Source organism: Equus caballus, chromosome 15, assembly GCF_041296265.1.
Source record: "Equus caballus isolate H_3958 breed thoroughbred chromosome 15, TB-T2T, whole genome shotgun sequence".
In the NCBI taxonomy this organism is placed as follows: domain Eukaryota; kingdom Metazoa; phylum Chordata; class Mammalia; order Perissodactyla; family Equidae; genus Equus; species Equus caballus.
The window spans coordinates 58,980,674-59,047,427 of NC_091698.1; the positions used below are offsets into that span (position 1 = coordinate 58,980,674).

General features: G+C 35.5%; 1 long non-coding RNA gene across 1 annotated transcript; it reads right to left on the minus strand.

The window, feature by feature from the left end:
• Positions 1-28,130: 28,130 nt before the first annotated feature.
• On the minus strand, positions 28,131-59,660 carry LOC138917747 (uncharacterized). The gene is made up of 4 exons (XR_011426192.1): positions 54,885-59,660; positions 54,533-54,620; positions 53,497-53,738; positions 28,131-28,969 (listed from the first exon to the last, which is right to left on the minus strand). It is a non-coding gene; the product is annotated as an uncharacterized lncRNA (long non-coding RNA).
• Between the last annotated feature and the right edge of the window lie 7,094 nt (positions 59,661-66,754).

Consider the following 66,754-nt stretch of genomic DNA (forward strand, 5'->3'; position numbering starts at 1 on the left):
TTTGGTGTTGTCATTGTTCTGGATTTTAGCTATTCTGAGAGGTGAGTAGTGATATCTCACTGTTGTTTTAATTTGCATTTCCTTAATAACATAAGATGTGAAGCATCTTTTCATATGTTTATTTGCCATCCGTAACTTTTTGGCCACAAATATGTGCACATTTTAAAACAATATGTGCCAGCAGATGTGGGGGGTTAACCCCCAGAAGTAGACGTAAGTGTCTGGCTGACATCAGGGGGCTAAGAGGTTGTGTGCAGAGCAGGCTGAAGATGGATGCCAGAGACTTGAATCTCAGCTAAAGGACAGTGTTCTAGCTGCTGAGCTTTCAGCAAGTAGGCCTTTTGAAAGTCATGATCTTCCTCTAGAAAGATTTTTCTTACGTGAAAAATTAACTTTTGCCCAGTCATCCTCTTGAATTATTAGGAAAAATTTTTCAGCTTGTTATGCTGAATTGTAACTCTCAAATTCGTATATGGAAGCCCTAACTCCCAAGTGATGATATTTGGAGATAAGGCTTTTAAGGAGGTAATTAAGGTTAAGTGAGGCCATAAGGGTGGGGCCCGAATCCAATGACTGATGTCCTTATAACAAGAGGAAGAAACACCAGAGATTTGCATGTGCAAAGGCCATGTGAGGACACAGGGAGGAGGCAGCTGTCTGTGAGCCAAGGACAGAGATCTTAGAAGAAACCAACCCTGCCAGCGTTAAGATTTCAGACTTCTAGCCTTCATACTGTGGGAAAATAAATTTGTGTTGTTTAAGCCACTCAGTCAGTTGGTTATGGCAGCTCTAGCTGGTTAATATACAGCTCAACCAAAGTAAAATGAATTTATACACATTAAGAAACAACCAAGGTCTATTTGCTCTACTAAAATTACAAATGGAATTCAAGACAGCACCGCATGTTCAGTATCTTCCATTTTTTCCTAGCTCAAATCTTTCACTGGCTATTTTGAGGGTAATGCTGAGACTAATGATTTTTAAGACATTTTTAATGATTCATCACAAAATAAAATAATGGAAGAACCCCACTTGATTGACAAATAAAAATGGCAAGTAATAGCATATATTGGAGTATACGAGGAAGCCATTTTGTGTAAACCTATTAGGCCTGACCTTGTCTTTCCAAAAGGGCCTGACCGTGGCCGTTGAGCATGCATTGTATATCTGCTTTAGAGATTCCCCATGGCAAGAACAAAGGCCCTTGAGATAAAGGTGCAACTTCTCTTCCCCTCCCAACATTGGCATTTCTTTAAGGATTAAACATCTTTCTTTGGGCTAGGAACTGATTGCTTGCTGCGCCCGCCTGTGACCACCCAGCTCAAGACAATAGACTTGGCTCGTGGTATGCCCACTGCCTGTAACCACCCAGCTCAAGACAATAGATTTGCCTCCTGCTACGCCCTCCGAGATAGCAGACCACTACCTGCTGTGCCCATCAAGTGCAGTGCCCACAGGGCAATCTTGTGACTATCGTGGGAGGGACATTTCAATCATATGTGAAACACCCTCTTTCAAGGTATATAACCACTCTATGTACCCCCACTTCTTTGGAGTACTCTGTTCCTTTGTGGAAAGACTCTCCCGGGTTATACTCCTCAGATTTCAGCTCAGAATAAACTCACCCAAATTTTCATTTATAGATTGGTTATGGATTATTTTCATCGACAGATAGTGGATTATAAACTTCGTTTTCTATCTATCTATATATACACTATATATATATAGGTTATATATATATAACAGTTGTGCCGTTAATGAAAATAGAGGAACCGCATCTTGTTTATGGTTGTCCTTTTATTATAATTTGATGTATATAAGATTAAAAGTACTGACACATGGGAATTTTTGCCAAAAATATATAAATTCTACAGCTGGAAAACAACATCTCTACCAACAAAATACACACTAAAAGCATCAATCTCAAGTACGACATTTCGTTGGATTTAAAATGATTCAAAACACTTAGCAAATGGCCTCACAACTAAAGGAACATGATTGGGTTTTCTAATCTCAAGAACTTTACTTATATATTTTATATCACACTGCTTTGCTTTTATTTTTAATTATTTATTGTAGAAAAAATTTAACCATGTGTAGAAATAGAAAGAAGAGCATATTAACTTCTTCATTATTCCCTATCATCAACAATTATCAACACCTGGCCATCTTGTGTTTCTGTTACTCCTTCCTACCTTCCCTTCTCATATCATTTCTGAGAAAATCTAAGAGGTTGTGTTATTTCATCTGTAAATATTTCAGTATGTTTCTCTGGAAAATAATAGCCTCTTTTTAAAGACACCCATGATATCAGTATTCTTCCAAAAATTTAATGATGAATGCTTAATTTTGGAAAAAATCCAGTCACTGTTCAGATTTTTCCAATTTTCTCATAAATGCCACAATTATTTTTACCATGTTTTTTTTTAAATAAGGAACCAACTAAGTTCTAAACATTGCAGTTAATGGATATGAGTCTTAATTCCCTTTTAGCATACAAGATTTCTCTCCATCTCTCTCTTATTTTTAAATTACTTGCAACTTATTTGTTGAATCAGAAACAAGATCCTTTGTCCAGCAGTTTCCTAAAGTTTATCTTTTGCCACTTGCATTTCTCATGTGTCCTTTAATATGTTCTTTTCTCTTTGTTGGAGGTCATTGAGAGGATGTGACCACTGGTTGACCTGTGAGCTGAACTCAGGCAATCAGAGGCTCCTCACCCCTTCCCCCGTCCTTAGAATGTTCCCACAGTGAGAGCTATTTTCAAGGACTCCGCCTTGAGAGAGCAATGTGTTGTTGAGACCACCTGGACAGTATACATGACTGAGCCCAGTTAAGGTGTCTCTATAAATAAACTTTTAAGATTCTGGTGGGCAGTTGTGGAGATCTACTTGACTTGTGGCCACCAAGAGTAGCCTCGTTTCCCTTGCTTATTAAAACTGCCACCTGCCAATCCAGAAAGGTCTGCTTCTTTCTTTGGTCTCTTCTTGCCCTCCAGTTTCCAGTCTCCAGGAGCCAGTTTCAGATTTCATCCAGGAAATTCCCAAGTTCGAAATCCAACAATCTTGTTTATGTTCCTGTGGATTAGAACTAGTGGCTTAATATGACTCAGATTTATTAATTTTTCTTATTTTAGCAATATATTTCATAGTTTCATTTATCTAAAATGAGACCCATAATGTCTGTCTTGTTTTCTGATGTTAGTGGTAATTGTTGATCAATATTTAGATTAATTCATTAGAGTATATAAAATGATAAGATTATAATTCTATCTATTGCATTATTTTATTATCTGCAATTTTCCCTTAAAAATAAACTTCTTCTGATCTGCTATGTGAATATGCAAAAGAACAATTATTGTAGAAAACAGTAGGATACATATTTAATTTTTTACATTTATTTCACAACATAATGAGTCCATTTACCAGCATGTTCAAATATTGAGGAATTAGTACTTTTTTACCATCAGGATGAACTCATGTATTTAAATGTACTTTAGGTATTTAAATTATCTTATTTTTGATGCTCAAATTTTCCTGTCTTCACTCAGTATGAGACTCTTCACTTACCACTGAGTCCTTTGCCATGAACCAAGCAGCATGTTTGAGATCTTTTGTTACTAAGATAAAAAGTTGTTTCCAAGCAGATATTATACAGGTCCTGCCATTTTTTCAAGGAACTCTGGTTCATTTTATAGGAAAATGATATATTAAGATCAAAATCTGAGCAGTGGGATTGTTCTTTGCTCCCAGATTGTCATTGTGTTAAGAACGTTCCAATGGACGTGGACAGTAAAATAACTTTTTAAATTTTATATTTAGTGATTGTGAAGCCCAGTACTTGAGGGGTACTGCAGATATCAAACCAATTTGCTGTCTTTCCTGTTTAACATGAGAGGTGACTCAGGGATCTCAAGGATTTGTGAGCTCGTTTTGCAGAAGAAAGAGAATGCCGTCAGCAGCCAATGAAGCCCAGAAGTCAGATTGCGCAGGGGCTATCAGGAGTGATCCCTTTGTTTCCCTGAAGCTCCTCCTGCCAAGCAGGTTAGCTGTATAAAACCCCCTGCTTTCTCTTCTTGGGGAGGCAAATTTGAGCAAACCCAGGCTCCCATCTACTCGCTTTGGCTGCTTCAAATGAATCTTCATCTCCAAGCACCAATGTCTCAGTGTTCGGTTTACTGGGCATCAGGCACACAAATTTGAGATTAAGAGGTTCGGTATCAATTGCATTTCAATGTACTTGTTTTATAGTTACTGAAATATTATATAATTGCAAAATTATATTTAGAAAACTATATGTAGATTTTTTTTTTAATTTACATTTTATGCCTATCAGCTTCAACCTAATTCCTCACTCCCTTGGATAAGCAAGTAGAAATAGTCTCTCCCTATTTGTTCCATTTGATATTCTCTTTTTCTTTACCCCCTCTCTCCTACTTCATCTTGCAGAGGGAGGGAAGTCAGAAAACTTATTACGACAGAGAGAAACAATGGACCAAGGTGGTAGCAGGTGTTGAAAACCAGTCAGATTTGGAATGTATTTGGAAGGTAGAACAAGCAGCATTTGATGATGAATAGATTGTATGTGTGGAGTGTGGGAATGAGAAAACAAGAATAACTCTAACGTTTTTGGCATAAGCAAGAGGGTGAATGGAGATGCTACTTACTGAGATGGGAAAGACTGGAGAAGAAATACATTTGAAAAGGAGAGGGAGTAAGAATTATTTGGACCTCTCAAGTTTGATATGCCTGTTAGACATCCAACACAGGATATCAAGTTCAGTTGGATATAGCGCCCAACCATAACGTACAACCACAAGAGTACAGCTACTTTTGTCTGCTTTGTTCACTGCTCTATCTTCAGAACTTAAGTGGGGCGCATAATAGATGTTCCATAAATATCACTGGAGTGAATATGCAAATAAATAAGTAAATATGAAAAAAATATATCTTAGAACTTAGCAAATATGTCTTTTCTCATTCCAAACCCACACCTCTCCCATCCGTATAATTTTAATTTTCTACTTAATCTGCATATAGTTTCAGTCTACAGCAATCATGATACAGTGGCCATTTAATTCCAAATAGGAGAAATAAATAAGCAACAGGCAGATGGACCCTATGGGTCAAATCAACTACTTAGATTTGAGTCCTTTATTATCTTTATACCTGGTGGTTTATCACCAAATATTTTTTCCTTTTCAAGGTCAAATTTGAAAGACAAAGGAAAACAAATTAAGGCGGCGTAATGAGTTCTCAGTTTGGTCTTGACTGTATTTGAATCTCAGTCCCTGAGTGTTTCACAGTATGTGTCCAGGGCATAGCAGCAAAAAGGAGCTTTTCCACCTACTCAGATATCTTTGGCTCTGTTGACAGAAGATGGTTTTCTGTGTGTTATGTCCTATTTTAAGGATTTCATGAAGCTTTTATATTTGTTCTGCCAACATTTTCTGAGGTGACTACAGAGATGATACATTTATTGTCGGTTACCTTTGGCCATTTTTTTGGCCTCAGAATTTCAGCAGGATGCCTTATTTTCTCTACTATCTTGTCAAAGCAAATGTTGGAAAAAGATGAGGCTGGCATTTAAACTAGATCACTTTTTGCATCATCACTTAAAACTGGGTTAGCCTTTGCAGACCTGGCAGTGAGGACCAAGTCGTTATTTTGAAATTGCAGCATGGGTGGTCATAGATGGTGGCACTCAAGAACACCTGACAAGGGTTCTCATTTAGGAGGAAAATGTGAATTACATGTTTCTATTCAACACGTGGTTTCAGGGTTTTTTCTATACTACACTATGAGTTTAAGATCCTAGGTTTCATTTGATATTGCTTTGGATTGTTATCAACCAAAGCTGCTGTGATATTGACTGATTTGTAATAGTTTCGTCAAGGCTTGTCTGGGATCCTGCAGAATTTTGTTCGGGTACATCTGAATGTAAGGTCTACAGTCATGAATGCATTAAGTGCTAAAATAATATTGTACCCACCTTAATTGTATCCATTGTTTAAGGGCATGTTATAACCAATAAATTTTGAGCTGAATTATGAAGAAAATTTTTTTAAATTGTCTATTCTATAAATTCTATTCTCAAACATGCAAGTTAATCCAGTAGTAATGAACTCTCTACAAGGAAGTTTATATAGCTTGTAAATAAAAATTTCAGGAATCCTTTCTACATTTATGCTACTGTTCTACTTTTCAGAGTGTACTAACTTAATATTCAAGGTTTTAGTTGCATTTTTCAGCCCTTGTAAAGGTCTTAGTAACATAATTTTTTGTTCGTTTTCCTCATTTTGCAAAGGTATCATGTAAAATTATTTGTTAACTATAAACCAAACAGTCTATTGAGGTAATTATTCAGGCTTTTTGTAGACCTGAGGGCAAAAGCCGCTCATAAGGCTTGAATTCCTAAGATCATTATACTGCATTCCAAAATTAATTTAGTATGTTCATTAATTTTACAGCCTTTTATTTTAGAGACTTTTCATGGGAGCTGAGACCCTTTTTCAATGAAGAAAAGTGGTATGGCAATGTGGTATAACTTTAGCTAAACGCGTTAGCATATGATGAGAATGAACATGGTGTGGGAGGAAAAATAAATATGTGAATGTCGAGACCTTGAGAAATTTGCCAAATCAAGCGTGGATTAGAAGAAGAGAAATAGTAAAAGAGAGGAAGAATCAAGAATAAACTTATTGAGAAGACAAATCCGATTAGGTTAATCTTTGAAGGTGGAGGCAAGATTCATCTTTTGTGGTTCTTAGTAGAACAATAGATTCTAGATTTATAGTGCAGAAAAGTCTTGTTTTTCTCTAGTAATGAAGATCAGCCTATGTATAATAGTGGAAATTAGGATAATACAAACATAAATTTACTTGTGTATCCTATTTTCTTCTCCAACATGTTGTTAAAGAGAGCTAAACAGGGTATGTATAACATTCCATTTCCACTTCATTTCTCTTCTCTATCCTCAGAGTAATTTCTAATGAAGACTGAAATGGTAAAAATACCTAAGTTTAGCTTGAATAATGCAAATGGAATTATAGAGAAATGTTTATATTTGTAGTTTGCAAATGCATATTATTTGCTAAATTCTTACATTCCTGCAATGTGCTATGTGCTTGTATGTATCTTCTTATGTTTTTTGGATTTTAGGCCCTTAACTAAAGAAACAAAAACAAAATTATAGTTGTGGATGAATATCATATGGTTGCTAATATCATATGGTTGTAACATAAAGAAGTGTAATTTATTCTTTTTTCAAATGTCTGTTTATTAAGTTTATGAAATATGAAAAAGAAAATATAATACACACAGACTAAGAGTGGGGAAGCTGGATATGGTTTGTAGCTGACTCTTTAGTAAAGATTAACTTCATTGTTTGTTAAAATTTAAGTACATATGCATATTTTACACAAAGCATTTATGAAACATTTTTGATAACTCTCATCTTTAAAAAACAGAATTGACGAGAAAAAAGAATAAAAAAGAGATAGTTAAGTAAATCTAGTTACTGCTTTAAAAATGGTTTTGAATATAGTTACTGACATTTTTCCTACCATGAGCAACGATTATGCTGGAGTAGATATTAAAAATACCCCCTGCAAAATTATTTTATTGCCTTGATGTGTCCTTAGAAGTGAGTAAAATGATTAAAAGCAGGAATTTCAACTGCAAGATTTTAGAATCATATAATTATTTACAGAGATGTTTGAGGGGACCTTTCACTATTGGGACAAACTACTCTCTGACATTAATAAGAATGAGTAATTTAACTTGCCAAACGTGATGAAAGAACTTCAGAATCTGTAGCTTTCTAAATCCTTCAAGGTTTATTAGTCTCTATACCCTGACAGAGCAACAAGCTAATAGTTATAATGGATTACCTTCCAGTGGAGAAGGTATTTAAAGGCCAGACAGCCACAAAAATAGCTTACAATATGTGAGGAGAATGAGAATTTTTGTAATACAATACCTCAAAAATGTAATCCAAATATTTCTCATTAGTTCTAATCCTATACCTAGAGCTGGAAGATAAAAACCTAGATTATGAAATCTATGCTGATTTAAAGAGAGTGGTAGAATGAAGAGCCCTCCATTTTCAGAAGTGATATTTATCCCGATGCAGTACAAATGTGAAGGAAGAACTTTGGGGGAAAAATTAGAATATGACATTTTAAATGTTTTGCTGATTTAAAATATAATCATTTCATTAAACGTCTATAAATCAAGACAATCTTTCAACAGAAGACTGAGTCACTGTTCAGTTGAGGGAGGGACCTAGCTGCAAACACAGCAGTAGGGAAATGAACCCCCTAGAGTTACTAGCGGGTCTCCATGCTTCAAGTGGTTTCAAAATTACCCTGGGGAGGCAGCCCTCAGAGCAACTGGGATGTTGCTGTAATTTTCAGCATAGTTCTATAGAAGTGAGAGACATCCTGGAGAGGAGAGTATAATGCGGTGAGTATTCATTTGGAAGAGGATTTAACCTGTCTCTTTATTGGGGGTAAGAGTGCTAAGGGATTGAAATGTAGGACTTGCTTATCAGCCTCCACTTCCTTTGACAGCCTTCCTCTAATATCACATATTGAGACTTTTAAAAATTTTCTAACCCCAATTTTTCATATCATCAAAAACTCAACTTGTTTACAATAAACACAGAGGAAAGAGTGAAGCCAGAATGGTCTTAAGTCTATCACTTGAATTTCCCAGGAAATGGTAATGAATCATTATGCCAATGATAATGAAAATTATGAACTAGGTAACATTCTTAGCAGACTGTTTCCATGTCCTAGCTTTTCATCATTGTTCTAACTGTCACGCAAGAACCTTCCTTCTTTTGTCTTGCCCTAGCTCAAAATTTCAACAATCTGACTCCTTGGCCCTTCTCAGACTTGGCATGCTGTATGTCTTCATTGCAATGAAATATAGAAACACATTTAAGGCTTTAAGATGGCTCCCAATGAGGAGCTTGTCAGCTCAATTGTTTCTTTGCACACTAGTCCCATGAGATGAACTGTGAAAACGTTTAGTAACGTTTTCAGGTCATATCCTCCTATATGTTAAAAGTTCGTGGAAGTTGTATAAGAAAGAAACGTGTACAATGTTGTGTAACCCAGTTGCTCACATTTTGTTTGATAAAAGACCGCCCCGTGCTTTTTGGAGAACACCTCATAAACTCTGGAGAAACGGATTTTCCCAGGAACATCAGTTGAGAAATAAATACTGGCCTCTGGAAGTAGATCAAATACTCAGGGGCCATAGCCTACTCTGAAGTCAAAGTACTAGGAAAAGATGGAGATAAAACATCTAGCTTGTCTGAGTCATACCTCATGCACTGATATTATGTTAAACATTTTCCCTTTACTTTTTTATTTGCCCATACACCTTGCCTTTATTGGAAATACATAGGTTCTTGCTTTTAGTACCTTCTGTGTCTTATCCTGTTTGCAGAGGATAAACCATTAGACAGTCAGAAAACGCTTTGCTTTAACTTATCATCTGCAGCTACATCTGGATTCTGCTGGTTCTTTTGATCTGTAGCAATACCAGCTGTAGAATGGAAACAAGGAATACAGTAGGAAAGGTCATTTGGCTCTGGACCTTTTCCTCCAACTATGAATGCAGAACACAAGTCAATTAAGGCCTAGAATAACCATTTGCAGTTTTATTTTACCACAATTTATCACCTCAAGTTATCTAAGGTGGAGGAACTCCTTTAAATGCTTTCATTTTTTATTTTTGCCTAGAAAATCTTGCCTTCCAAAAGCAAGTTTTAAGAAAACTAACAATTAGTTGTTGCTTTGAAAGTCTAAACCTTACTGTATAGTGGCTGAAATGATAGCCTTTGGTATGTGGAAATAAACCCACACAATGAGAATGAATAGACGATATTTATTCAGAGAAACTCAAAGAAAGGAAGGGAAGTGGGAAGACTTTCTATCTGAAAAAAAAAGAAAGACTTCAGGTATGCTCCGATTGGAGGGTGTTGGGACGGGGAAGCAGGAGGTGGGCTAGCTAGAAGTGGGATGTTCTAGGTGCATATTTGGCTTTGTCTGGTCGGTCCTAGGTTGGACACAGAGTGGGGTGAGGGGAATAAGAAAGCAGTTAGTCATTGACCAAGACCTGATCATTGTGGGATGATTGCTGTAGAGGTTGTGGTTTGGTTTCCCAGGGCTGGTTGCTGTAGAGCTTGTGGGTCCAAGTTCTACTGTCGTTTATGGTCTAGCCATTTTCCATTTTCATATTCCGTCTCTCAGGAACCACACAAACCTAGGTTTGCATCTTGACTGTTTCTTGCAAACTATGTAATCTTGGGCAAGGTACTGCTCTCAGAGCCATGGTTTCATCACATATAAAATTAAAATCATAATACTTACTTTGTAAGGTCATTGTGAGGGCAAAGTAAAATTTAAAAAACAAAGAAATCACTATATGCTTCAAACATAGTAATCAATCAGTCAACACTCTTGTGGCTGTTTCATGCTATGTTCTTTTTGAAAAGCTCGTTTTGAGTAGCTTCAGTAGGAAGATTCTCCTTTTCAAGTTGCTGCACTGAAAGCAGGTTATTGTCCCTGAGGTATTAACAAAGTTATGGACATTGATGATGTAGCCCTAACCCATGCCCCAAAACCTTTTCATAGCCGTTCTCTGAACCACTCAGAAGTTAGGAATGAACTAACCTCTTCTTTCTTTGAGGAATTTGAGTGAAACTCCTGTGTCTTCTAATTCTATCTTAGCTCTTTGGTTTCTAGTAGTCTCATCTACATTCAGCTCATTTTATTAATCTCTCCACAGAAAAGCTTATAACGTAAAGAACTCTATTTTGTTTTATAGCTATAATTCATTCTTCTGTGATTTACTAATGCTTGATTATGAAAGTTACAAAAGAAATAAACAATGTCAAATTATATTGACACTATAAATATTTTTCCTGGCCATGGAAGCAGTGTGCTAGGATTACATTGATTTATCTACAGCCCAAATACTTTTACTCAATGTACAATGAGCCGAGTCTCAAGTTCAAATAAATTCTCATTTTTTTACACTCACTTAATAGATTCTAGCATATTCCCAATTTTTTCCATGCTCTCAATTGTACTATTTTTTCTATATGATATTCTTTTTCCCACACAGAGAACTCTCTTCCGGAATCCTCTATCATCTGCCAATTCCAGGCTTATGGAGCCTAGTCTGTGGCCGAGTTATCATCCTTGGATGACTTTCTCCTTGCTGTCTCAGACATATTTTTTGCTGCTTTTCTATGATGCCTTCTTCCTTGGTTTGCATCCCTAAGTAACTTATTAAAATAAAAAAGGTGTCCTTGCATGTCTGAAAATATTTTAATTTTGTCATTGTACTTGGGTGTGATTTTTAATGAATATGAGGATGAGTTGAAATTTTAGGACAGCAGCAATTTCCTTCGGCAACTGGAAGGCATTCAGGCTTGTAGCCTTCAGCATCGGATACTGCCGATGAAAAGTCTGAGGGCAGTTGATTCTTGTTTTTCCCCTCCCACTTTCCCTTACCCTAGGAAATATGTAGGCTTTACTCTCAACAGCATAGATGTTTTGCCCCATTTCATTTTTCCGTACACTTGGAGGGATCTTTCAAACTGAAGAGATGTTCCCTTTTTCAGTTTTGAGCGATTGTCTTTTATTATTTCTTTGATGATTCCATCCCTTTCTGCTTTCTCAGTCTTCTTCATGAAACTATTTTCAATCACATTTTCAACTCTTGACTGATCACTGGACTGAGGTTGGCAAACATTTTATGCAAAGTGCAGATATTAAGTATTTTAGGCTTTATTAGTGAAGTGGCCACCGTGAAGATATTGTGTGTGGTGCCTACATAATAAAAGAGCAGCTTCTGTTCCGACCACTCCCATTTGCCTGTGATGGACCTCACACAGTGGCAGGCATACTTTGCGCCCAGCTGCCAGATGCTGGAGATATTTTTGGGATGAAGAACAAAAAGCCATCATCCAGAGAGAAAGGAATATAGTGGATGAGGCAGTTTTCTTCACTGCCTCAATGAAACCTGATCCATGTGTGCCCTTTTCATCCTCAGGAGAGCCCAGTTCTCTCAACTTGGGCAGCTGCCTGGAGATGAGGAAATTTGCTGAGTCCCCAATTGAGATTCCACCATTTGGTGTCTGGTAATTGCCAAATGCAGAGTCCCGCACCCCAGGGAGTAACCAGTTCAAAGCTTGAGCCCTGGTGTGGCTGCCAGTTGGTGAGGCAGCCAGGAGCTGGGAGTGAAGCAGGAAGAAGGGCGTAGGGAAATGCCCTGGCTTGGTTTCCGTGGTTCGCAGTGCTAACCCTCGCGAGCAGTGTTCCTAGGCAAACAGAAAAAGGCAACCAGCCAGGTTTAGCACATGAGCCATGTTTGTCAGCCCCTGCACCAGAGCTTCATTTTCTTCTTCACGTTCACAATTTCTTTATCGTGTTCTTGAAAAATTTCTTTTTTTATATTCATTTATCCTTTATTCAACTTTCTATTTCCAATTGCAATTACGTTTCTGAGATTACTTTCTTGTTCTGTGACTGCTATTTTTTTCGATGTTATCTTGTTTGGAATTTATAAAGTATCTTCACAAATCTGTCTAAGAATAGTAGTTTTCTTGTGGCTAGGATTGTCGGATTAACAAAAAATAGCTATAAATAAATGAAAAAAAAATTTAAAAATACGGAACACCCGGTATTGCTGGGACGCACTTATGCTACTTATTGTTTAATATGCCCTGTGCAATCTTTGGGGCATACAACTACTAGAACAGCTTCTTATTTGTCTGAACTTGAATTTAACTGGGCATCTTGTATTATATCTGGCAACCCCTCTCCTGACCTCCGATGTATTTCAGTTTTCTTTCTTCAATCTACTTTCTACCTTCCAGAAATTTATTGAAGTGTCTTGTCCACTGAAAGCTTTCTTCAGATTGCCTTTATTTTTATAGGTTTATGTTTATCTTTATCCTTTAAATGAAATCTGAGGGGAAAGAAAGTAAATGTGTGTGTCTATTTAATGTTGAAATAGAAATATTGTCAAACAGACCCCAAGAAATATAGAATGGTACTATTCACATCATAAATTTTTTTAAATGTTTAAAACCTTCAAAATTTTTGATAATCACTTTGTGATTTTGACACTATTATGTGCCCAAAGTCTAAATCAGCCATTTAATTTGGGTACCCCAGAAGAGATTACATTTTATTTTAGTCTTTTTCATATTTATCTAGAAAAAAAAGAAGGCTGATTCAGCTTTCATCATAATAGTGATACCACAGGGATGGAGGTCAAGTGGCCCAGGACTCAGGTATCTTCCCTGACTATATATGTAGTAATTTTCACAGAGAGTATCAGTGATGGCATTCCCAATGTCCTAACAAAATCAACTCAACCATTGTCTCACCATGCAGATCACAGATTGTCTAAAAACACATATATTTTTATTCTGTAATATAAATATTATCGTTTTTCTGAAATGTAGTTCACTGTAAAGAGTAATAAACCCAACTTGCTCAACTGTGCATGTGTTCCTGGTGATCTTTACCTAAAGTGTGCTGACAATTGCTATTTGAAATGTCTTTAAAATATTACACTATGAAGCAATATTCAAATAAAGTTATTAATGAACCACCTATCTTTTTTTGTTTTTGTATGTGATTAAAGGCAGCAGGAATCACCAAACATCCTAGATTAGATAATAAAATTTCTAAGATTAGTAATGGTTGGAGTCAGGAGAGGCTACGTTATGCTGAAGAAACAAGGAAAATCCAAAATGTCCATAGCTTAAAACAATCACATTGACCACTCTCAAACTACTTGTGAACCAGCAAGGGATTCTATTCATTGTAGTCATTTGGGGACCCAGGAGGATGGAGACACATTTCTGACACAAGTGTCTATGGTTACTGAGGTTGGGAAAAGAGGACCTTGTGAAAAGTACACTGACTCCTAAATTTTCTTCCCTGAGGTGACATTCTCACCTGTCAAGATTACATGGCACTGTTGCACACTTAGTCTCTTTCTCCTTGACAATTTTGTCAGACTCAAAATACTAACTTGCAAACACCTAAACCTATTCAGAGGTTTTAACTAACAATGGGTGACACGTGTGACCTTTGAAGTTTTTATCTACTTTTGCTGTGAGGCTGAATTTTATTGGACTTATTTGAATTTTATTTGCATTTTGACTAGTGTTCAAAGGCTTGTTCTCTTCTAACTCTGTATATCCCTACTTTTCTAGATTTTCTTTTATTCCCTTTCAATACTGTTTGAAAACTCACCACTTATTTTCTGAATTTACATGAATCTGTTATTATCTGGTCAAAAAATCCTATAATCACTAATTTATGATATTAACATGCTGTTTTCTAATCTCGTCACCTAAAGTCATTGATGCATATCTGCCTCTCAAGTTATTATAGGTGAGATTGTAACTAAGCTTTTTGTAACTGCCTATCACCAACTACCATCCTCCTATTCTCTAAAAGTTGTTATATCACCATCTTCTATTTGTTGTAATGGCAACATCCCACCTCTTAAACCAATTTATGTATCACTCAACATAGGTTTGATATGTTATGCTTCTGGTAATGAATAATCCTAAAACCTCAGTGGCTTAAAACAATAAAGTTTATTTCTCACTCATTATCTTCACATATTGACAAAGGGTCTCTGATCCTCACGGTCATTTGGGTGCACAAAAAGTGCAAAAAAATAAAGTTAGAAATTCTGCACTTTTGACCCCCCACCAAATATGTCTTATTTGTATTCATATTTTCTTGGCCAACCCAAGTTGCATTTCTACATCTTATTTCAAGTGAAGTGAAGAAATGGAATCCTACCATGTGCCTGGAGGGGAAAGAATCAGAATACTCGGTGAACAGCTCAAATGACTACTACAATAGTGAAACCAGTTGTTAATCAGATACCAAACATCTATCAGCCAAAATCCCACTAACTTTTAAGAAGGACAGTTTAATATCCAGAAATGCATAATTTAATTTTAAAAAAACTGAAAGAAACCAACAAGATGAAGAAGAAAATTTAGAAACAATTCTGTTCTTTGTTTTCTTCCAGTACTCTTTGAAATTACACAGTCGATCCCGAGGTACTAATGCAGGCATCATCAGACTTTTCTATAGAGGCCAGAACGGTAAATGTTTTAGACTTTGTGGGCTGTATGTCTTATGTTTTAACTCTCAATTTTGCATTAAAATGCAAAAACAGTCAGAGACTGTTAATGAATGGGTGTGGCTGTGTCCCAATAACACTTAATTTATAAAAATAGATGGTATGGCACATTTGGCTCACAGGCAGTCTTTTGGTGACCTCTGTAATAAGAATCCATTTTCATGCACATATTTTGACAAATAAGGTGTCCATTAATGACCAAACATAGAACAATAGAATCTTTAGACTCTGAATGTGAGCAAGGCTTACCCTGGAGATTCAATTGCAATACTGAAGAAAAAAGTAATATGTTGTTCTATGGATAAAAATATGAAATTTGGGGGTGGTTAAAATGTGTGTACATCACTTTTCACACTTTCTCTTGAAGATGTTATTAATCTAATAGTGAACTTTCAAATTGAATACATTCTGTGATTAAGGAAGTACGGTATTAATATGCTATGCAAATAATATTCAGAGAAACATATTTGAGCATGTAATATAAAAAAAGCAGACAAAAAGGCAGATTTATAGATCTCCTAATGAATCTGTGAAAATAACCTCCTCTCCCTCTTAGTCTCTTCCTGCAGATGATAGACATCTAAGTGAAAAATCTCTTTGCTGGCAGAGATCTTCCTTCAATGTGAAAATTCATAAACACAATTATAGTCTTGAACGAATGTAAAAATTCATTCTGTTCTGCTTTGTAGAAACCAGATGTCTACATGTCCGTGGAAGAGAAATACGATTGAAGCATTTAGACACATGTGGGAATCTAATTCAGCTGTCTATGTCATCATAATCAATTGCTATAGCTGGATAAATTGAGCAGTGAGGCATGTTTGTTATAAAGAATGCCAAAATGATCACATTTGTCATGCATTGATTTTTAGAATCATGTCTAATTATGCAGTACTTCTCCTTGATAGAACTTTGATTTGGGGAAAGCATAAGTGATAAAGAGTGATAAGGAGCAAGTTCTGTTTTAATGATTTATTTGGGCTGTTCTAGAATAAGCATAAAGACAGATGAGATGGTTTGGGAAATCAAAGGGCTATACAGAAAATCATGAAATAATTGTTTCTGTGTTGGAACTTCCTGGTAAAGTAGAGCATGCCGATAGCTTATGACCTAGGAGTTCTCCCTAGAAAAGTTCTCGTGTTTGTATAGAAGTACATACAGGAATATTTGCAGTAGTACTGTCCATATTAGCAAAAGGTCGGTAATTAAATGACCATAAATACCAGAATAGATAAGTAAATAATATATTCATATAGTAAAATAGTCTGCTTCAGTAAAAATGAAAAACAATCCTGCAATTATTGCATGAAGAGGAATTAAAGAATATTATCTTAAACTGAGGATATAACTGATACAAGAATACTTAAGATATGATTTAACTAATTTAAATTTTATAAGCAAGTAAAATTAAACAAAATATTGTTTAAGGGTGCATATATAGGTGGAAAACTATAAAGTAAAGGAAGGAAATAACTGACATTGAAGCTAGGATGCTGCTTAACACAGTGTGGGTAAGTAAGGGGATGAGATTGGGAAGAAAAATACAGGGAACGTCTAAAGAATATAATTCTCTATGTCTTTACCTGTCTGAGGAATATGTGGGTGTTTTTAAAATTATTATTTTTATAGCGTTTATGGTCTTTTTATGGATATTGCACAATTAAGAAATAAAAATGGTTTCTGACACTCTAAGTTGTTAATATATTAGAGGCAACTATCTTTCCATAAATTAATTACAAGGAACATCAGAAACACGAGTCATATTGTCTTGAGCAACTGCCCTCTCCACATACACTCATCCACAAACACGCCGAACCTATATTTTATCCCCGGTCCTAAATGCAATTTTCGACAATTAACAATAAATATCAATTTTGCTCTGTCAAAGGATTCAGTGTAAGCTATCAATTGACCTAATTGATTAAAATCACATTTTCTCTAGCGAAAGTAATTCGTTCCCCTTTATAAGCCCAAGGGAATAAACATAGTAAATCTTGTGCTATAAAACCACTGAGGCAGACATAAGATGTGTAAAATTTATGCAACCTGGCTTAGAAACTATGGATTAAGCTTGAGGGAGGCTTGGACTGACTTAGGAAGAGTAGAGCAGTCAGAAAACAGAAAAATCTCAAGAAGCCAAATCCCTGAGAAGCAAGATGAAAAGGAGATATGACTCTATTTACTCACTTGAAAGCACTTACACATTTAGTATAGTCCAGATGAAGGGGAACAAAATTTACCACCCCAAAATACGTCTCTTTAACATGAGGATTATTTTAGGCTGATTATTTTTAAGAAACAGAAGACTCAGAAAGTTGTTTTGTTACCACCCCCTTCACTGCCTAAAAGAATTTAGGCAAATGGCCTATAACAGGAACAGAGCTATTGCCAGAGAGGTCTACAAAGAATCTGGGCTAGGTGTTGTTGGGGCTGAGGAAAACACTCTTTCTTCCCTTCTTGTGTTCTTGTGGCTGGACTAATAATAAAATCGACACAAGACAACAGGAGAAAAACCCAATTTAATTACGTGCACACGGGAGAATCATGAAAATGATGCTTGGAGAGTGAACAAAGCAGGCAGCATATATATCTTTTACACAAAGAAACAGTAAATTCGTGAAGAATTGGCAAGACAAAGAAACTTAGGTTTGGGGTACATAAACAGTGAGGAATTTAAGCAAAGTTTAGTCTTGAGGTAGTAAATTTGCAAGGTTTGTTTATTCAGGTTCCTTAGCCGAGAATTCCCAGCCCTGGTGATCAGGATGTGGGGAAAGTATCTTTCACAGGGGAGATTTATTTCCTGCTTTCAAGGGGAACAGAGACAGGAGGTTCAGAATCCCCTTTTTCTTCTCAAGCAACTTTAATTCAAAATGATCAATATCCTATTGTGGGATATTTTGGGATGGCCTGTCCTGGTCCCAGCGGTGTGGAGGAGACTAGGCAGGGCCTAGAGATCAGAGTCCTCTCCCTATCCTATTGTCTTTACAAGGCATGGCAAACATCTGTTTACCAAACATTTGCTTTTCCATCTCCACGTGAATTGCCTTCCTCCCCTTTGCAATCTCAAAGCACTACCCCAACATCCTCTTTTGTCTTTAGCTGAAGATGCTTTTTAAGGTGATGGCTTCAGCCATTTTGGGGAAGTTACTCAGTTTTTCTGGATCTCTCTGACATGTACATGTTATTAAACTTTGTTTGATTTTCTCACTTTAATCTATCTCCTGTCAATTTAATTCTTAGACTAGCCAGAAGAACCTAGAAGGGTAGAGGAAAATTTCTTCCTCCTTACACAGGGAATGTGCTGGTTTTAGTGTAAAGATATGTAAGGATGGAGATCTGATACTTGCCAGGAATAAGAATTAGAGGGGATGGCTATTTTTTCCCAAAAAATTAACCCTAGGGAAATTATAGAAGGAAACATAGACTCTGGAAAACAACATGACCACCAATAGAAGCTCTTCTAGGGAGAGAAAGCTTTTCTGAACTGGGGTATGAATTCTTCAGTCCAGTGCAGAAAGTGGCTCAGTATCTACTGAGCACACAAATTGAAGAAAAGCTGTTTAGGTTCCACATGCCATAAGACATTTTCCCTCTTCCACTTTACCACAGAAATTTGCTCAATTGCCAACATTTTTTTAAAAAATCTTGCTGGCATGCAGAGTTTAGGTAAATAATTAGGACTGAGTCTCCCTCACTCTGCCACAAACAGCTAGAGTTGGTAAAATTCAGTCTAAGAAGACTTTCTCTTCCCAGATGCTAAATTTCTCTAATGGTTTCAAGGAAGGGTGTATATTGGAAATGGAAATATCAGAATATATAGATCAAGAATTAAAAATAAGCATAATAAACAAGCATAATAATTATATTAAAGGAGATAGAAAAATATTGAAAATTTGGAACAAAAATAGGATCAGGTAGAAATATTGGATTGAAAATTTAATAGTGGGAGTGATAAACAGAGTAGATAAAGGGAATAGAGGCACAGATACACCTGAATCAGTAGTACTAAGATTAGATGGAGGAACTGTTCCAGAAGGAAACAAGGAAATAAAAGAATATTGAAAATCTAAAAAAGATAACAGTATTCCCAGAAAGCGAAAAGACTAAAAAAAGAAAAAAAAATTCACAGGAAGAAATATGCAAGATAAATTTCCTGGAGTTAAAGAAAAATGAAAGACTCAATGTTAAAGGGCTCAAAGAATGTCAAAAGAGAGAGATAAAGACATTATAGAAGAGAGCCAGATAGAAATGGCAGAACTGAAAAGTATGGTAATTAAATAAAATTAAAATTAATAGAATGGACAAAACAAAGGGTCACTAAACTTAAAGGCAGATGAAAAAATATGCAATCTGCCAACAAAAGAGAGAAAAAGTAACCAGAGCCTCTATAACTCATGGGACAATATCAATTAGCAAAAATACTTATTATTGGAATCCATAAAAAAGAGGAGAAAAAGTGAGCCCAAAGAAATATTTGAAGAAACAAAATAATGTCTAAAACTTTCTCAAATTTGGTAAAAAAGAAAAAAAGAAACAAAATTCCAAGGTACCAGCAAACCCTAAGCTATATAAATAAGAATAACACAACAGCTCAACATATCAGAGACAAATTGCTGAGAGAGAGGGAGGTAGAGACATTAGATAGATTATGGATTAGAAGATGATAGTCAATAGATACATAGATAGATAAATCGATCAATCTTGAAAACAACCAGAGTAAAAAGACACATCACATATAAAGGAACAGGGTAAAAATGAGGGCTGTCTTCTCATCAGTAACAATGGAGGCCGGAAGACAATGGAATGGTATCTTTAAAAGAGATGAGAGGAATAAAACCTGTCAAAGAAGAATTTATATCCAGTGAAAATATCTTTCAAAATTGAAGCCCAAATAAAGACATTTTCAGATAAATGAAAGGTAAAAGAAAAACTGCACTAGCAGACCTGTACTGTAAGAAATGATATATGAAGATTTTCAGGGAGAAGAAAAATGACATTGAATGGAAAATAGAATCTTGAGGACTGACAAAAAAGGACTCAGAATGGTAAGTATGTGGCTAAACATAAAAGACTATCTTCTAAATATTTTTAAAAGACACCTAGCTTTCTGCTGCAAAGTGTGTATCAAAAGAGCGCAAAAAACTGGAGGAGAATAAATGGAATTATATTGACTTAAGATTTTTACATTTTATATAATGTGACACAATATTAACTCTAAGAAGCCTGTGATGAGTTAAGAAATAATATTGTAGTATCTAGACCAGCCATTAAGAAATAATGTAATGAATGAGTATAGCTATAAATAAATTGATGAATTATCATGAAATACTAAAAGAATACTAACTAATATACAATTATCCCAAAAGAAGACAAGGAAAGAGGCAGAGAGGAACAAAAATCAGAGTGAGAACCAGAAATAAATCGCAAAATGATAGAACAACACGTACATATATCGATAAGTAATTAAAATGTAAATGTGCTAGACATTCCAATTAAAAGGCAGAGATCATCAGACTAGATAAGAGAAAGGCAACTGTATCCTGTCTAAAAAATACATACATTAATATGAAACCAAAGATAGATTGAAAAATAAAAGGAAAGGAAAAAATACAGCACATGCACATCACACAAAAGACAACTGCTATGTCTATGTTAACAGCAAGCAAAGTGGATCAAAATGCGTCTTTCCAGAGATAAAGAGGGACAATTTTCAATTCATTAGGACACAATAAGCACATACATGTATGCACTTAATAAGACTCATTCAAAATGCATTAAGGAAAACTGACAAAAAGAAAAAGAAAATTACACAAAGATACTGGGAGATTTTAACAACTGTATATGTTGCTTTTCCAGGAATCAGACACTGAGATGGAGTTAGATAGAAGTGCAGAAGCTTTATGGGGAGCATCACCTATAAAATGAATAGAAACAGTGTCTGGCAAGAGGAGATACCAACTGTGATGCAGATCTGTTTTTCCAGGCAAACAGGAACTCCAGAGCAAAGATTGTCCATTAGAGGAATCTCACATTAGAAGAAATGACTAGAGTAGGCAATTGTATTACATTCCCGCTCAGCCATTGTCTGGGGCTGCCTTGATGAGTATGATTTTTAAAGTTCTAAAGCAGACCTAAAAGAGCTAACATCTGTATGCTGTCAGTGAACCACATTTCTCACAACTGAACATTGTGTCCTTTCTTGAAGAGGGATCTGAGAAGCACGTCTGTATGCCTGCCACAACAGCTCAATCTCAGCATCTCCAGAACAGTTAACCCAAACAAACCAGTAAGGATAACGAAATAGTTCCACTCTGCTATCAGCACAGGGCACATGAACCAAGGTATACCGTGTATTGGAAAATGAAATAAAGCTCAATATATGGAAAAACATCACATTATTACAGGTATGTTCTTCAACAGCAATAGAATTAAATTAGAAATCAATAACAGAAAGATATCTGGAAAATTTCAAATACTAGAAAATGAAACAAGAAACTTCTAATTAACTCATGATTCAAAGAAAAAGAGGGAACATTTTGAACTAAATTATAATGAAAATACAAAATTTGGGTATGAACTAAAGCAGTTGTTACAGGGAAGCGTTTGGCTTTAATGTCAATATTAGAAAATAGGAACGTTCTAAAATTAATGACCTAAGTTTTCATCTTAAGCTACAAAAAGATGAGCAAATCAAATAAATTAAAGGTAGAAAGAAGGAAATAATAAAATAATAGCTGAAAACAATAAAACTGGAAACAGAAAAACAAAAGCTTAAGTCAAAAGTTGGTTCTTTGTAAAGATTAATAAAATTGATAAAATGCTAGCAATATTAATTACCAATATCATGAATAAAATAAAAGACATCCCTATAAGATACTACAAAGGTTAAAACTGTAATAAGTAAATATTATGAACTACTTTTAGCTGATAAATTCAACCAGTTGAAGTGGACAATTTATTATAAAATGCACTTATTAAAACTGACAAAGAATAAATAAAAATCTGAATAAATCTATTAAAGAAATTGAACTCATCATCAAAAACTTTCTTTTAGAGGAAACTCCAGGTTCATAGAGTCTTATTGGTGAATTTTTTTATTATTAAGGAATAAATAATTCCAATCATCCACAAACTCTTTGAGAAAATAGAAGAGGAAGACACACATCCCAACTTGTTTCATAAAGCCAGCATAACCCGGTAGCCAAAAGCGGACAATAAAATAAAATTATTGACCAACATTTCTCATGGAAAGAGCACAAACATCTTCAATAAAGTATTATTAAATTGAATCCATCAAAGTATAAACAATACAACATAATAGAGCAGGTGAGGTTTATCTTAGAAATGCAAGGTGCTTTAATAACCAAAAATCAGTCAATGTATTTCACCTACTTAACAAAGTAAAGAAAAAACACATTTGATCATCTTCATAAATGTATCAAATGAAAGCATCTGGCAAAAATCCAACAGCCATTCATCGTTAAAAAATCCAGCAAAGAAAGAATGAATCTTACCCGATATAATAAAGAGCATCTGTAATGCTCTGCCCCTAAAATTGGAGAAAGGGGAGGAAGGTCATTCTCACTACTTCTATTCAACATTGTACTGGAAGTCTTCTTGAGAGCAACAAGGCAAGAAAAAGAAATGAAACACTTTGGAATGAAAGATGAAATGCTGTCTTTATTCACAGATGACCAGACATGACTTTGTAAAAAGAAAACAACTTGAATTTAGCAAGGTCATCAGACACTAGCTCATTAAACAAAATAAATTGTATTTACACATACCAAATGTAGTGTATTGAATGATGTCCCCCCAAAATTCACGACACCTGGGACCTCAGAACGTGACCTTATTTGGAAGCAGAGCTTTTGCAGTTAATTAGGAAATGGTCCTACTGGACTCCTGTTGGCTCTAAATCCAATGATTACGTTTTTTATAGGAAAATGAGAGGACTCAGAGAGACAGACAGAGAAGAAGCTCATGTGAAGATGGAGGCAGAGACTGGAGTCATGCTGCCTCAAGCCAAGGAACCCTGGCAGCCCCCAGAAGCTCGAGTAGACAAGGATAGATTTTTCCTTAGAGCGTTCAGAGGGAGCCTGGCCCTGTTGACACCTTGATTTCACTCTTTTAGCTCCCAGAACTGTGAGAGAATAGATTTTTGTTTTAAGTCACCCAGTTTATGGTACTTTGATATGATAGCCATAGGAAACTAATATGCCAGTAATAAAATTTTAAGAAGTAAAATTAGAACATTCTATTTACACTAGTATCAGAAAACACAAAATGCTTAGAAATAAATTTGTTAAGGTGTGAAATTTCTACATGGAAAACTGCACAAATTGAAAACTACACTAATCATTACTAGCAGAAATTAAAGAAGACAAGTAAAAGAGGAGATATGCTGTGTTTGTGGACTGGAGGACTAAATATTAAGATGCCAGTCTTTATAAATAGATCCATAGATTGAACACAATCTCAATAAAAATCCAAAGTCTTTTTTAAAATAGAAATTGACAAGTTGTTTCCAGAATTTATATAAAAAGGAAAAGAGAAAACAAAGAAATAAGAGTAAACAGAAAATTGTATATAAGAATTTGAAAATAATATTAGTGTTGGAGGGCTTACAGTATAAAGGTAAACTTATACAGTGGGCTATTGGTGTAAGGATAGACAAAGTGATGAATGGAACAGAACAGAGGCCCCAGAAATAGACCAAAATGTATCCTGTTGATTGATTCTTTTCTACCTAGGTGCCAAACCTGTTGAAAGAAGGATAATCTTTTCAACAGGTATGGATGGAAAAATTAGATAAACACAAGGGGGAAAAATGAACCTTAGTCCATCATCATATCACAAACAAAATTTAATTCCAGATGTGTCATAGATATAAACACAGATTAACACAAAAACTTTTAAAAGAAAGCATAAGAGAATATCTTTGTGACCTGGGGTAGGCAGATTTCTTAGAATGCAAAAAGTACTGTTTAGAAGAAGAAAAACATCTACTGGGCATTAAACCTCTTCTATCTAAAGATATTGTTAAGAATGTGAAAATGCAAGTTACACACTAGAAAAATATTTGTAATATTTATATCTGACAAAGTACCACACATATATATGTGTGTATATATATCCTTCCCATTTAATAAATAATGAAAGCACCAACAACCCAATTATAACGAGCAGAAGACTTGTGGCCCAAAAGAAGGTGAAAAGGTACTTAGCATGTTTAGTCTTCATAGACAAAGACATTAAATTTAAAAATGAGAAATCATTTCACATCAAGCAGAATAGTCAAAATGTAAACACTTGCAACACAAAGTGTTGGCAAGGACGTGGATTAATTGGGATTCTCAGTCTTTGCTGGTAGGAATGTAAATTAGTACAACTACTTTGCCAACCTTTTGGGCTATTTTTTATAGTGTTAAATATATACCTACTCTATAACCCAATTCTAAGATAAATTAAAACATATGTCCAAAAAAAAAGATTTATGCAAGAAAGTTCATAAAAGCTTTTTTCTTAAAACAATAGCCCCAAACCGGAAACAATCTAATTGGTTGCCCATCAGTTGGAGAATCAATAAAGAAATTGTGATAGGAAGTATAAATAAACCCAACAGTGTGTGTGAATCTTAGAAACCTAATGCTGAGTGGAAGTGGCCAAACACAGAGTGCATACTGTATGATTTCATATACATATGAAATTCTGGAACATTCCATACAAATCTGTGGAGATAGAAATAAGACCTGTGGTTGCCTCTGGTGAAAGGAGATTGCTTTTAGGGGGACTCAAGAACACTTTCTAGTTGATGGAAATATTGTATATATATATTGGTTGAGATGTTAGTTACATGAGTGTATATATGTATGAAAACTTTTTAAATTGTACAGTTAACTCCAAACATGCACAAATACACACACACACACACACACACACACATCCCAGTTTATTAGACGAGTCTCTGATAGCAAATCCTGATATCTCAGTTCTAAAGTGATAGCTCACTTCTATTTCCTCTCTCAACAGTATTTTTTAAATAAAAGTTAAAATAAACTGAAATGAAAATCTGTTTTTAAGTGCGCCACATTAATGGGCCTTATCTGATCCATAATTATGCCCCAAACTCCAAGCATTTCGACTGCATGGCATTCTTATTTCTTAATCATTTAGGCCCAATGCGTGGAGCTCTTCACAAGGTTCCTATTATGCTCCATTTACCACACACCCACTTAGCTACACGGCATGTTGAAGCCCACCTGCGTTTGGTTGTAGCTTCCTCTACTCCTCTCCTCCCCTGTACTTTTGGTTGATTAGTAATTTCAGCTAGTTCACAGTCATTTCTTTCCTCTAGATCGTTTATAAAGATTAAAATTAGCAGAAGTCTAAGGACTAATTTCAGCAGGATACCAGATAAGTATGTTCTCAATAAGTGTTTGCCTATTAACAAGGAAATGAGATAAAGGGAAATATCTGCTTGAGTAAATGTTGGTGGGAAGTAGAGGATTATGTTCAAGGGTTTAAAAAGTGGTATATGTCCAGACTCCATAGCAACCAAGAAACTCTGCTGTTGGAAGTCTAGGTTAAAAGCAGGGCTATTTGGGGAAGATAAGTATTAGGCTAGAACATTCAGGCACCTACAACTAGCAGAGGCAGCATGACCACCCTGCGGTAGAGCATTTTATTAAAGATGTGGGGAGTCAGGCTACCACAGAGTAAAAGGTGTTAAGGGGGCTCTTAGGCAGATTTTAAGATGCTACTGAATATCTTGCAGAGCAGATGGAATGGACAACAAGGCACTGGATCAATTTTTCTTGCAGCTTGGCACAGAGATACTTAATGTCTTTAATACTTTAAGAAAGTGGGAAAAGGCTGTGCATTTGAAACACCCTCTCATATGGCTCTCAGCCTGAGTTATACAGGCATTCATGTGTCAGAGCACGGCATGACTTAGTAAACCATATTGCTATCCATAAAATATATTCAATCATCCAAGACAGAAGATAAAGCTCTTCCTTGTACATTTGACATCCGTTTCCAACCAGCCAAAAAGTCTTTGATTCTTTCCTCCAGTTCTTCTCAGCTCATCCTCTCCTCACCAACCCCACCACCACCTTTGTTAACAACCTACTCATGTTGCATATGATCTATTGAAAAAATTCAGAATTTTTCTTTTGCCCAATGTAACTTGTTTAATTCACAGTACTTCCAATGATGGCAAAGATGAAGATAATGCCACAATAATTAGTACTTCTACTGCTTACTACTATTTAGTGAACACCAACAATAGGTAAAGTGCTTTATGTACATTACTTCAATTTTCCTGGAAGATGGGATAGTATTCTTATCTTGTGTTACAGTTGGGGAAATAGAAAGTTGAGTGACTTTACCAAAGGTCATGTGTCTCGTACATGGGATCATATACTGTTTTAGTTTCCTATTGCTCATGTAACAAGTTACCACAAACTTAGTAACCTAAAGTAATATCACATGTATTATCTGATGGAGGTTAGAAGTCCAAAATGGGTCTCAGTGGGCCAGCTAAAATCAAGATACTGGCTGGGCTTTTCTGGAGCTTCTGAGATAGATTTCATTTTACTGCCTTTTCCAGCCTGTAGAGACTGCCCTCATCTCTTGGTTTGTGGGCCCCTTCCATCTTCAAAGCCAGCAATGGCCGGTCAAGTCTTTTTACATTGCATTCATTCTGATACTAACTCTTCTGCTTCCCTCTTCCACATTTAAAAGATCTTTGTAATTACATTGGGCCCATCTGGGTAATACAGAATAATCTTCTTATTTTAAGGTCAGCCAATTAGCAACCTTTATTACCTCTTGCCATGTAACCTAACATATTCACAGTTTCCAGGGATCAGAACATATACATCTTTGGGGGACCATTCTTCTGCCTACCGCAGATATAAACTGAAGTCTCTCAGATTCTGCACCACTAATCACTACCCAATTTTAGCAGTACCATTATAACATAGAAATATGATTGTGTTGTACCCCTGCTTCAAAAACATTGATGACACCATATTCCCTTTAAGATAAAGGATTAGCTCAGTATGCGAGTTCCTTCATAATGTGGACTCAACATGTTTTCCTAGACCAGGTTTTCCACACTCCCCATCATGTTATTAAATACAGCGCACTGACATACTCACTTTTCACTGAAAGGACTAGGGTTTTTTCTACCCCCATAAATGTACACAACCTAATCTGTGCACCTATCATATTCTCTGTCCTTTCTCTACCTAGAATCTCCTATTAAATTGTTAAGGATGGAACTCAAATACCAATCATTTTCTGAAGCCATCTTTGATGTGGAGAGAGAGTATATCTCCCCTCAGCGTGCTCCTTTAGAATTGTTTGTACTCCCTTTTTATATAGAGTAATTTTCACACTGCTAGATTTTTATTATATACATATGTCCCCCACTAGAGTTTGAGGGTATCAAGTTCAGGACCACATCTTTTTGCCTTTCTATTTTGGAAAGGAGTAGAGTTCTTAGAAAATGGTGGATAATAAATAAAAACTAAGTGAATAAACAAAACCAAGAAAGTAATATCAGATTATGCCTCTAAACTTTTTCTTTGTAAAGTTTTAAATTTTGTTTCTACTTGTAATTTTTGTAAACCCTTTCAAGGGAGAGGAAAACTAAATCAAATTTGAAAAAGCAATCTGTGAAAAAAAACAGTGATTTTTTTACCAAGTGACCATTTAGTACATTGAAGTGTGTAATAAAAAATATGTATTATATATATATGCTTTAAGAAAAACAGACTAATAATTGAGAAATAAATTAACATGGAAAATAAATTTCATGTTAGTTTTTTTACACAATAGCCTCAAGATACTGGTAAGAAGAGTCCAGCACACGATTTTTATATGAATATGGAATATTTATAGAAAAATATGCAATTCCAACAGATAAAATACTAGGAATTTTGTACAAGAAGTTTCTCTAAGAAGTCCATTCAAAGGTTTAATTCTTGTTTTTTGTATTTTTTTCCAGACACAGGTTTACAATGTCAGAAACAATTTTAACCCAGTTTAAATTTTGAAATTTTGTATAAAGGTATTACATGAATAAATGAAGAGCCCTCGAATGAGGGTACGCTGAGGCTATTTGTTCAGAGCTTGCTACAACAAGGAAGTCAGCCACCATCAATTGTGTCTGGCAGAGGAAAGGTAGGCATGGCAGTGGGAAATCTTTAGCGTGAAAAATAAAGGAGGATTCAGGTGTGCTGTAAAGATTGTTGGCATGGGGAAGCTGGAAGTATTCTATGTGGAAGCAAGGCATCTAGTATGATTGGTCAGAGCAGCATATTCAGCTTTTCTGCTTGGTCCAGAAGTAGAGACAGGGCCAAAGATTAGGGAAGCTGTCAGTTGTTGACCAACTCCTAACCAGTATGAGCCAATTGCTGCAGAGGAATGGTTTGACTTCCTGGACTAGTTGCTGCAGGAATTGTGGGTCAGGGTTCTGTTTTCATATATGATCTGGAAATTTTCCATTTGTATATTCAGTCTCTCAATCCCTCATTTGGTCATTCTCTGGCTTGTGAGAGATTGACCAGTTCAGGAAAGTCCAGTGACACAAACCTTCACAGCTCAGAGATGGTTCAGCCATATCCATAGTCAACTCTATTGCAAGATCTTCTTGACCCTTTATTGCATCATCATAGTGATCTTCTGAGGAGAAAGCAGCTGTGCAGAAATATTTAAGACTCTGGATAGAATTCACTAGAACAGCATCATGAACACTATGAAAAAAAAAAATAAACAAAATTAATAATCTTATAAGATGCCTCAGAATCAGGAGCCCCAAATGCCCAACCCAGGTGAAGAGAACAAATTCCATAGGCCATGCAGGTAAACCCTAGAGAACCAAGTAGCTTTTGCCTTGAGATGATGCATAGCCTGTCCTGTCTTGTCTGTTCCATTTATCCAAATACAATAAGAAATACTGCAATGGCACAGATGCTAGATGAATAGCCAAAAGAAAAAGAGAAAAATCTAGAGCAATCTGATTGTCCATCACTATTTGTGCCAATAAATTGAGACTGACCATTTTTCTAGGTAGGGCAGAGGTGGTATCATCAACAACTTCTCCCAGAGTTAGTAGTAAGTTTCTTACAATCTTTTCTGTTTGTACACATGCTACCAATGGAAACACTGTCCTGATTCTTTGCATAAACAGCAAGTCAGTAATTCCGAGAGGTAGATTGCCTGAATAACCAAGGGTGACCTCATTGTGGAACTTGCATCTAAGTTGGAATTTTCAGACAGTGATTTATAAAATCTTAGTGTATGGACAAGTCTTGGAATGTTACTCCTAATGGGCATGAGGTGTTATTATGAGGCAAACAGGACAGGTGCCATGGCCTCAAGGGAAATAGTATCTAGTAGGGGCACAAGGAGCTATAGGGAAAAAAGAGTGGTTCACAATGCAAGATTGAAACCAAGGCCTTACATTAGCTGGGTTACATACATGGACTTCTATTAGGCTTTTCTAGGTGGAAAGTATTTGCCCACTGTTCTATGAAAGTTGTTGATTTCAAATTTAAAATTGCCCATGGTCTGATCAATAGATTTTAATAATTGGGTTTTTTTGAGGGGGCAGAGAGAGACACTAACAAAGCAATAGGTTGATTAGTTTAAGATCATTTGTCCATGTAAGTGAAAGTGGAAATGCCGTTGGGTATAATTCGTTATGGTCTCATTTGATGAGTCCAGCATTCCCAGAGGTTTTTTAGTTTATCATTGAAGTCTTGTGATGGATGGCATATTCAGCTGTCAGTAAGACTGAGGGCAGTGGCATTCAAATGAGAATGTTCTAAATTAACAATTAAAGAGGGGAAAAAAGAGGTAAAAGAGTCATTATGGGTGAGTGATATCCAGGGGTTCATCAAAAAGTACAGGGGTATCAAAAATCACATGACCATGGACACCTCATCAGAAACCATGGAAGCAGAAAGCCATGGATTTTTGAAGCACTGGAAGACTTTTAAAGCATTAGAAAAAACGTCAATTCAAATTTCAGTATCCATTAAAATATCATCCAATTATTAGGCAAAATAGAAAAAATTTCAGATCAAGTTAATGTATGAGAATATACTATCAGCAGACCTACACGCCAAGAAACAGAGTTCTTTTTCCAGTTGAAAGAGAAATGATGCTACAGAGAAACACAGATTTTCAAGCATGAATGAAGAGCACCAGAAAATTAAATATCATGGTAAATATAAACTAATGTTTCTCTTAATTTGTTTAAAGTATATATGATTGCTTAAAGCATAAATTATGACACTGAAGGGGAGCAGGACTTGCCACCCCAAAATACGTTTCTTTGGCAAAAGGATTATTTTAGGCTGATTATTTTTAAGAAATAGCAGGCATAGGAAAAGCTCTGAAAATTGAGTAGAAGTTACCCTTTTGTAAGAGATATTTGTATTTATAAGAGAAATCGCCACTTGTAAGGATGTCTCTCTCTCTCTGTATCAGGAAGAGAAAGGTGACTAAAACTCTAAAAATTCTAGAAACCCTTATCAATGGAGAAGGCAATGACAAATCTGCATAACAACCTTATCCTTGTTTACTGTGCATTTCGTGATAGCCTCCTATCCCTGGTTCCCCCACCTCCAATATCTGCTTTTGTCTTTAGCTGGAGATGTTATTTAAGATGGTAGCTTGGACCATTTTGAGGAGTTACTCAGTTTTCCTGGGTATCTCCCATGTATACAGGAGATATACATGCTTTATTAAAATTGTTTGTTTTTCTCTTGTTAATCATTTTTTTATTACAAGGCAGTTCTCAGCCACGAACCTAGAAGGATAGAGGGAAAATTATTTTTCCTCCCTCACAACATGTTTTTGTGAGGTTCATTGTGTACACTGATGTTCTGTATATGAAACTTATAGCATAAAGGACTACAGAGAATGGTTAATGGACCTGTAAGTTTGTAGTGATTGAATATTAACTCTAATTAGACTGAAAAGTTAAGGATGTATTTTTAATTCCTAAAGCAATTGAAAAAATATTATGCAAAAAGATTTGGCTAAAAAGTTTACAGACTAATTAAAATGGAATTTAAAAACATGCAAATATCATAAGAAAAGGGGAAACAGAGGAACTGAAAAACAAGGAAAATAAAACAAATATAGTGAAGCACTGTGTAAGTGTGATGAGGGGCCCACTAGGATCAGTTCAACTGATCCTGTTGTGGGGAACTGGAATTGGCCACGCCAAGACATGTCTCTTTGGCATGAGGATTACTTGGGACTGGTTACTTTTAAAAACTGCAGACAGGAAAGAAACTCTGAAAAGTAGAATTTGCTTACTCTTTGTTAAGAGACATTTACATTTGTAAAGGAAATCATCTGTAAAGGTGTCTCCCTCTCTGTACCAGGAACAAAGGGGAATGAGCTTATCTCTAGAAACTCTTAATCAATGCAGAAAGCAAGGATTCAAATCTGCATGATAACCTTACTTTTGTTTACTGTGCTTTTTTGGTAACCTCCCATGAACGACTCCGCCCACCTGCAACATCCTTCTTTGTCTTTAGCTGAGGGTGGTATTTAAGGGGAGAGCTTCTGCCATTTTGGCAAGTTGCTCAGTTTGCCTGTGCCTCTCCCATGTATACATGTTATAAAACTTTGTTTAATTTTCTCCTGTTATTCTGTCTCAAGTAAATTTAATTTGTTGTCCTGCCAGAAGGACAGTGGGTAGAGGAAATGTTTTCCTCCCCTACACCGTCTTACTAACAGAGTAATTAAGAGTTGTTTTTCAGGAACTGTGAGTTGACCCCTTGTCCAGTTTAGACTGGTTGAGACCACCAACCCATCAACTGAGCCTGTGCAAATGCCCAATAAGTGACCCTTTTGAGTCAGGAGGCTGAAAACTCCACCCTCAGATCATGTTAACACCACCATTTTGTGGACATGTCCTATGAAGAGCCATGAAGCTTGACTACATTTGCACAGGTCATCAATTACCTCACTCTTCCTTACCACTAATCATCTATCTCCACACCTCAGATCATCCCGCCCTTTATCCCATAAGTTTTGTCCCAAGACCTGGATCAGGGAGACAGATTAGAGAGTTTTTGCCTCTTGTCTCTTTGCAGGTCAATCTGTGCAATAGCTCCTTTTCTTTTATCAAAAGCTGATGCTATAATAATTGGCTTTCTATGTGCATCAGTCAGAGAATCTCAATTTTGTGCAGTACCATAAGGACATTTCAGTCAATGACAGATTGCATATACGGTGGCTGTCCCATAAAATTAGTACCATATAGTCTAGATGTTAGAAGGCTATACCATCTAGGTTTGTGTAAGTATACTCTATGATGTTCACACAATGATGAAATCACCTAATGATGCATATCTCAGACATATCTCCATCATTAAATGATACACAACCATAGTAAAGTAGTAGATTTAAATCCAACCACATAGAGGCCGGCCCGGTGGTTAAGTTCTCACATTCCACTTCGGCAGCCCGGGGTTCGCCAGTTGGCATCCTGGGTGCGGACATGGTACCGCTTGGCTAGCCATGCTGTGGTAGGCATCCCGCATATAAAGTAGAGGAAGACGGGCAAGGATGTTAGCTCAGGGCCAGTCTTCCTCAGCAAAAAGAGGAGGATTGGCAGCAGATGTTAGCTCAGGGCTAATCTTCCCCAACAACAAAAAAATCCAACCACATAAATAATTGATATTGATGCTAATGGACTAAACATCTCAGTTAAGAGGCAGAGATTATCAAAGTTGATAGAAAAGCAAGAAACAACTATTTTCTGCCTATAAGAGATAAATAGAAAATAAAAAGAATGAAATAAATTGAAAGTAAATGAATGGAAAAAATATAGCATCCAAACCTGAGAAACCTAAGCCTAAGAAAGTCAGGATGGCTATAGCAATAACTAATAAAACCAGCTTCTGGACAAAAATCGCTATTGAATAAAGAGGGAAATTTTATAATGATAACAAAGGCATTTCATCAGGAAAACCGTGTAATAATATTTGTATATATGCTTGATTACAGAACTCAAAATACCTAAAGCAGAAATTGGTGGACTAAAGGGAGAAATAGACAACTCTTCCATCATAGTTGGTATTTCAACACGCCTCTCTCAAGAATTGATGGAGATGGAGGGCAAACAATACAAGTCTTACCTTGGTAAGATTTTGAGAGAAAACTTCAGATTCAGGTAATGGAACTAAACATAGACATTAATCAAAAAGGACACACGTAAAACAGGAACTGAGATATGTGGCCAACAGAAAGGCAGAATTGGTGGGTAGGAGAGTGACAGAGAGGAAAAATAAACTAAGAAAACAGAATGCCCCTAACAAAACAAGAGAGCAAGTGGTGAATTTGTACATTCCATACCAAAATGCAGTTGCTTGCTGGGTTTTTTAGGAATCTAAGCACGGAATTAATAGTTAAACTAAATTCATTTAAAGAGGTTAGAAGGGAAACAATACTTTTGTTCCCAAGTGAAGACAATGTTTCTATGTGAGGCATCTGAATGAGGTAATTACTTTATAAGTCTGGAAACTCTGAAGAAGTCCTCAGCAGCAACTTACACCCACTTTGGGGGTGTGTGGGAGGGTAGAATTGGTTTCCTAGGAGATGCAACCCAATGCCATGGTATCTTCAGCCTAGGATGTTGAGTTCTGGTACCCTTTAGACCTTTTCTTGTCCTGCTCTTGAGGCTGAGTTAGCATGTGAGACTCCAGGTCTAAGCCCCCCACACCCACCATCTTATTTTCACAGTATGCTTTGGAGGAACTCTTAGAAATGCACATAGGCAAGCTAATCAGTAGCAGTCAGAAACCAGTAGAGGGAATGACTTGTCAGCAGAAGATTTAAATCCTCTGCCCAAACTGTTCCTTCTCTCCCTGATGAGAAAATAACTGATGTTTTCTTAGATTCCTCAGGAATGTCACATTCAGCAGATTTGAAACTTTCGTCTGTAGAGAGGTGCCCAAGCGTCTGCAGTCATCCAGCACCTGATACTTCTGAGCCCCCTCCCCAAACCCTGTTTGCCTTATAGAACTTGTTTCCAAATCAGTTCCCCTTTAAGGCGGTTCTTTAGGGTGATACTCCACCATCTTCTGATCAGCTAGCTCTTTGCTTAAACAGAGTTTTCTGTCTTCACAGCCTCGCCTCTTGAGGGATTGGCTTTTGTCTCTCAGAACGCAGATCAAGCCCTTGTCCAGTATCATCTTGTGAGCTCAATGCCACACTGGCAGCTTTCCTAGATGTGTAGCTTTCTTAGAAAAACTCTTTCATTTACAAGAAATCTGTTATTTCTGTGTCCAGAGAATTTATTTCAGGATTATCAGCAGTGCCAGTTTCACAAGTGGACCTGGGAATTTGGAATGCTTTTCCCATATATCTATCTCCATTTTCTGAATCTTTTTTCCATTTGCTTCTTTGTATCAATTTTTATTTTTTCCTTAAAGAAGGGAATGGAGAGTACATAACAATCAATGATAGAAAACAAAAAGAAACATCAAAAATCTCTTAGCTAATCAATCCTCATTAAAATTTTGTTTATGGAATTAAAAAAAATTAACTATAAGGTATCCTTTAGCAAGTAACGGCACCTCAGTACTGGGCGGACTGTAAAGGCTTGGCTGGGTGCTGAAAGGATGCTTGGAGAATGCATTTGCTAAGAGATGAGGGGAGAGACATGTGCTGTGTGAACACGGAATCTCCAGGCACTGAGATTTGTAATAAGCATCTACACCACCAAATTCTGAGTGTTAGTCCCATTTTTTTTTCCTTCCACTTACTTATTTGTCCTAGATGTGGAGTTTGACTAGAAACCAAGAACTTCTCAGTAGAGTAAATGAGATTTTATGGAACTTATGTTCTGGATTTCATTATCTTCAGTTCCGGTTGTGAGCTGATTTTCTTTTGACTGACTTTGGTAGAGAGAAATCAAGGTGTAACACATAACGCGTGACACTGGTGTTACCAAGGTGTAACACTGCTTATAGATCTTTAAGAGGATTTCAAAGGTGTCAATTGCCCCATGGCTTGAGGTATGTCTGAAAAGGAGGGGGAGGGAAAGAGGCCTAATGTGATATGATTTTGAGCACCTAGCTGCTCGTGTCATCACCTATACTCCTATGATGCTTTTCAAACAAGAAAACATATTAATTTCATAATGAAGAGGGGCTTTGTTTTCTCCTGGCTCAATATTTAGGAACATAGGAGGAATTGTCACTCTGGCCAAATGCCATTCAGGAAGAATTCCTAAAACTGATTTCTTCCAGAAATTCTACTTCCGTCGGGGTAGCTGCTCTCCCTGAGATTAGAAATTGTTTTCGTGTTTTCTGTCATTGCTGCTGTACTCCTGTCTCTGCCATCGTTCCCTATAGCTGAATCTAGCCAGTTTACGTCTGTTTGGAACTTCACAAAATGGATAGAAGAGGGTTTCCACAGACAGCGTAGATACTGGGATCCTTTTCCTGTCATCCATTATTTGACCTTTAAAGTATAATGCAAAACACAGTATTCCAGGTTGCTCCCTCCTTCCAGTGAATGAAAAATCTAATTTGTGGCTCCGGGGACTTATTTCATAGATGTCATGGTTTTTTTACTGTCATCATTGTCATTATTATTAAAATATGAAAGCACATTTGGAGCTTCCTGAGGAAAAGAAAAACAAAGGAAAAACAGGGGCCGGCTCCATGGCCGAGTGGTTAAGTTCACGCGCTCCGCTGCCGCGGCCCAGGGTTCGGACCCTGGGCGCGGACAAGGCACCGCTTGACAGGCTACGTTGAGGCGGAGTCCCACATGCCACAACTGGAAGGACCTGCGACTAAGATATACAGCTATGTACAGGGGGGTTTGGGAAGATAAAGCAGAAAAAAAAAAAAAAAGGAGATTGGCAACAGTTGTTAGCTCAGGTGCCAATCTTTTTTTTAAAAAAAAAAGAAAAACAAAAGAGAGATATTATTGAACAAATAATATTCAATTATCAAATATTATCGAAGAGCAGGATTTAAAAATATCACTCAAAATCTGCAATTCAAATAATATATTTATGGAATAAATCCATTCTTGGCTATTGAACATCTTTCTTAATAAATTGAAAATAATATGCAGTCTGAAGACCATTGCAAAAGATGCCTTTATTATATACTAGATTTAGAGTTTTAGCACTGACTTTATATGCTAAATGACAACTTACTTCTGATAAACTATATATTTTATTCCTGAGAGGGTTAAATGCAAGTCTGGACAGACAATTCATAGATATGTGGAAAACATGCATAGTTACATGATGTGAAAGGTATACAATATATGAAAACATAATTTGAAAGCACAATAGGATATGATACATATTTCTCTTCTGGTTATTAAAGGCAACCACATTTAATTTAATATTCTATTCATTTTAACCTAAGGAAAATGCTAAGTTATACATTAGTAATAAATTAGAATTTCTTAAAAGCAGTTGTCCAATACTTTTGTGGTTTTTCAAAGTCTAGTAAGCACATAAAATTACAATATTACTTCAAATTGAATATATGTACACACATGTATAAATATAATGTATGATGTGTACATGTATATATTTAGTTAACTGATAATCTCAATATTTGATAGGTATATAGTGAAAGTAAAAACTTTTTTATAGTTCTGTTGGGAGGATAATTAGGAACAAACTTTTTGATAACAATTTATTAATATGTATTTAAAACATAAATGAATTGGTTTATGTGCTCAGCAATTGCACTTCCATGATTTATAATATACCATGTACACAAGGTTTAATAGATAAGTTCAGTTATTAAGAATGGATATTCAAAGTAAAAAAAAAAAAAACAAGCTAAATAGAAAGATTTAGAGAGACTATAATTCTCTTCCTCTTCTCTGATTCTTCCTCTCTCACACTCCTGACAGAACTGCTGTCTATATTTTCTTAAGTTATCACCTAGAACTGTTTATGCACACACACACACAAGGGCATGCACATGTGTACAAACTTTTAAATATGAACAGGATCATGCTATATATACTATTATATTAGGACATATTTATCCAACAATCTTTAGAAATGATTGTGTGGTATTCCACATATGAAAATACCAATAATTTGCATAACTAATTCCAAATAACTTATGTAACTAATTCACTATTGTTAAAAAACAAGACAACAGGCCTAAAGTGGAGTCACTTCTGCTAAGCCCCACATCAACAAACTGAGACGATTACAGTTTTGGCTTTCCTGGAAGTGGAATCTTAAACCATTCAATCAGGAATTGTCCGATTGATTGGCCCTAGTTAGGCAATCTGCCTGTTAAGCCCCTGTCATCCCCTAGAGGGAAGTAAGCTTGCAATAACCAACCAGCTTGTATGCTAATGTAACTTCCTTGTTCCCACTCCCTTCTGGCTATAAAAGTCTTTTATCTTGCCCAGCTCCTCAGAGCTCCTTTCTGTCTGCTAGATTGGATGCTGCCTGATTCAAATCAATTTTTGTTCAAATAAATTCTTAAAATTTTTAATATGCCCCAGTTTATCTTTTAACATTATTGATTGACATTTAGGTCATTATAGTTTTTTTGCAATAATAAACAATTCTGCAATACATATTTGAATGTATACAACAGCCCCTCTTTATCAGTAGGGGATATGTTCCGAGACCCCCAGTGGATGCCTGAAACTGTGGATATACAACATTTTTTCCCAATGGGCTACCAGGCAGGGAACATATTCAGCATGGATACGTTGGACAAAGGGATGATTCACATCCTAGTGGGATGGAGTGGGACAGTGCAAGATTTCATGACACTATTCAGTATGACACACAGTTTAAAAGTTACCACTTATGGGGCCCGCCTGGTGGCGCAGCAGTTAAGGGTGCATGTTCCATTTCGGTGGCCCAGGGTTCTCTGGTTCGCATCCTGGGTGCAGACATGGCACCGCTTGGCATGCCATGCTGTGGTAGGCGTCCCACATATAAAGTAGAGGAAGATGGGCATGGATGTTAGCTCAAGGCCAGTCTTCCTCATCTAAAAGAGGAGGACTGGCAGCAGTTAGCTCAGGGCTAATCTTCCTCAAAAAAAAAAAACTTACAACTTGTTTATTTCTGAAATGTTCCATTTAATATTTTCATACCACAGTTGACCAAGGGTAAGTGAGAATGAAGAAAGTGGAAACGTGGATAAGGGAGGACTATGTGTATCCTGTGTCTGCTGGATATCCCGGTAAGCTTTACAGGCATGAAGTTCCAGTGCCTTCCCAGAAATAGAATTGCCGAGACAGCGTATATTCTTTTGAGAAGTAAATAGTTATTACTAAAATTTCTTCAGAAACTTGCACCACTTTTCAGTATTATCAGCAGTATATGGAAATAACTATTTTCCAAGCACTTGACAGTTTTTACTATTGCCAAACTGCAATTTTTCCAATCTAACAAAAAAACAAGAATAGTCATTTAAATATGTAGCTTAAAATTTTGATTGAGGTTGATGAATATTCTTTCCATTTTAATTTAGTTTTCTATAGCTTTTATATTTGTGTTTTCTTTCTCTTTTCCTTTTAAGTTTATTTATTTATTTTGTTTTTTGAGGAAGATAAGCCGTGAGCTAACATCTGCTCCAATCCTCCTCCTTTCTCTGAGGAAGACTGGCCCTGAGCTAACATTCATGCCCATCTTCCTCTACTTTATATGTGGGACGCCTACCACAGCATGGCTTGCCAAGCGGTGCCATGTGTGCACCCAGGATCCGAACCAGTGAACCCTGGGTCGCCGAAGCAGAATGTGTGAACTTAACTGCTGTGCCACCAGGCCAGTCCCTCCTTTTAAGTTTTTTAAAAAGTCTTTTTTGTATTATGTGTGGGTGAGGACTTTTGAAAACTGAGAAATTTAGCTCTTGGTCTTTCATATATATTATAAATAATTTTTCTTAGTTTGTCATGTGTATTCTGATCTTCACATGGTATTTTTTAATCATATAAATTATAGATTAATGTATCAATCTCTTCATTTATGACTTGTGTTGTGTAATTTTAAGAAAGGTAGTTCCAATTTTAAAATTATTATAAAATTGACCCATATTTTTATTCAGTTGCCAGGTATTTACCATGGGCCCGTTTTGTGCAAGTCACCATTCTGGATGCTGGATATGTGGTTATGAGGAGGGGGCAGTTAAGGTCTGTCCTCAAAGAGCTTAAAATCTAATGCAAGAAGGTAAGAAAGCAAATAGATCACATAATATAGTGATAGTGAATGTTGCTTCAAAGGAGATAAAACAAGGAAATGGTCCAGAGCAATTGGGATGTGTCTATATTTCATCTAAAGTTTTCAGGGTAGTATTTGAGTAGAGACCTGAGTGTTGAGAAAGACCCAGGGACGTTAAAATACAACTTTCGCAAATGCACATTTTCAACAGAAGCTAAAGATGGGTTGGCCTGTGTGGGAGATGAAAACATTCCCAGTATGCTTCAAGTATCACGAATTATGAAAAAGTGATAGAAGACGAAGTCAGAGAAGTTTGACAGAGAATGGATCACATGGGCCTTATTGACTGGCAATGAGATGAGATGTTATTGTGAATACATTTGGAAATCATCAGTGGGCTTAAAGCAGAAAAGTGATAGTATCTAATGTAAGTTTTAAAAATGCCTTCAATAGATGCTGCAATATAGGGAGTAGACTATAGAGAAGGAAGAGTAGAAATAAATAGAGATAGAGATGTACATGTGGGAATAGGTGTAGGTGTAGATATAGTTATAAAAACATGCTACCATATTTGGAAATATATATCTATTTTTATTTTACTAGGAATTTTAAAAATCAGGAATAAATTTGATTTTATTATTCCTTTTTGGTATCTATATGATTATTTAATACTTTTCTATTTTTTATCTAATATTATTTTGAATTGATAGACTAGCTTACTTAATATTGAAGCATCTGTGTATTCCTGAAATTGTCATTTTCTAGAATTTAATTAATCAATTAATTAAAATTTTGTGATTGAGCAGTGGCTTGTGTTTACTTTTTTCTTTTCTGTTCTAGGAATTTGTCCCAGAAGTTTCAACAGTCCATGTGCTTTTTTATCCCCTTAATTTTACTAGTTACAGTTTTAAATTGTAATACTGTGACAGTTTTAGACAATATTTTTGAATGCCTTTTTCCTGAACACCAGGCTTGAAATCTAAACGTTTTCTTTTTTGCGTCTGATTTGTAAGAGGAATTGTTACATTTACTCCCACTTTTTCTGCCATAAACTTCTAATTCCAATATTTATTTGTGAGCACTGGTGGCTTGTTCTAATTAATTGTAGATGTATTATTTTTTCCTATAGCATAACTGTTAGTTCTGCATTCCAAATAAGTACATTTGCTCTTCATAAGTAATTTGTAATTTTTTCCTTAAATTTCAAAATATTATCCATAAAGGTAAAATCCCCAAGAAACATCAATTCACTAAATCCTCAAGGGTCCCACTGTATTAAAGTTTCTGTAATTCAGAAAGCTATGAAAACATACTCTACACATGTGTATTTGACAGAGTTATAAAATTATGCTTTTCGTTATAGAATATATTTTCTGAGTTGACGTATGTGGATCTAGTATTGTTTTTTAAACTATGTTATATTCAATGTGCAAAATATGTTATATTTTATTTTTTAGTTTATTTAATCTGGTTGCTAGATAGATATCTATGTTGTACCTTATTTTTTAAAGTTCATATTGCACCTTCCAAAATATCTCTGTCAATTTATATCTCACTAAGTATGAGGTTATCTAACTTTAACAATTGATTTTCAAGCATTAAGAAAAAGTGTTCCATGGGCCGGCCGCGTGGCCCAGTGGTTAAGTTCGCGCACACCGGCTGCGGTGGCCCAGGGTTTCACTGGTTCGGATCCTGGGCGCAGACATGGTACCACTCATCAGGCCATGCTGAGGCAGTGTCCCACGTGCCACAAATCGAAGGACCCACAACTACAATATACAGCTATGTACTAGGAGGACTTCGGGAGAAAAAGCAGGAAGAAAAAAAAAGAAGAAGATTGGCAACAGTTGTTAGCTCAGGTGCCAATCTTTAAAAGAAAAAAATCTAAAAAAATTTTTTTTAAAAGAAAAAGCCTTCCAGTTTTATGAGTGAAAATAACGTAGCATATCTGTATTTTCATTGTGCATTTTTCTGATTTCTAATTATATCATATATATTTTAATAAGTGTACTTTCAATTTACTTTCTTTCTTCAGTGAATTTCCTGTTCACAAACTTTTCCCATTTTCCTCCTGGATTGTTTGACTTTCTCTGATTTTTGTTGGTTTATTTTTTTGTGGGTTTTTTTGGTGAGAAAGATTGGCCCTGAGCTAACATCTGTGCCAAACTTCCTCTGTTTCGTATGTGGGATGACTCCACAGCATGGCCTGATGAATGATGTATAAGTCTACTCCTGGAATCCAAATCCATGAACCATGGGCTGCCAAAGGGGAGTGCATGAATCCAACCTCTACGTCACCAGGCCCCCCCAACTTTCTCTGATTTTTGTATGTGTTCTTTATATGTTTTGAATTTTAATCCTTAAGTATTATATATGTAAAATTATTATTTCTTTTCCACCTGTTGCTTGCCATTTACCAGCTTGTATGATGTTTTAAACTTGCACAATACTGTTTAATATTAATGCAGTAATTTAAATCATAGTTTACTTACAGGTTTTGTCACTTGAGTTTTAAGTAAATTTTCCTCCATACTTGAAGATCTAAAACATATTTTTCCTATATTGCTTCTGATCATTTTAAAAGTTTAAAATTATTAGGATCTTGAATATAAGTATAATGCATATCACTATTTCCAGATGGAGATCCAATTTTCTTTACATATTAAATAAATAATTATATTACCACTGACTGAAATGACACTTTTGAATACCAACTCTCAAGTCAGCCTGATATTAATATTAATAAACACGGAATGTTTGCTAGAATTTGCATGTGTTTTTCACTATATATTTTCAAACATTCTCTTTTTTTGTTTTGGATATACAGCTTCGAATAGAATACAGATGATTTTAAAATATCCATTTTTAGACTCTATTAACGTATGTGTTTAACTAATTAACATTTATTTTGATTGTCAATATACTTGGACAATTTTCTGCCGTCTTACTCGTTTTTTTAACTTACTTTTAAACATTTTCCTTTGGTGGCTTGCTGAATGGACTCAGTCTGTGTTCGTTTTCTTACTCTTTTGATGGAATGAAAGCTGTACTGTCTACTCCTTTCTGGTCCACAAAATATTTCCTCCTTTGTTTTCAAGCTGGTTTATATATGTATTTTTCTACTTTTATATTATTCTTATGTTTGATTTGGCAAGTACTCAACTACAATTTTGAACTTGATGTACATAATATGCATTTGAATTCTCACAATTTTAATTTTACATTTTAATAATTAAAATTCTTATCACTTATTTTACTCAGTGACTTTTTGTATCTTGAATTTTCATTTTGATTTCTTCTCTTGGAAAGCTGTCTTTTTTCAACACAAATTTCTTCTAGGTGGACTCCTATATGATAAATTCCCCAACTCTTCGTATGTCTAAGAATGTCTGCATATTATTTTTCTACAATTTGTTTACATTTTACTTATATAACCATTCCTTTATCTTGTAAACATGAATAATGCTAAGGAGTTGAAGATGCTTTTTTCCATTTGTAAACAATTGAAATTTTCAGTCTTGATTACTGCATGAAACTGCCTTTATCTTTGTGGTTGAGTTACATGCCTAGGAATAGCAAACAAATGCTCCATTTTAATCTAAAACTTCATTGTTTTTAATCCTTTAAGGAAATTGTTCTTCTATTATTATTTTGATACTTTTCTGACTTGTGTGTGTTTTTTCTGTTGCTATTCTTTCTATTTTCTGTGCGATTAGCAATATATTGTCTATATTTTTTTCTCTAATTTATATTGTCTGTGTTATTTCTTTGCACTTTTTGAGATTTCCTCAGTCTACACCATCACTAACTTGGTGTTCAGTTGTATCTATTCTGTTCAGTATTTTTTCCAATTTATACATTAGTTATGAATTGTTTTAGTTGTTTTATTAAAATCCTAATTTGTTTCCTAAAATCGGAATTGCTCTTTTTGTCTTATTCTGTTGTCTTGATGCAGTATGTTTCTTGAAAAGTATGAAAGAATTTGTTCTAGAAAAAGTTCTTGTTTACAGTGGTACGCCTTCTTCTAGAATGTCTTTTACATTTTTCCGTCTTCTCTTCTCACTTCCTTTTCTTCTTTCTCCCTTCCTTTCCTCTCCACTTTCCTTCATTTTTTTCTTACGTTCATTTTTTCACAGTATTTTTGCATATTGTCTTTTCTTTTCCTTACAAGCTACTCATTTTTTTAAAAGACAGCTTTCTTTGCACCATGTTTTGGCTCAAATAAAGGGTTAGCAGCTTCCCTTTTACTTTATTTGAGCCTTTTTCAGGACTTCTCACATTTATAGCTTGAAAACTAGATATTAATTGCTTGTATACTACATTTTTTTAAATTACCGAACAATAGAGGTAAATTTTGCTTCCACTGAGGCCATGGGAAATCACAGTAGGTAGATTTGGTTTCCCTGCTTTTGTTTTTATAATTCTATTAAACATGCCTCCCCAGGGTTTGCTCCTCTTGGAAAATGCCCTGTTCCGTTAGAGTTGCGCTTGTTTTCCAGATGCTCCCCTATTATCTCATTTCTGAGAGAAGTCAGTTTTTATTTCTGAAACAACTAATCTATCTTAGGTGCTTTCCAGCAGCTGCTTTCAGAGACTTCTTCCAAACAAAGTCGAAAGTATGGATATTGTCCACGGAATTTGTTGTGGAAAGAAAAATTTTACATGGTTCTTTCAACTACCCAATTTTCACTAGACACAGAGATTTCTAGAAATTTGATGGTGCACCTTCCCCCTCTTGTTGTTTAATATCCCCTCCCACATACTCTGATTCTAGAGTCATGGAGTAGGAGCAGCAAGTCAACTTCTGAATTCTTCTATTATAATTTATGTGTGACTTTTTAATAATAAGAGATGTCCCTTAATAATTTGACTAATCTATTAAAATAATTAGATTAAGTGGAAGAGAAGTTTTGTTATCCTGTTACTGTAAGACCACCTTAAGTTACAGACCATTTATAATAGCAAAAAATGAAAATTTGAAATAAATATATGAATTGCTTGTATAAATTATGCCATTTTCCCCACTGATAGTGTTTTGGTAACTCTTAAATGGGGACTGGAAGGCCTTGGAAGAATGGACCTGCCATTTACTGAAGGGCAAATGACTGTGGAAGGAGCATATTTTAAAAGGTAAAACAGCAACTTAGTCTTAAATATGGTTAAGTTTGAACACCTATAAGCTGTATAAGTAGGTGAAATAAACAGCAGGTTATATTGGTTTGGCATTTAGGGGAGAGGTTTGAGCTTGATCTTAATTTTGGGAGTCATCAGCATATAAATGCTTTTTAAAATCTGTGAAATTTATTGTATCCTAGATCCTAAAAAAGAGAACATGGAATGAGAAAAGAAAATGACTAAGGACCTCAGGGAATAAGGAGAAACCAATAAGCGAGGCAGAGAAGGAGTGGCCATTGAATGTCCTGGAATTTTTTGGGAAAAAAGCAATCCAGGTATTTCACAATTTCATGGTCCACTTGAATACTTTGATCTTAGCACTTAGAAATTATGGTAAAACAACTGATTATTTGTTTGTTTACCCCATTAGAGTGAATACTCTTCAATTAAAGGGGCTGGATCTTTTCCATCTCTGAAACTCCAGCAGGTAAGACAATATCTGGCGCAGGGTAGATAGAATAGTTGTTTATTTGAAGTATCCTAAGAAATAGTTTCCAAGATCTATCTAGGGTTACTACACTAATATAACACTACAAATAGTGACAATAGGTATTATTTATAGAGAACTGTGTGAACAAAGTTCCCTATCCATGAGCTATTTTAATCCTCATAACCATCATGCAGTGTTGTTTGCATTTCGTCAAGCACCAGAAATAGAAAGGATTTAAGAGCACACAGTACAGGTTGAGCAAAAATGTATTTGTGCACCTGACTCCAAAATTCATGCTCCAAGTCTAAATCGTTTTCTAAACCTAACTGCCTTACAGGTTCTTAATTGATGGAGCGTAAGAAAAATCTACTCTAGCGTACCCTGACGTAAGGTAAACTGTTTCAGCTACATTCCAAGGTACTTGAAAAATTGGATCTTAGAAATTGATATGTTCTATTTAAAGCAGTTTTTATTTTGAAGTTTTACTGGTCCCAACAGTGGGAGGGTAAAAGGCTATTCGTTACTCTGCTGCCATGTTACACCTGGGGTCAATAAGTGAAAAAATTTCCTTTTGAAGCATTGAAGCCTTCTGGATTTGTAGGGGAATCAGAAAGGAAGGGAAGAAAGTAGGATCAGCAGCTCCCAGAACCTCCTTGGGACTGAGAGCTGTTCCCAAATGCTTTGCTAAAAAAAGTGTCGTCGTTTTTAATCTTCTGGCTTTGTTTTTCCCTTCTCTTCTTCACTTGCAATGCCTGAAGGAGTTGCCCGGTTCGGTTGTGCATATCATGTTCATCTTCATTCTCTAGAGTTTGCATCAGCTTCTTGAAGGCTACTCATGTTCTATTGACAAAAATAGCCCATGATATCAAATGTGTGCCACTTTATAAGCACAGGGCTTCGGGACCCCAGTGCCTCAACAAAGAGGGGTGCTCAATAGAAGCAAAACATTCAGAGAAAAAGGCAGATAGGTGAGAGAAGTTAGAGCTCCACAAACCAGTTGGAGAAACACCATTTTAATTGCCAGAATCAAGATTGAAAAGAGTACGCTGACCTCATCATTATGTAATTCGTTGTTTCTTTTGATTTTGAAAGAATGGTTGAAATTGGCTTTATAAATAAAACCAATTCATGGAAAGAAATAACTTTCGTCTTCCTATAGAATATCCCACTGGGGTCTGTGTGGTAAGTGGCAGGGTTTATGAATAGTTAGCAATTATCATATTTAAAAGGTTATCTCTCCCTTTTCCCTGAAAGGAAAGGTCAGACCATATAATGTTTACATTTTCGTGTCTGTAAAATTTTAATCATAATAGTATCTATTACAGAGGGTTGTTGTGAGGTTAAGCAATTTAGTAAATCTAATTGCTAGTATTATTATCTGATAGAAATATGTAATTCATGAAATAACATTCGAAAATCAATAATTAAATACTTAAAATAATGACAATTATTAGAGTACAAGGGTCTGTAAATAAAATAATTCAGAAAAACACATTGCACATTTTATGAAAAAAAATCTGATTAAACATCAATCATTTTAAGCAAGTGTTCTAAATTTCTCTATATACAACCCTGATATCTTGATTTGGGATAAAATTTCATATACACCTAAAATGCATTTTGTATGTCACCCTGTTAAAAGATAAACTGAGGCATATTAAAAATTTTAAGAGTTTATTTGAGCAAAAGTCAATTTGAATCAATTGGCAGCACCAAACCAGAAGTAGTTAGGAACATTCTGAGGACAGGAGCCGGGGGAAAGACCGACAATGTATAGAGAAAGTGCAGAAGAAAAATAGGAAAATTATTTGATTGACCTTAGTTTAAAGCCTAGTTGGCTACTTGTGATTGATTGTCCTTAGCATTTTGGTTTTGTAACTTTGAAGCATTTCCAGTCTTAGATTTTGGTTTGCTTATGTAGACCTCCACGGCTTTAGAGACACTTCAATCTAATGGCCGCCTTGTTTAATTAACTTAATAATTCTCTTCAAACAATAAACTTATCTAAATTGAACACTTGATTTATAAAACAGCAGACTTTCTCTTCCTCTTTGGTACAATGCCTATAGCAATTCATTCCTTAGGGAAGCATGAGGACTTTTAGCAAATTAACAAGCCAAATATAGGTGCCACTCAGGACTTGAACAAAAAATTTGTCTTGTAGTTTTGGGGAATACCTTTCATGCAAAATTCCTCAGTAGCTGATACTCAGGACCTAGAAGCCTCTAGGTACTCAAGTGACTAAACTTCTCTTTATAAGTTAATCTTTCTGAGCTTTCCATGTGGATTTTAAGTTGCTGTTTCATTTCTGAGGCCCAGTGTTATTCTCACATTGCTATTTTTGGTGCTTTGTCACAGATCATTTCCTCTGCCCATAAAAGTCTCCCATCCTCTTGTGTCCCACCTCAGTCTTAGCATCTGAAAAGTATGCGTTCTGCCAGGGATCTCTTTTTCCACTACATCCCATAGCGATTTCTACACACGTTCTTAACCACAAAAATACTGCTTCCATATTTTGTTTTTACATATGATTTTCTGTTTGACTATTAGTTACTTGATGAAAGGAAGGGACTATATGTAAATACTTTTTATGTATTTTCAGACTAGCCAAACTCTTCCAAAAGTAGGAGCTCACAGCAAAGATATCTAGTAACTTACCAAGTATCCATTTTCTTTACCAGACTCCAAGTTTTATCTTGACCCATTGCTGCTAGAAATAAAGGCTACATTTTCAATCTACACAGAAGCAAGATGTGGTCAAGTAAACACAAGCCTTGGGAAGGAATTCTGGGATGATTCTTTCTAAGGATCTAACTTAACTGAGAGGAGCATCATTTTTACTCTTCTCTTCTTTCTTTTGCATTAGACTGGCATTTCAGATGTGATAACCAGAACTTCAGCAGCCATCTTGACCTTGAGAATGGAAGCCACATGATAAGATGGTGAAATAGGTTATTAGATGAAAGAGCCAGATCGAAGATATCGTAAATCTAATGGGGCAGACCAGAACGAGCTATATTCGTTTCTTTTAACATGAGAAATTAAATCCTTGAGTCTTTAAGCCATGATATTTTGGTATTCTGTTACTCTCAGTCAAGTGCAATCTATAACTGACACAAAGCGAAATTAAAGACGAAAAGAAACAAAAATGTTAAATGCAACTTTCATTTTTTATTTGTGCAAGATAAAAGAAAAAGGTATTATGATAGTAAGGGTATTTTTATTTTGTACATAATTCTCACAGGTTGTTTGATAAAAAACAATGAAAAATTTACAAAATGTCAGTGAAAGTATTTATATGGCAACACTGATACATGTGCTGTCATTTGACAGAGGCAACTGAACTTTTGGAAGTGATCTCTTTTGGCTTTTAGAACACTATCATCACCAGTGACACTGCTAATTGTATGATTTTTTCTCATTATTTCTCTTTGAATCTTCTTCCTCCACATGCCTTCAAATGCTGTAGCTCCTTAGAGTTTTATTCTTGACCTTTTCTCTTCTCATTCTGATACTGTTCTGAGTGGATCCCTCAACTGACAGAATATCAACTACTCAATTTATGGGTTTATGGGTCAAGACCTAGACCTGTATGTCTAACTCTAATGAGCATCCCTGAGGAATTTCAAAATATCATGGGTACAAAGACATAACTTATTTCTTCTTTCAGTCTCTGTCCCAGCCTCCTCAATCTGCTTCTCCTATAGTATCTCTCATTCTGATTGCAGTCATGGGTTGCTTAATGACGGAGATACATCTGCGTCATTAGGCGATTTTGTCATTATGCAAACATTCGTAGAGTGTACTTACACAATTCTAGATGGTATAGCCTACTACGCACCTAGGCTATATGGTATTAATCTTATGGGACCATCCTTGTATATGTGGTCTGGCCGAAACACTGTTATGTGGTACATGACTGTATTTGTACCACTGTCCTTATCTAGACTAGAATCTTAATCTCCAACTTTTTCTCTCCCATTCAGACTAATCAGTCTTTAATTGCTGCCTCAGAAATGGAAGCTGGATTCTTTACTTCCTCCCTATGTAATAGGCTTTTGAATTAGATTATTCATCACTGAAGTAGCCTCATTAACATCTTCTTGTCACCTATTTCTCCTTCTCATAGCTCATTCTCCACTCATACTTCATGGCACCACTGCCAATTATCTTTTCAAAAGATAAACCAAAATAAATTTGAAATATGGTCATGTTTATAGGCTGCTCATTGCCTACAAGCCCATGTTCAGATTCTTTATCATGTCATGAAAGGGCCAACACAATGCATCACCAGTGTTAGGTCTATGCCCCAGCCAAGCTGAACTTCTTCAAATACACTGTGTCCTTTCGTGCTTTTTGAACCATTCTCTTCCCTCTACCTAAAGATTCTTTTTTTTTTTCCTTTGTCTATTGTGCTTTTTTCCATAATTCCAAAGTTACATTAAAAGTTGCTTTCACCATGATGCCTTAATCAATCCTCCTAGAGAGTTGGTTATTTTCTTATCTGTGGTGCCATAAACTCTAGGATAGCACTTACAATGTTATAGTATATAGCTTTGAACTATGAGTTTATCAATTTGTCTTCTATACAGAACTTGATATTCTTGAGGACACAGGTATTTTTTAAAAGTATTATTCCTCATATTTCCCTGAGATTTAGAAGAAGATGCTCTACATATTAATTTAAAAGATCTCTTTCTTTTTTCTTGTTTCTACACAGGGGATAAAGTAGATACGTGTTCAGTCTTTAGATTTATAAGACAGTCACTCAGCAATGATACACAGGGATATAAACCGTCCTTTAAAATAGACTTTAGAACATTTTTACTGGTCAACTATAATGTGTAAAGGGAACATATTCATAGAGAGGTGCTGCAACTATTGAATGGACCTGTAGAAACTGCCTATAGCCTTTTTTAAAGGAAAACAATTCATGTTATCCCAGTTTAATGACTGCATGACTAAGCTCACAGCTCTTAAAACAAATACGTCAGAGAAAATTGTTCCTATGGGTCAACTTTCCATGATTAGTATGACATTCCGCTGTCCATGGAATTTAAAATGGGTCTTTTCGTCTTAGTTTCAAAGTTTGAAGAGGCTGATCTGTACGTTTTACTTTTGTCTGCACTGATTGTATTGCTCCTGAAAAAGACTGCATTTTTAGCTTTGAAGTCTAGAATCCTGATTTAGCCAAAAAAGAGGATAAGAGAAACAGCTTCAGTTGGGTTTTCATTTACAGAACAACCTGACCTGATTTTGAAGCTGAGTGAGTGGGAAGGAGATAATTTTCAAGCCCTGTTAATACTGTTTGGATGACTAGGACACCAGCCCCCTAAAAATGGAAAGCACAAAAAATTCGCAAAAGACTAATAGCAATCATCCGCAGTTATCTTTTCAATCATACCAAACAACTGAGAAAGATTCTAAGAAAAAAGCCAGACCACTGGTAAACCTGTATGCCCCCTCCTCAAAGCAGTCAGCTCTTAGAGAAAATAAAATGATTTCCTCAAGAACAACCCCTGCTATTTCTTCTCTAAGGAAAGTTTGCAACATCAAAATGAAATCAAAGTAAGAAATCAAAAGGGGCTGTAATACTCTACCAGATATGAAGTTATGCTTGTTTCTGAGCTTGATAATAATATGATGTTTTTCAAGGAGACAACTGTTTTACAAATAGATAGCTTTGGCCCCTAAAAGTAGCACTTATTACACCAGAATTTTCTATGTTTCCCTTTTTACGAAAGTTTCTATTATATACCAACACTCGTACTATACTAGTTGAGGGGCAAAATGATCATTTGTCTAAGAGCTATTCACAATATTCAATATCACAGATTTCTGTCCCGTAAATTAAAATATTGAAGATAAAAGAAAAAAGATAATATTTGAGAAATATAATACATTACTTGCATTATCCAGCCCCAATTACAATGCTCAGTTATGAAAATATATCAATAAAATTTTATTTTTAATCATATAATAGTGTGCATTATGAGTATCAAAATATCTTGCGCTGTATGTTTTAAGAATCATTATTTTGAAACACATCTATAGTTTTAGATTAGGAATTGTGCTTATATGTGTAAGCATATAAGTGTTAACCTTTAGCACATGCCAAAAATACCGAAATATACATAACTATAGTATTTTAATTTTAAATTTTATTTTTTATTAATATAAAATTATACTTACCACTTTAAGTACTTGTCCATTGAATTACCTTTTGTTTTACATGAACAGTGTGAGCCTTCCTTAATAAATAAAACTTTACAGATTGATGGACTGAATAGACAAATGAACAATGGCCAGACCTTCTGTAAAAATAGAACTCTGACTCACAACCTTCAGCAAGCAGCCCACGAAGCCAAACCACTATCTGCAGCAACCAGACTAGGAAGCCAAACAATGACCTCTGTAACAAGCAGCCCCAAATAGCAGGGCTTGATGAATAACTGACAGCTTCCCTAACTTTTGACCCCATATCCAAATTAGGACCAACTGGAAGAAGCCTAATATCCTCCCCTAAGCAATTACATAGGATGCTCCAATTTTAGTTATCCAGCCAACAGCTTCCACTCGGGGCATACCTGAAACCTCTTTTTTTCCTACATAAATCTTTCTCAGTCCTCTGTCTTCCTTTGAGTCTCTGCCAAATGCAAGTTATGGCGGCTGACTTCCTTTCCACAGCAAGGTCATTTAGGTCGTCTTCATTTATTTACAAAAGATCACTGAAACCTCTTATTTCCCACTCTCCTTCACCAATATTAAATAACTACCATAATAAACCCATTGCTTGTAATTTTCATAAGTGTTTTTCAAAGTTTTATACCATATGTGAATATTATTTAGTATTGCTTGGTAGGTTTTTAAAATCCATGTATTTATTATCATAAAATTATCCTTCTTAATTTTTTTCAATTCTTGTCATGTTTTGCAAACTCTCCATATTAATAAATGTAGCTGATTTTAACTACAGTATAATATTCAAACCTATGAATATATGAAATCCATTGTTCTATTAATGAGCGTTTAGATTTTTTACTTTTTTTGGTTATTATCAACAATACTTCAGTATATATCCTTGCACATTTCTTCTTGTCCACATTTCATATGTGAGAGAATTTCTCTAGTGTTCATACCTACTAGTGGAATTGCTGGGTTTTAGAATATGGGCTTCTTCACCCCGATATAATATTGTAAAATTACTCTTAAAGTAATTGTACTTTTTTACCCTAAAATCAGCTGTGTACGTTACTTATATCCTCAGACTTTTTAAATTTTGCTAATCTGATAGTTATTAAATTGTATGCCACTGTCATTTTAATTTGCATTTCCCTACTGAACTAAGCATCATTTCATATGCTTATTAGCAATCACACTTTCTCTGGAAGAAGTCATTTGATTATTTTCTATTGCACATTTATCTTTTTCTTATTGGTTTTTAAAAGAGAAATTTTCACTGGGCAAGTTAAACCACAGATATGAAAGTCTTTGTTCAAGACTATTCCAATAGAGGAGAGAAATTGATCTCAACTCTACTGAAATGAAATAGGGAAGAGTTTTGAAGCCCTGAAATGAGCAGTGGAAAAATACTGGAGGTCGTTATGGGTGAGGTTCTAAGAAAAAGGAGGTTAGGGGCCCCTAGTCAGGAAGAAAGCAGTCTAGAGTTTAGTAAAGCTGAGGGGTGGGGGGGGGTTAAGGCCATCTTGGTTATGATTTAGAAGATTTTTCAAATTCTATATAGAAATCCTTTTCTGATTTGTCTTTTAATCTTTTCCTCTGATGTCTTTTTATTTCAGGTTTTAATGACCAGATTTGTCAATATTTTCCTTGGTGGTCTGTGTTTGCTAGTCATTCAACAGTAGAGATGCTTTTAGACAGCTTCACCTTGGAAAGGATTTAAGGTTTCGTAGAGAGTGTAGTTCTGGAAGGTAAAGTAAAGACTGAGAGAACATACAGCATTCTTCTTCCTGGACTTTAAGTTAGTGCATACTTTTGTGTTTCCGGGTATCTTGCTGAGTCAGTGTAAACACACTGGATATTAGTTGCTCCTTTTTTTTTTTTACTTTTCTACCTGATAAGTCTAGTTACCTGGGAGGGAGTTCAGTATTATGAAAAAAGTAGAGCCCTCTCTTGGAGTGATTAGGTAAAATATGATAGGAATTGTGACATCATGCTCCCTTAATTGCTTGCCCTGCTTTGTTTTGCTATTAAAGACGTTGGGCTTGTCTTGTACATAAAAATGAGTTACAGGTCAGGGGTCAATATCAAAGATGCTGTGCCTGTGCACGCAGGAGCAGTTCTATGGTCTGGCACTTCTTTGGTCTCCTTTAAAGTGATAAGCATTGTGCCTGTGAAGACTGACACTAACTGACCCCAGGGAAACACAACTCCAAACCTTCCACGCCAACAACACTGGCAAGGGACTTACTGTTCTGAGGGACTTCGTATTGGTTCAAAGTCTACCAGCACCTACTCACTTTGAAATGGTATCCTCCGGGTGGCCTGGTGGGGCAGCGGTTAAGTGCACACTTTTCACTTTGGCAGCCTGGGGTTCGCCGGTTCGGATCCAGGGTGCAGACATGGCATTGTGTGGCAAGCCATGCTTTGGTAGGCGTCCCACATATAAAGTGGAGGAGTATGGGCATGGATGTTAGCTCAGGGCCAGTCTTCCTCAACAAAAAGAGGAGGATTGGCAGGAGTTAGCTCAGGGCTAATCTTCCTTAAAAAAAAAAGAAAAAAAGTGAAATGGTATCCTCATCTATCTATGATATTTACAATTTTCTGCGTTCCTGTGACCCACGACTACTTCTCTTTCATTCTGCCAAATGAAGGCAAGTTTTCTGTCATTATCTCAATACTTCTCTGTCTCTAGCACTTATTCCTCCAATCTTCAATGTTTATCTGGTCCAAAATATCCTTCAACTTTCTCTTTTTTCAGAAGTCTAAGTCACTCCTTGACAAATATTTTCTATAAACTGTTCTTTAATCTAATTGAATCTGCACTGTGTGTAGCCAAAATTTCCCCAAGTTTGTGCATTTGGATGTTCTCATCAGTAGCATGTAGCGCTGATACAAGATTTTGCCTATCTTTAAAATTTCATATATTTTCCAATCAGCATAGGAGGTGAACGGATTTAAATGGGTTTAAAGTATACACATTTTCCAAGAACCAAGACTAGCCTAATTTTTGCCCTTTGAGCTGACTGTGCTTATTTGTTTGATTGCTTTTTTTCTCCTATAGGTGTAAGCATCCAAATTTATATTCGTAATACTAATAAAATCACCCATAAATCAATGCCCCAAGACAAGCACAGTCCTGATTTTCCTTTTTTGCTCTCTAGTCACTAAATCTATGATGTATTTATTAAAATGTTAGAATATTTTCTAAAAACAAAACAAGCAATTGAACAAATATGTCTCAGTGCTTGTCCAAGCACCGATGCCTACAGCAAGCTGAAATCTAAAAACGGATTTCAAACCCTCTTCGACAAGTGAATGCCTGGCTGCCATTACCCTGTTCCGTTGCCATCCCCTTTGATCTTAGGGCTTTTCAATTGTCAGGAGGTGCTGACTGTCATCCGGTTTCAACTGGGCTTCAATTCTATAGGGTGAAGGTGGAGAAAGAACATGTCACTGCAAACAGATTAAAAGGGCTCAATGTGTATTGCTCAAAACAAGACTGTCCAAAACACAGGGTTTCCTGGGGACTTTAGAGGTCTTTGTGTCTGATTTTCCTCTAAGGCAATAGTTTTGACACATGAAAAACTCTCCATACTCCATTTTATCCAGTGAATATGAACTTCTTTATGATAGAACATAATTGTGATACTTCATCCAGTGAAAGATTTTAAAGGCTCATACTCACCCACACTTTAGTGCAGGTGGCTATTTGCTGGAGCCACTGCAGAAATTGCTTTGGTTAAACATCATTCATAGTTCCCTTTGCCAGAGAAGCAGAGAGAAGGAAAAAATTAGTATACAAGACAGTAAAGTTTTTCAAAGTTTCCATTATGGAAATACTGAAAATTAAATTAACAATCTTAGAAGTAAATGTTCAATTTCATTAAATATAAAAAACTATATATTTTTTTCTGTGATAGAAATGTATATTACATACTTCGCTAATATTGATTAAAATAGCATTTGGCTTTTTGCATCTTTTGCATATTTAGGTAGATATTTCTAATGAAACATACAAAGCATGCATAAAAAGCCAAAATGCTATTTTAGCCAGTATTATTAAGATGTGTGATTCACATAGAGCGTAATGTATTTAAGTGTACAGTTTGATGAGTTTTGACAAAAGTTGACACCCTGTAACTGCTACCACAATCAGGATGTAGAATATTTTCATCATCCCAGAGTCTTCCGTGCCCTTTTGCAGTCAGCATCCCCCAAGCCCCACTTCCTACCCTGCTCACCCTCCACTGGCCTCCTAGCTATCACTGATCAGCTTTGTATCACTGTAAATTAGTTTTTCCATTTCTAGTCTAACACACAAATGACATTTTACAGTAATGTCAGCCAGACTCCTTTGCATCTGGCTTCCATTAGCATAATATTTTAGCAAATAAAAACGTTGTGTATATATATATATATATATATATATATATATATATAAGTAGCTTGTTGCTTTTGATTGCTGAGCTGTATACCGTTGTATAGATATACCACAATTTGTTTATCCATTTGATAAGTCCATGGATATTGGGTCATTTCCACTTTGTGGCCATTATGAATAAGGGTGCTATGATTATTTAAATATGAGTTTCCATGAATATAGGTTTTTATTTCTCTTGAGTAAATACCTATATGTTGAATTACTGAGTCACATTGTAAGTGTAAATGCAATTCTATGTGAAACTTCCTGTTTTCTAAACTGCTTATACCATTTCATATTTTGAACAGCAGCCGATGAAAATTCCAGTTGCTTCATGACATTTTTGACAATGCTGGCTAATTTTAGTCTTTTTAATTTTAGCCATTATAGTGGGTATGTAGTGGTTTTTACTTGTAGTTTCCTAATCATAATGATGCTGAACATCTGTTCACGTGCTTATTAACTTACATATCTCTTTTTGGAAACACCTATTCAAATATTTTGATCAATTTAAATAGAGTAAAATGTACCTGGCCTGCTATAAGTTCAATGACTTTTGACAAAGGCATACGGTGGAGTAATCAATACCGGAGTCAGTAGGACAATTGTATGGCTGTAAAAAAACTACCATAATATCCCTTGGTTGTCTTTTTGAACATTTTTAATTGGATTGTTTGCCTTCTTGTTTTGCAGCTGTAGAAAATAAAATATGTATATTCTTGGATACCAGTTTTTAAGACTAAAATAAATATTATAAATGTTTGTCTTTTACTTTTCTTAATAGTGGCTTTTAAAGAGCAGAAATTTAAATTTTGATATTCGATTTAAAGTTTTTTTGGTTCTATGATTTGCCTACTATTTGAGAACCTTTGCCTAACCCAATTTTGCAAAAATAATATCTTATATTTTCTAATAGAAGTTTTACAGTTTTAACTTAGTGTTTGTAAATATGATTTAGAGGGTTTTTTTTGGACGAGGGGATTCTGACATGAGATAAAGATCAAAGTTGTTTTGTGTTTTTTTCGAATGGATGTCCAATCCAATCGCCTGGTTCTCCATCACAGAGGGAAAGCTTTCAGGGTTTCAGCATTACATGGAAGTTGGCAGTTTTTTCTTGGTAGATGTTTTCTCTTTTTCCTAGTTTTCTGAGAATTTTTATGATAAATGGGTTTATCATTTTTAAAAATGCTTTCTCTGCATCAATTGAAATTATCATGTAGCTTTTCTCCTTTGATCTGTTAATGTGGTAAATTAAATCGATTTAGTTTTCTAATGTCCACTGACCTTTTACTGCATAGATAAATTCCTCTTGGCTGGACTCAGTTTGCTAGAATTTTGCTGAGGATATTTGAATCTATATTCATGGGGAAGTTAGTTTATAATTTTCTTTTCTTGTGATGTCTCTGTCTGTTTCCGGTATCAGGATAATGCTGGCCTAATAAAATGTTAGAAAATGTTCTCTCCTCCTCTTTCTTCTGAAAGATTTTTTTGTAGAATTGGTGTTATATGTTTCTTGAATGTTTGATAGCATTTTCTAGTAAAGCCGTCTGAATTTGAGGTTAACTTGATGCCAAGGTTTTTAATTGTGAATTTGATATCTTTAATATACTTATAAGCCACTGAGATTTGCGTTTATTCTTGGATAAATTTATTACCAAAGTCTTTCAAAAAATGTTTCTATTTCATATAGGTTGTTAAATCTCAATGAATTAGACCATATTTATTTAATGAAATTTCTAATATGTTTTTGTTTAAGTAGATCATCTTGCTGTTAGTTTCCTTGTTTCGTAATGTTCTTTATTATTTGTATATTTTTTCCTTGTTTCTTTTGATTATTTTTTAATATTTCAATTTATTGTGAAATTCTTTTTAACATTTTCTAATTAATCTCTTGTTATCTTTATAATTTACAGTGACGTTCCCCCTTTAATCTTGATACGGTCATGTGGATCTTCTCTATTTTATTTTTCTTGGTCTAGACAGATGTTTATTAGTATTATCCATCTTTGATAGAAAACATGTTTTAGTTTCATTGGTTTTCTCTTTTGTCTGCTTTCTATTTTAATGATTTCCACTTTTAACTCTACTGTGTCATACCTTTTACTAACTAAAGTTTTATTTGTTCCTCCTTCTCTAGCTACATATGGCCCATGATTTCATATGGTCATTGATTTAGAACTTTATGGTTCCTAATACAAGTATCTTCAGTTATAAATCTCCCTCTAAGCACTGTTATAGTTTCATCTCACAAATTTTAGTATTTTATGTTTTCACATAATTGAGTTCAACATATTTTCTAATATTCCTAGTGATTTCTTCTTTGAGACATGGACTTTCTTACAAGCGCTTTTCCTATCTCCAAATATCTGGTGAATTTCTAGGTACCTTTTTGTTAGAAATTATAATTTAACTCTATTTTTGTCTAACTTTATTGAGATTTGTTTCATGAACTGGTATATGATATACTGGTGAATATCCTGGTGAATGTTACATGTTCAACTGAAAGGAATATATATTCTGCTATAGTTCAGTGTTGTGATCTAGAAATATCAATTAGGTCAACTTGGTTAATACTGCTGTTCAGCGCTTGCATTTTCCTACTAAATTTGTGTCTCATTACTTTTAAAATTATTGAGAGAAGAGTGGTGTAATCTCCAATAATAATTGCAGATTTATTTATTTCTTCTTCTGTTCTGTTGGTTTTACTCATATACTTTGAGCAATTTTGACCAACTATTATTGAGGGCATATACATTTAGAATTGTTATTTGTTTCTGCTTAATAGGTGTTTCAATGTTATAAAAGTCGCTTTATCCTTAGTAATATTCTTTTTTCTGAGATCGACTTGGAATAATATTTAGGAAATCATTCCAGCTTTCTCATGTTAGCATTGTATAAATTTAATGTGTACTTATAGTGGTTTAGTGATTTTTGAAATGCTTACAATAAATATCTCTGAATTATGACAGTATCCTCTAAACAATATTGTTCTAAAGAAGAATATTTTCGCAGCATTCTTTCACTACCCTCTTCCATCTTTTGTACTATTATCATCATACCTTCTACATCTACATGTTATAAAACACATCTTATATTGTTATTTTTGCTTTAAATAGTTATCTTTTAAGGAAATTGAAGAAAGAGAAAATTACCTCCTGTTTTTCATGTATTTACCATTTCCTAACTTCCTAACTCTTCATTCCTTGTATAGAACCAGTTTCCATCTGCTATCATTTGCTTTCTATTCAAAGAGCTTCTTTTAACATTTCTTGTAGTACAGGTCTGTGGGAGACAAATTTTATTTTGCCTTCAGAAGATTCTCAAAAGATTGATGGACCCTTTGGAGAAGGTTTCTTGAATTTGTGTTGGCACAGTTTTTATCACTTTGCAAGTATTCTTTAATTGACTCCTCGCTTGCTTTGTTCCCAACAAGAAGTGTGCCGTCATTATGTGTTTTTCCTTTTACGTAATGTGTCTTTTTTCCTCTGCCTGTTTCTTAAATGTTCTCTTTATCATGGACTTTTGTCCATTTGTTTTGTTCTTTTTATTTTGTTACTTTACTAGTATAACGTGTCCATATCATTATAATAACAGAATAAAAGTGTTCTCTCCATGTTTAAAAATATTCCCCAGTATTATAGCATGACCTTGAATTCCTCAAAGAAAATTGATCTCCTTTTACCCTGTCTCAGGAGAATTATTTGCTGTAATGGCCATTTCAACAAGAATGAGAGAGTTAAACCAAAAAGCTTCACAATTTTTTGAAATATATTTCTTTCACTACTTTGACTCTGATTAATGACAATCACCGGGTGGATAACCTGTGTTTTTCATTGATTCAACATTTAACGAGATTTCTTAAAATGCATGGAATTTTTACTTTTAGGTTGAAAAGAGAATGAAAGCTATTATTTCAATAAATATATTTCCAATGGCTCAGGGAATTTTAAATCTTCTGTTTGTACAACACCTAACATAAGCAATATGATTTGAAAGGGCTCACAAAACCACTCCACCTAAATGACGGGTTTTAATAGTAGTATCTTGTCACTATGTATTGACTCAATACTATGTTCTGAGTATATCAGTGACACCCGTATTTCTTATTCATGGTGCTCCCAGTAATTCATGACATACACAGTATGTATTTACCCTCAGTACTTGGGGTTAAATAGGTCGAAAACCGCCTCCTTCACAGGATAGCAGAGAGGAAAAGCCACCCTATCTATTAATGAATCATTCTTTCTTAAGCAACCCATTGGATTGGAAATAATTGGAGTCAACTGGCTAAAGGTTGCCTGTATCACCCTAGACTAAGAGGGAATTATACAGGATGGGAAAACAATCCTAACCCAGGGAGAAAAATGTGAGAAATGCTGTATGCATTACTTTCCTCTTACTGTTGTAACCTTTGGTGGCTTAAAACAACACAAATTTATTCTCTTAAAGATTTGGAGGTCAGAAGTCTGAAGTCAGTTCCACTGGGCTGACCTAAAGTCAAGGTGCCAGCAGGCCTGGTTCCTTCTGGAGGCTGTGAGAGGAGAATCTGTTTCTTTCCTTTTTCTAGCTTCAGAGACTCCTGCATTCCTGGACTCATGACCTCTTCCCACATCACATCAGTCTCTTGTTCAGTCATCACCTCTCCTACATCTCTTCTATAGTCAAATCTCCATCTTCATCCCTTTTATAAGGACATTTGTGCTTACATTTAGGGCTTAACCAGATAATCCATGATAATCTTCTTAAGATCCCTAGCTTAATCACATCTGCAAAGTTCCTATTACCAAGTAGGGTAAGACTCACAAGTTCCGGATACTTAGACCCTGAATATCTTTGGAGATCATTATTCAGCATACCATGGCATAGTTCTATCTTTGTCTAAATATGCTAGGATTTTTTTCCCGTCAAAAATATTTTTTGACATAATATGACGTGATTATTTAGTAGTTAAATAAGTATGATCCCCAAAACACTGTTTAAATTTGTGCTATCTATAATTAAAGAGTAGTTAAGTCATACTTTTCATAAAGCATGATCTTAATTTAGCAAAGTGAAATTGGCATTTTACTGACATGTCTCTTCTCACCTCTTGATTAACTGGTTGTCCCATTTTTCTGTGCCATTCCAAATTGAAACAATTTCTATTAAATTAAGAGGCTCCATTGTATTCCAGTATGATCTCATCCTAACTTAACTAATTACATCTGCAAGGACCCTGTTTGCAAATAAGATCACATTCTGAGGTAATGGGGGTTAAGACTTCAGTATATGAATTTTGGGGGCACACGATTCAACTTATAACAAATTGTGAGGTGGAAAACCATTGACTAAACAAGCTCCTGTCTTTTATAGATGAGAGAGTGGAGACCAGATAGGTGTGGGCTCCTAGCAAAGATCACACAGTGAGTGTTAAAGGTCTAGCTGATATAGCAACTCAACATTCCTAATTCCCACTCCAAGGCTTTTTCCATAATATTTGAATTGATTCTGTTTTGGATAATTAGGGATAGAAAGCTGACATTTCTTGGCTGATTTCAGCTGCGAGTGTACTCTAGATATGCATGTTTTAAACAAGTAGCAGAACCTGAGTTTAACACTTTCTGACAAGAATTTCAGCCCGAGAGAACACTTGTGAGATTGCTTCATAAAAGAAATCTTGGCGGCTCATCTCATCTCAATTGTAATTCCAGAGAAATTGCCCATCAATTTTATATATGCCCTCATTTGTGCCAAACAGCTTTATCATGTCAGAGGCAGCAACAATGATTAATTTACTTAGACTGCACTCAATAAGTCATCAGGGGAGATCTCACCATTTTCCCCATCTACAATATTTCTAGACAGGGCCCACCTCACCAAAACTTTCCCAGGTTTAATGAAATTTCTATTATAACAACAATTTAGCATTTTAAGAGCATAATCCTGAGAGCTATCTTCAGAAATCGTTGGAAACCTTGGCACAAAATTTAGACAGAGATTTAAAATAATTTTCATGTGACTAGATATTAATTTGAAATGCCAAATAAGTGGCATCAAGATTATTTAGATTCCTTCCATCATTGCTTTTCTTTCAATTGCAGTCAGAAAACCGAGGGATTTGTTTATACAGCTCAAAGTTTGTGTTGGGTTGTAGTTTACAATGTTCAACATGAAACTGGTTAATACTATACAGAACAACTGCGATTGTGTTGCTTGGAATTCTTTCCACAGAAACAACATTGGCCTAAGCAAAGCTAGAAAATTTCAGTTGGTGGTGAGACCAAAAAAAGTATCTCCTGACCCTCAGAGTCATTCTCTCTCCATTCTATTTTCACTACAAATGAAACTGGGGGTAGGGGCCGGCCCTGTGGCCGAGTGGTTAAAGTTTGCACGTTCTGCTTTGTCTGCTGAGGGTTATCCAGTTTGGATCCTGGGTGCAGACCTACACACCACTCCTCAAGCCGTGCTGTGGAGGCATCCCACACAGAAGAACCAGAATGACCTACAACTAGGATATATGACTATGTCCTGGGGCTTTGGGGAGGGAAAAAAGAAACTTGCTGCATGGAGAATGGACAATACCTTGTCAAATTCAGTTCCATGGGGAAGCAAGGATGCAATGGGATTCAGGCTAATTGAAGTGTTTATTTATTTATCTGTTCCTCTAGAGCAGCCAAATTTTTCTTACCAAGCTGTGAGATTAGATTCAATTCTTATTATGAGTTAGGTGCTGGGGAATGGTAACACACTTGGTAGAACTGCAGAACTCTGCATCATCACAGGTTTAAATTAGGATAACTCTTGGATAACCCTGAATCCACTTACATCAGGCATTGCAGAAACACTGCCTTGAATAAATTTACTTTCAGTTTTCAGGAGATGATAAAATTATAAACACAAAATAGTCTGCTCATTTAAGAAATATACATATGTTACTTTCCAAGTCAGAAAAATAATTTTTTTTAAGTTAAGTACAAGTATCCCCTTAATGTCTCTAACTGTCAAGTTTTAAAAAGAATTAAATATTTAAAATCAAATTTTGCTGTTTTAGCTTTAACATAGAAAATTGGCATTTTTCATAAAAATGATATGCAAGTAGTATTTGCTGCTTGGGAATAATAATTTGACAAGGTAAAATATTTTAATCAGAAAACATGGAGAATGTTTCCACACAAACACCCCAAAGTCAATAAAATATCATAAAAACAAATAACATTTATTTTAAAAAAGTCTTACATTTTTGGAATATCTGAGATTAAATTATGAAAATGTAGAAAGACAAATCTTTTCATACCTAAACTTCATTCTTTTTTTGTCCACATGTAGAATTTTTTTTTTTTCTCTTTTCTTCTTTTTAAAATTTTCATAGAACACCAAACAGGTGTGAATTCTAAGCCGCTATCTCTGCTTTCCAATAGTTGGCATTTGCAAAATATGTCAGAGGTGTTCATTTTCCTTTGAAAGTCCTTTGACTATCCTACATTCTTTAGGAAATCTTTTCCTACTATGTACCAAAATGTAGCCAAGAGACCTGTAGAATTCTTTCCTAAGGAAGTTTCTTTGTACACATAGCTTGTAGAAGCAAAAGTGTGAATGCTGTAAAAGAAGTAAAATGTGACTGCGTAGCATTCTCTAGATATTTTCTAAAAGACTTAAAATTGCAAAGGGACATACAATTCACTCAGAATCAGATTCTTAGGAATATATAGGAGCTAAATTTCATTTCAAAACTCATAAATTCAAAATTTCCCCTGATTATTTTTGAGAAATGTAAATAGTGTACAGTCTTGTGCCACATAATGATGTTTTGGTCGGCCATGGACTGCATATACAACCGTGGTCCCATAAGATTATAATGGAGTTGAAAAATTCTATTGCCTAGTGATGTCGTAGCCAAATAGCATTTTAGTGTAACTCATTACTCATGTGTTTGTGGTGATGGTGTAAACAAAGCTATTGTGCTGCCAGTAGTATAAAAGTATAGCAAATACCATTATGTACAGTACATAATATTTGATAATGATAATAAACTACTATGTTATTGGATTATATACTTACTATACTATACTATACTTTTTATCATTATTTTAGAGTGTACTCTAAAGTGACGGAAGTTGTTAAAGGATATACTTCCTTGAAGGCAATGAGAATAACAAAAATTCAAGAAGGCCCTATATCAGACATGGAGAAATTTCTAATGACCTAGGCTAAAGAACAGACACAGAAGCATATACCTCTCAACACCATGATGACAGCCAAGGCAAAAAGTTTATTTGCAATGTTGAAAGAAAAGACCTGACTACAATGTTGAATTTACTGCTAGCTCTGAGTGGTTTAAATGATTTAAGAATTGTTGTTTATTACATAATGTGAAAGTGAGCAGTGAGTCTGCGAGTGCTGATGTGAAGGCAGCTGGGGAATTTTTGGAAACTCTAGATAAGCTGATTGTGGAGGAAAATTACCTGTCAGGGAAAATATTCAACATGGATGAATCCTCCTTATTCTGGAAGTGGATGCCTGAAAGGACTTTCATCCATAAGGAGGCCAAGTCAACGCCAGGTTTCAAGGCTTTTAAGGACAGGATAACAGTCTTGTTCAGGGCCAGTGTTGCAGGCTACAAACTGAAACCCTCTGGGATCTGTCACAGTGAGAACTCCAGGGCCTTCAAGCACGTCACTAAGCACACACTGTTAGTGTACTGCAGGAACAATAAGAAGTCATGGATGACCCAGCTCCTTTTCCAAGATGCCCTCCTGAATTGTTGTGCCAGTGAAATGAAGAAGTATCTTATGGAGAATAACAAACATTTCAAGATTTTACTTATTGTTGATAATGCTCCCAGACATCCTCCTTTTATTGGTGATCTTCATCCCAATATCAAAGCAGTATTTCTCCCTTCAAACACCACCTCTTTGATCCAACCAATGGATCAAGGAGTTATAGCAGCTTTTAAGGCTTACTACTTGAGGAGGACCTTTGCCCAGGCTATTGTTGCAATTGAGGAAGACACTGATGCAACATAACATCACAACATCTATGACCGCATCAAGAGCATTCCTCGGGCTTGGGGTGATGTCACCAAGGAGTGTATGAATGGCACCTGGAAGAAGACACTCAAAAGGTTCATCCATGACTTCAAAGAATTTGCCAAGGATAAAGAGGTTGCAAAAATTGACAAAGCTGTAGTTGAGATGGCAAACAACTTTAACCTGGGTGTGGCTGAGGACGACATTGAAGGGCTCCTGGAGATGGTTCCTGAGAAACTGATTAATGAGGAGTTGTTGGAACTGGAACAGGAATTTATCACTGAAGAAGATGCGAGAGAAAAGGAAGCTGCAGGAGAAGAGAAAGAAGAACTCCCAAGAAAATTCACAGTGAAGGGTTTAGCAGAAGCTTTTGCAGACCTCAACAAGCTCCTTAAAAAGTTTGGAAACATGGACCCCAACCCTCAAAGGGTTTCATTAATAGAGAGGAATGTTCTTGGTGCACTATCTGCTTATAAGCAAATCTATGATGAAAAAAAGAAGCAAACCACAATGGACATATTCATGAAAAGAGTGACACCTCCTCAAGAAGAGCCTCAGTCAAGTCCTTCAGGAGGAATTCCAGAATAATTGTTACCATAGGAGATGACAGCTCCATGAGTGTTATTGACCCTGAACACGTCCCAGTGGGACAAGACGTGGAGGTGGAAGACAGTGATATTAATGATCCAGAACCTGTATAGGTTTGGGCTAATGTGTGTTTTTGTATCTTAGTTCTTAACAAAAAGTTTAAAAAGTAAAAAGAAAAATTAAAAATAGGAAAAAGCTTATAAAAACGATATAAAGAAAAAAATATTTTTGTACAGCGGTACAATGTGTTTGTGTTTGAAGGTAGGGGTTATTACAGAAGAGTCAAAAAGTTAAAAAAATTAAAAAGTTTATAAAGTAAAAAAGATTCAGTAAGCTAAGGTTAATTTGTCATTGAAGAAAGAAAAATATTTTTTGACAAATTTATTGTAGCCTAAGTGCACGGTGTTCAGAAAGACTACAGCAGTGCACGGGGACGTCCTGGGCCTTCACATTCACTCACTGCTCACTCACTGACTCACCCACAGCAACTTCCAATGCTGCAAGCTCCGTTCATGGTGAGTGCCCTATGCAGGCATACCATTTGTTATTCTTATACCTTATTTTTACTGTACATTTTCTATGTTTAGATACACAAAAACTTACCATTGTGTTACACAAATACTTACCGTTGTGTTACCATATCAGTACAACAGCATCTCGTACAGGTTTGTAGCCTATGAGCCGAGGTGTGTAGTAAGCTATACCATCTAGGTTGTGCAAGTACACTCTGTGATGTGCACACAGCGATGAAATCACCTAATGATGCCTTACCCATTGTTAAGTAATGCATGACTATACTAGAGGGGCAGAGTAAATTTATAGAGTGGGAAAATTTAGGGAATTTATGAAAAAAAATGTCCTGAATGTGACCTTGACTGAGTGTAGTCATTTAAAAAGAGTTAATTCCCTTAAGAAATGTCTAGTTGGTTTCTCTCTACCAACTTTGGTGGTAACATAATCCAAGCTGTTTTTAGCCTAAAGATTCAAATGCCTCATTAATGTCTCATTAGACATTAAAAGGTTAGGATAAATGACCTCTGGGGCCTTATATTCACCTCTCTCATATGACCCTTGCTTCTAATCTGGAGGTGGTAGACCCAATGTCAATGGAAGCCATAAGCATTTTGATATACTTAGCATCATAATCTTTCAAAGATATTTAACTTTCCATCAGCAAAACGTGGTTCATTGTTTAAAAACTAATAACAAGGTATATTTTGTTTTTTCTTTTCCATTGTAATTTCAGGAAATCTTACATTTTAGGAAATTCTTACATTTTGTTTCATAGTAAATCTTAGCTACTTCTTTATCTTGCTGGAGAGCATAGAAGTTTATTAACCTTGCCCTCATCACTTGAAACTCAGACATTCATGTAAATGTTGGCATTTGGCAAGGTGGACAAGAGTGCATAAAGGAAGTGAGGAGTGAAATAAGAGAAAATGAGATTAAAAAAGAAGAAAATTGCTTCCTTCAACACTGAATGCCCTTGAGGGTGTTGGAGCGGTATCAGATTAGGTAGGTGATTTCTTCAAGTTCTGTTTT